This window comes from Spinacia oleracea, chromosome 4 (assembly GCF_020520425.1).
Source record: "Spinacia oleracea cultivar Varoflay chromosome 4, BTI_SOV_V1, whole genome shotgun sequence".
Taxonomy (NCBI): Eukaryota; Viridiplantae; Streptophyta; class Magnoliopsida; order Caryophyllales; family Amaranthaceae; genus Spinacia; species Spinacia oleracea.
Window position 1 is genome coordinate 3,748,912 of NC_079490.1, and position 61,241 is coordinate 3,810,152.

Here is a 61,241-nt window from a genome sequence, read left to right on the forward strand (position 1 = left end):
GGTGATATTGAGGAAGACTTATTAGGCTCTGTTTGGTAAACGATTTCAATCACCTTAAATGATTAGGTGCTATTAGTATAAGTCACCTTAAATGATTAGGAGTGTTTGGTAGGGAGCTGAAATAGAATTTAAGGTGGGTTAATTGACTGAAATCCAAACATTATTCAAAGTAACGGTTTGTAGATCAGGAGCTGAAATTTATTTTCCTTCAAACAAAAACCCAGGAAAATTGATTAATCAAACGAAAACCAAAAAACCAGAACTGATACTAGGAACCTATATTACACGAAATTAAGGTTGCAAATTTGATATGCCAAAATCATAGAATTTAATCGAAACAAAAGTTTAAATAAACCAATGAATCTTGAATCTACAATTTTTTTTTTTTCCAGAAATGAAGTAGAACATCAATATTCTTTTAAGTAGACTTAAATTTTCAGCTACTTGCCAAACATCAATATTCTTGCCAAACATCAATATTCTTTTAAGTAGACTTAAATTTTCAACACCTAATTATTTAAGGTGACTGAAATGTGTTACCAAACAGAGCCGAAGACAAGAAGAAAATAGAGGGGTTGGTGAGAGTAAGGAAGGTAAAGGATTTAGGGTTGGGCTATTGGCTTCTACTTCCTCTTTGTTTTGCATGAAGAGTTGGGCTTTGTGGAAAGTATGGCCTTGATTTTTTATGTTCATATTATTGTACGGGTATACATTCTTTTAGTTACAATAAAATAAATAAAATTAGGAGTTAATTAATTTGTGTATTTTATTTGTAAGTTGTAAATATTTATGACACATAAATATTTAGATGTGGTATACCAGTATTATATAGAATATCAAAATCCCCCTCAAAAAAAAAATATAGAATATCAATTAAAAAATTACTTAAACTTTCAGGTACTTATAAAACTAGTTTCACAAATTCTTATTTACAAGGGTTGTACAATAAATATTGTACACCGGAGTAAAAGTTAACTCAAAATGCGTAAAAGTTAAGCTTATGTATGTAAAAGTTATCTATTTTTTAGTGATAAATTTTTTCATTTTAATAAAACTTATTTTTTCAAAATCACTAATAATGTAATAAAATTAATCATTGAATGTTTATATATCAAATTTTTTTACTACTATAAAAGTTAATCAAAACTAAGTTAAAGTTACAAAAAAATGGGTAAAAGTTATCTTGGTGTACAATAAATTTATTGTACACCTTGTGCGCGCAAGATCTTTTGGTATGCACCTATTCTTACATGATTGTGTAATTTCTTGTGGCAAAGTATATTGAAAACGAGGTTGCTGCTTGTAGTGATGTTTTAGATTTGTTAAAAATAGACCAAAAAATGAACTCTGTCCTTAGCTGGATACGCATGAACTGTTTGCCCTTAATTGTGGGGTTTCTTTTTTTTTTTAGTAGTCGACTTTGATAATGCCCGTCCTGAGGTAGGACATAAGAGTAACTCCAATGATGAGCTACAAGGTGTTGTGGCTAATTTTGCCACATCAGATTTTTAGCTACAATTTATTTAAGCTACATATTTTCACATTGGTGGGCTACAATAACTAGTAGCTCCCTATAATATTTAATTTAAAAAATTTATTTATTTGAGCTACTTTTTTTTAGCTACCTGCCCAAAATAGCTACAAGGTTTTAACAGTTGTTTATGTCTTTGTTGCACCAATGGTGGGCTACATGCTTATATGTTCATTTTTTTTTGGTGAGCACGTCAATTTTTCAACTATTGGAATTGTTCTAAAAGATAATCGCCTATGCCAAGAGAAAAAGGCCCAATATCATCTCAAGTATTATAAGATCTGCTCTAGGCCCACAGGTTTTGTGAAAAAGCCCAATATCATGTCAAGTATTATAACATCTGCTGTAAGGCCCACAAATTTTGTTTGTGTGACATAGGCTTCTAGCCTTTTAGGGATATTAGATGGCCGTGGGTTCCAAGACCCCACCAAATGCCTAAAATTTTCTAATTCTTTTCTTCAAGTTTATAGATTTTTTTTTATATAAATATATTTTAACTAGATTTTAGCCCGTGCGATGCACGGTTTCTATTAAATTGTTATGTTTATATAAAACTCAACTCCTATGTATATACCAATTGTTGTGGGAACTTTTACGGTGCTGATGTGGCACGCGTTCCTCGGAGGTATCAAGTATGACTTGGCACGAACTTCTGACAACCTGCAAAACAAGAATATTCCCGTAGGAATATTCCCTCCGATGCTTAAGTAAGTATAAGCTAGAGAGATAAGTGATTTGTAGAGAGAAGACAGAGCAAAGACAAGTTTGTTGTGGTTGGGCAAGAATTGAATGCCCTTTTACCTTGGAATCTGAGCTATTTATAGTGCTAGGGTTCCTTGGGGACTGCACCCTCAACCCTAACTATGGGACACGTGCCCCTTGGGGATTTAGGACACGTGGCCTTTGTCCTGCAATGATGGTCCTCCCATATTTGGACCGGCTTTTAAAGATAATGGGCTTTGCCCAATGGGGCTCTGTCTTTATTCTGGTGGAATAGCAGGACTTTGGGCCTTCTTTCCAGGCCTGGGCCCATCTGATCAGTGTGAGTTCGTAGGCTGCCTCTTTGGGCTTTGTGGGAGATTTGTTCAAGCCCACATCATTTGCCCCTCATGAGGAGTGAAAACAGACGTTAGTTTTCACTGCTCTTGGAGTGTCCAACAGGGTGATGACGCGTGGCAGGGGTAATCATTTCTTACCCCTCTATAAATAAGTGGCCAATTTGAGTGATTTTCCCCCCTCATTTCCAGTGATCACTTGAGAGCAAATAGGAGAAAGCGATTTCCGGCGTCTTCTATCCACCGACATCCACCGTAGCACCGCCACGATCTTCAAAGTCGTGTTCTTGCAGTTCTTCATCCAAGTTCTTTCACAAACTCCCTTTTGATTTATCAGGTAAAGGTTTTCTTTGGAAAAATGTGTTTGTTGATTTTGATTCTTCCAAATTTTCTTCTTAGTCTTGCATGGGTCTCGTCAGACTGAAGGCGTCATCTTGTCCTGTTGACGTCTTCTGTTTTCAAGTTTGCCCCTGTTTTGAAGCAAATCTTGGGTTGTTGCGGGATTAAATGGCGCGAATAGAAGACGAGGAGCAGTTTGAGGGAGAGTCCTCTTCTCCTATAGAGGACGTCCCAGAAAGCACCGATGCCGCGCCGGCTAGCACGTCAGGTGGGGAGGAAGGTCACCTTCATCCCAGCGTCATCTTCCCACTTCAGACGTGGCTGAATTTCCTCACTCTAGAGGGGAAAACCTTTGGGGCGTCTCTAAATCTAGGTTCGGAGTATAAATTCTGCATGCCGGCTGGCATGGACTGCACCAGCTTTGGACTGGTGAAAGGAGAGTTCGCCGTTTACGGCTCGTTTTTGAAGCTGGGTATGAGATTCCCCCCTCACCCCTTTGTGGTGGAGTTGCTGGACAGCTTCAATATTGGCCTGTGCCAAATGTCCCCGAACTCCTAGGCGGGTGTGTTTGGCTACATTGCTCGCTGCGAGCTTGCCGGCATCACCCCTTCTCTTCCGGCGTTCCTAAGAATCGCCTCTATGTCTCAAGTTTCGAAAGCCGTCGCGGGCTGGCTGATTCTTACATACAAAGGGGCCCATCGGACGGTGATGGGGAAGACGTCTAAGTGGCATCACTGGAGGAAGAAGTGGGTGGTTATCAAAACCACCAATCTGGAGATGTGTGAGAGGATGAGACGCTGGAACGCCAAGCCCAACTTCGTTGGGAGAGGTGCTTCTTTACCTCCCATCTCCGCCGAGCTCTGGGAGCGGATCTCGTCGCTGTTCCTGGTCAAGCCGCTCGTCATCAAAGATAAGACGGCCTACATACCTGAGGGGTGGTTGCCTCATCTGAATCAAGTGAGCAATCCCACTTTCCTCTCGGCTGTAGGCCTGTGTCCGTATATGCCGAGAGGTAATGTATCTATATTTCCAATTCTTCTGTTTAATCAAAACCGCACTAAGTGTCTTTATCTCGTTTTGCCAGACGAGGCCATGGGTCAGCTGGATGATGCCTCCAAAGGACAAGTGGACAGGCCGTCTTGGTTGGCGAAGGTACTCGATGCTAGTACCTTCAGAGCTTGGAAACGTCAGCAGGCAGCCGAGCAAGCCATTCATGAGCAGATGGCTCCCCCTCCTGCTGAGGAGGAGAAGGTATTAATTAAATCTTCAGACGTGATTTCCTTTGTTGTTTACAACTCTTTTTTTTATCATTTTTTTTTTAGAAGACGAGGAAGGCGAGCACGGACGCGGCTCCTACTCCCAAACGCAGGGCTGGCGGTACAGGGAGACCCGTCTTCAAGTCGACGACGTCGAAGGCTTCCAAGGGTTTTGCCGTCCCCAAGGCTGCATCTGCTTCTCCTAGCTTGGAGAAAACTGGAGGGACAGCTGATCCCCTCGCGGGGATTCCTGAAGTCGTCCGCCGCAACATCCCTCTGAGGGCGGCGGAGATAGCTAGGAATTTTGGGGGTAAGTTTTACTCCAACATCGTAACCACCTGCCGTTCCTCGTCTAGCAGTTCTATAGTTTCCCCCAGGGATTCTAAGGCCGTTGTTTTTCCCATAGAAATTCCCGATCCTCAGAAAGACATAGATGCTGAATTGGATCAGATCCCTTCTTCAGGCGGGTTCAATTCTCATGACCGTAGGAAGATAATGATGCTGATGCGCAGTGTCATTCCTCCCCAATATGTTGAAACCCTTCCTGAGGCAGCCGAGAATATTCTTGCCGCCATGCAGTCCTCGGCGCTGGACGTAAGTTTCGTTATACCTTTGTTTCTACACACTCGTTTCTTTTTGTTTGACTTACTACTTTTGCGCAGATGTTCATTCTGCTGGACTCGCTGAAAAAGTGGCGCACTGCTTTGGTGCATGAAGAAGCTCGTCACCGTCTTCTGGCCAGTCAGTGTGGTGACCAGCATTTTGCTGCACTGGAGAAGCTTCGCTTGGACAGGCGGGAGCAGATTGACGCTGTGGCTACCGCCCTGGCTTCTCAAAATGCTGAGAACACAACTCGTCTCCTGCATATTGATCAGAACTTTTCTGAAATGGAGGATCTTTCCAAGAAGATCAAGGAGAAAGAGGCTGAGTTTTCTCGTCTGGAGACTCAGTTTAAAGAGTTGGAGGTTCAACTGGAGGCGGCTAGCAAGGAAGTTGATTCGTCACAGAGTGTCCTCGCCCAGTCGGCCATGTTGGGTGAGAAATCGATCCGAAGGGGTATGGAGCTTGCATGGAATGCTGAATTTGCAAGCAAATGTCCCTTCAGCTGGTTTGAGAGGTTTCTCACCTATCAGATTGAGGTGGAGAAGGCTCAAAGGGAAGGACGCACCCCTCATGAGTTCGTGCCCAACGAGGATGAGGAATGAGTTCCTACGCGTCTTTGTGTTTATTAATGTGTTTTTTGTTTGTTTTTTTGACGCCATGCTTGGTGGCTTTTGTGCATAATTCTTGTAATTATGACTAACTTAATGGGAATGACATGATGCCCTTTTGAACGTCTTACTGCTTTTTAGCTTTCAGCATATTTTTTATGATTGCGTCCGACGCCCCCTATTTGAGTCGTCAGATGTCTGCCCTGGTCTTTTTGCCAAGGTGTTTTGCTACTTTATATAGCTGTGTTAGGAATGTGTGAGCCCTGTGTTCTAGGTGATCAGCCTAGTGAGGGTGCTAGTCTGGGCCACTTCTTAGGCCTTTAAACGACTAGTCTTTTTGGGAGAGCATTAGTTTGCATTTCTCCGAGAGTTTTGATGACATTCTTTTCAAAAGGATTTCTCAGCAAGACCGGCTTGCAGTGAATTTTTCATTTAATGTTTAAAACATGCTACACGGTGCGTCTAGGCTCTAGACGTCTTTACAATGCATATAATCTAGACAAGTGTCAATCTAGAAAAATTACTTATTGAGGTTATCCGCATTCCAAGTACGCAAAATCGGACGTCCCTGCATGTCTTGGATCCGGTATGTTCCGTCTCGAACCTCCTCGTAAATCTCATACGGACCTTCCCAAGTAGGGGTGAGTTTCTCTTGTTCATTGGCGCGTCCGACGGCTTCCATTTTCCTAAGCACAAAATCTCCAACTTTAAGTATTCTTCTAGAAACCCTTTTGTTGTATTCCCTTGTCATGCGGAGTTTTTATAGCTGCTGTCGTAGAGCTGCATTCCCTCTGGTTTCTGGTAAGAAATCCAAGGCCGCCTTCATCATTTCCCAATTGGCATCTTCATTAAACAACATGACGCGCAAGGTGGGTTCGCACATTTCAATGGGTAGGACGGCTTCAGCCCCATAGGCTAACAAGAATGGTGTTTCTCCTGTGGAATTTTTTGCCGTGGTCCGTATAGACCATAAAACATTGGGTAACTCGTCGGCCCATAAACCCTTTGCCTCATCAAGCTTCTTCTTCATCCCTTCAGAGATAATCTTGTTGAATGCCTCTACTTGTCCGTTAGCTTGGGGGCGTCCTACTGATGCAAAACATGCTGTGATACCATGGTCGGCCAACCACTCTTCTAATTTGGGCGTCTTGAATTGTGGCCCATTGTCGAAGACGATAGACTGAGGTACGCCAAATCTTGTGATTATGTTTTTCCAGATGAATGCTCTCACATCCTGTGCCTTAGTGTTCTTTAAAGCTTCCGCTTCTACCCATTTAGTGAAGTAATCGACGGCTACTATTACATAACGCAGTCCTCCTGGCGCCGTCGTATAGGGTCCTAATAAGTCCATCCCCCATTTGGCAAAAGGTATAGGGCTGGTGATTGGCGTCAGTTTTTGTGCTGGTCGTCGAATTAGGTGAGCAAATCATTGGCATTTATCACAACACTTGACCATATTGAGGGCGTCTTCTTTGAGAGTGGGCCAATAGTATCCAGTTCTTAAAGTTTTTTTCGGCCAGGGCCCTCCCTCCTATGTGGGAGCTGCATAATCCTTGATGAAGATCTTCCAGTACCTCTTGCCCCTTCTCGGGGGTTACGCAGCGGAGAAGTGGCCGTGAGAAGGCTTTTTTGTATAGTGTTCCATTCCAAATCTCAAACCATGTACATTTCTTTTGTAATCTTTCTGCCTGCTTGGGATCATCAGGGAGTACTCCATTCATTTTGAAGTTGACAATGTCATCCATCCAGGTGGTTGTTCGATCCAAGATGTCTATTCTCGAGGCGTCAATGCTTTTGGACTGTTTTACCTCCCAGAATACATGACGTGGCGTGTCGCAGGATGCTGAGCTTGCCAGTTTAGATAAAGCGTCTGCCTTGTTGTTTTCAGACCGGGGGATGTGTTTTACTTCAAAGTTAGACAGCTGTTGGGCTTCTTGGCGGACTTTTTCCAAATATCTTATCATGGCCTCGTCCTTAGCCTCATACTCTCCTTTGACCTGACTGACAATTAATTGCGAGTCAGACAAAACGAGGACGTCTGCTGCCCCTGCGGCTCTGCTCATCTGAATTCCACATATCAGGACTTCGTATTCGGCTTCGTTGTTTGACGCCTGAAAGTTGAATCGCATTGCATATTCATAGATATCTCCTTCTGGTGACTCACAGATAATGCCGGCTCCTGACCCGTTCTGAGTAGCAGAGCCGTCCACATGCATTATCCACTGAGTTTTTTCATTTTTCAAATAGGGTGGCTTGGTCAGTTTCGCGATGAAGTCAGCAAATGCTTGTCCCTTTATTGCCTTCCTTGGTTCATATGAGATATCAAACGCGTGAAGCTCAATTGCCCTATTGAGCATTCTTCCTGACGCTTCAAGGTTGGTGAAAGGTCGCTTAAGCGGTTGATCTGTGTATACCACCAATCGATGGGCCAAGAAATATGGACGAAGCTTCTTACTAGCCAAGAACAGAGCAAAACCAAATTTTTCGACCGTTGGATATTTGAGTTCAGCATTTTGCAACATGTGACTGACAAAGTACACAGGTAGTTGCGTTCCCTCCCTCTCTGTAAGCAAGACGGCGCTTAGCGCGTATTCTGAGATGGCAAGATACAGATACAAAACTTCCCCCAAGAGAGGGCTGACCAGCCGTGGCAAGGTGTGCAGATGTTCTTTTAGACGGAGGAAGGCAGCCTCAGCTTGCGTCGTCCACTCAAACTGGGTCCCCTTTTTTATGGTACTGAAAAAGTAGTGACACTTGTCTCCAGCTCTAGATAAGAATCGTCCCAAGGCGGCGAGACACCCAGTGAGGCGTTGCACGTCTTTAACCGTCCTTGGCGACGTCATATCAATGACCGCTTGCACTTTGTCCGGATTTTCTTCAATGCCCCTTTCGTCAATCAGGAAGCCAAGGAACTTGCCAGAAGATACCCCAAATATGCACTTCTTGGGATTGAGTCTCATCTGGTATGTCCGGACGGTTTCAAAGGTTTCTCTCAAGTCGTCAAGGTGATCCTTCTTCTGCTTGCTTTTTACAATCATGTCGTCAATATAGGCTTCTATATTCCTCCCCAGCTGCTTTACGAAAACTGTGTTTATCAACCGTTGAAAGGTAGCAGGGGCATTTTTTAAACCGAACGGCATTACTTTGTAGCAGTACAATCCTTGTTCTGTGACGAAAGACGTCTTCTCCTGATCTTCGGGCCATAATGGAATTTGGTGGAATCCGGAGTAGGCGTCCATGAAGCTCATCATGGCATGTCCAGCAGTGGAGTCGACGAGTCGGTCTATCTTCGGCAGTGGGAAGCTGTCTTTAGGGCATGTTTTATTGAGATCAGTGTAATCAACGCACATTCTCCACGTCTTATTGGGCTTGGGTACCAGGACTACGTTGGCTACCCAGTCTGGGTACTGGCATGGGCGTATGAAGTCTGCATCTATTAGTTTCTTGACCTCGGCAGCGGCGGCCAAATTTCTTGCTTCTCCATGATTCCTTTTCTTTTGTTGTACTAGCTTCATAGTACTGTCCACATTCAACTTATGCACGGCCACCGCCGGGTTTATACCGGGCATCTCCTCTACTGTGAAGGCAAATATCTCCTTATATTCTTGGAGTAGCTGTACTAACGCTGCTGACATGGGGTCGTCAGGGTGGACCCCAATGGGGACTGTTCGAGACGAATCCGCTAAGTCCAGAATTACATCATAAAGTGATCCCACTGGCTCATGTCGTCTTTCTGCATTGTGCTCTGTCGGAATTTTCCGGGTTTTACGGCGACTCGCTGAAGGTTTAGTTTGTTCCTTTCCCTTCGGAGAAGCTCCCCAGTTCGTTGGCTCCAACGCCGACAAGTAACAATCCCTGGCCAACTGTTGATTTCCATAGAGGGATCCAACGCGTCCGTTGCTTCCAACAAATTTTACCAATAGTAAATGAGGGACGATCACAGCTTTTAGGTCGTTGAGTGTTGGACGACCAAGTATGATGTTGAATGTGGTGAGATTTGCCACTATTATAAACCTGATGGCAACTTCTTTGACTACTGGGGGAATTCCAAAAGAAACCGGCAACAAAATGGAACCGATTGGACGAACGATGCTCCCCCCGAATCCTACCAAGGGCCCGTAAACTTGCTCTATGTCTCCTGGATTGTGCCTTAATTTTCGCAGGCATTGTAGACTGATTATGTCAGACGAGCTTCCCATACCCACCAGTACTCTCTTTACCTTAAGATTAGCCACCTTAACCTCAATAACCAGAGGATCATCATCATATGGTGTGGCCGCCCTTCTATAGTCGTCTTCGGAAATTTCTACAGAGGGTAGGTTCCTCTGTGCTGGGCGAAGATGAGGTGGGCCTTTTTGTCGTCCCTCCTTACATGGTTCTCCTGCCGCTATTCCTCCGGATATTACCATAATTCTTTCATTTGTGTACTTAGAGGTGGGGCTCGCTCCTTCATGTGCGTCCTCTAGATGGACGTACTGGCAAAGGTGTCCTTCAGCCACGCGATCAGTTAATATCTTCCTCAACATCCGGCAACTTTGAGTGTCATGCCCTTCGTCGTTGTGAAAAGCACAGAAAGGTACTTGTGGGCAGGAGGTGGACGATCGTCGGGGAGACGGTTCTATTCCCAGACTTGGTCCTTCCGCAAGGAGGATCTCGTCAAGGGCCGTATTGAACTTAAAGGGACCTCTAAAGGACGTCCTCCTTCGCCCCCTTTTTTCTTCGGAGCTACAGCCATTCTTCCTTCGGGCGACGCTCTCATGCTGTCTTACAGGAGCCCCTAGAGAGTAACGGTCCGCGTTTTTCTTCTGCAAGATTCGTCTCGTCCTTCTTCCTGGACGAACCTCCTTGACATGCCGACTAGCTTCCTCCAGGTTGCGCCTCCTCATAGACGAGTCAGAATCTTCTGACCGAAACTCTACCATCCTACCATTATCATGCTTAGGATTGACCCCGTGAGGACCATCCAGCAAGGGTCGAACAGGAATGACGGCCGCAGGCTGGCTAGCTGCTGCGTCACATTGAGTGTTGGACCCGTGCTTAAACACTCCTTTTCTGGCTGGGAGTTCTGATTTACCCTTGGTTTTTCCGCAGTCAGTTGGAAGTTCAGCCATGACACTGTACCTCCCCACAGACGGCGCCAAATGTTGTGGGAACTTTTACGGTGCTAATGTGGCACGCGTTCCTCGGAGGTATCAAGTATGACTTGGCACGAACTTCTGGCAACCTGCAAAACAAGAATATTCCCGTAGGAATATTCCCTCCGATGCTTAAGTAAGTATAAGCTAGAGAGATAAGTGATTTGTAGAGAGAAGGCAGAGCAAAGACAAGTTTGTTGTGGTTGGGCAAGAATTGAATGCCCTTTTACCTTGGGATCTGAGCTATTTATAGTGCTAGGGTTCCTTGGGGACTGCACCCTCAACCCTAACTATGGGACACGTGCCCCTTGGGGATTTAGGACACGTGGCCTTTGTCCTGCAGTGATGGTCCTCCCATATTTGGACCGGCTTTTAAAGATAATGGGCTTTGCCCAATGGGGCTCTGTCTTTATTCTGGTGGAATAGCAGGACTTTGGGCTTTCTTTCCAGGCCTGGGCCCATCTGATCAGTATGAGTTCGTAGGCTGCCTCTTTGGGCTTTGTGGGAGATTTGTTCAAGCCCACATCACCAATTTTATATACTTCGTATTAGATTAAATTAGTTTTTGATTTTGCATTGAATTTCATTTTATATATTTTTTTTAATTATGAGAGTGTCTCTTTTTGGATGAAATTGTATTACGTGGCACTCGACTTTTTTAATTCAAAATTAATTTTGAAATCTTATTTTTTATTGGCCGAAATCATTAGATTTTCCACGTGGCGCTCTAATATTGGATTAATGTTTGATTTTAAATTGAATTTTATTTATTTTATTTTAGATTAGTGTTTGATTTTGGATGAATTTTATTTTAGATTTATTTTTTAATTATTAGAGTTTTTGATTTTAGATGAAGTTGTATATATAAGCAAGTACTTCATTAATTAAAATATCAACGTGGCACCAATTGTATATATTAGTAATTAATTAATTAAAATATCTATGTGGCACCTAATTAATTATCTACGTGGCAATCGATTTTTTTAATTCAAAAATAAATTAGAAATCTTATTTTTCATTGGCCGAAATCATTAGTAATCCTATGTGGCGCTCAATAATTCAGCAAATATGCCTCAACTCCTTTATATACATATCTATTATTGTATAATAAAAGAGACACCAGGAATAACACGTGTCAATTCCTGGTGCGATTTTTTCCCGCCAAAATCATTTTCCCAAAAAAGTGTATATATTTTATTTTCTTTTTATTCGCTACCTTTTTTTTATAAACTATTTATGTATGGAATCAAATTTTAGTTTATAAATTATGGCAATAATAGGTATGACGTAATAATAATTATTCTAAATTGGTAATATTTTTAGTCAAATCGCAATATTAATAATGGAAAATATATCACTCAATATTTTGGTCAAATTATCATATTAGCATTTTAAATATGCATATTAGATGAATAAATTTAATCGAGTATGTTAAAAATGTTATAACTACGCAGTAGTTTGAGAAATATTCAGTTAAATATTTTATGAAAAAAATAATCAAAATCCGTGCGTACACGAGATCTAATCTAGTACTCCCTCCTAACCTAAATGTTATTCCCGATTGTCATTTTACGCGGTTATTAAGGAAAAAGAAATATTATAAGATTAACTATTATTAATGTAGTTTTGTGGGGAATTGTTGCTTTTTGATTCCATTTTCACAAGAAAACAAAATAGTTGAACCAATAGAATTTAAGGAATATAAATGTCAACCCATTAATCCATCCAAACTTAAACCAACCAATGAGACTACAAGGTTTTTTTATTGATAAACCAATAGAATTACAAAGTTATAATTACAAGGAAGAGATTAAAAAGGAAATAAAAGAAATGGGAAGATTATTTTGGGACACTAAAAAAGAAAACGAGAATAACATTTAGATTCGGAGGGAGTATTAGATATTAGATTAGATTAAATTTTACGTGTTCCGCTGTTCATATATCAAAGTTGAAATTTTAATTTCAAAAGAGCTTATAAAAAAGTAAAGTCGATATAGATATTTGAGCTAAACATCAAACTGGTCAATTATTGACTTATCCAATATAAATTTAATTACCACTACGTACAAGTACTAATTTGGTGTGATTGTGTGAATCATGAGTAAACATCAAGAAATCACCCCATATTCCTATTAAAGATACTACGTAACTAAATTTGTAATTTAGGATGATTTTTTAGTGGGGTTGTACAACGTCTTTGATTCTATGAAGTTTTATTATCTTTCTATTAATATCTTGTTCTTTTATCATACGTGCAATCGATTTTTTTAATTTAAAAATAAATTAGAAATCTTATTTTTTATTGGTCGAAACCAAAAGTAATCTTAGGTGGCGCTCTAATATTTCAGCAAATATGCCTCCTTTATATATATATACTAGATTAGATCCCGTGCACGCACGGATTGTGATCATTCTTTTTTCACAAAATATTTAACTGAATATCTTCCAAACTATTGCATAGGTTATAACATTTTTAACATACTCGTTTAAATCTATTCATTTAATATGCATATTTAAAATGCTGATATGGTAATTTGACCAAAATATTGAGTGATATATTTTCCATTATTAATATAGCGATTTGACTAAAATATTACCAATTTAAAATAAATAATTATTATTACGCCGTATCTATTATTGCCATAATTTATAAACTAAAATTTATTTCCATACATAAATGGTTTATAAAAAAAAGTAGAGAATAAAAATAAAATAAAAACAGATACACTTTTTTAATAAAGTGGTTTTTGGCGGGAAAAAATCGCACCAGGAATTGACACGTGTCATTTCTGGTGTCTCTTTTAGTATATAGTAATAGATATTAGATTTTCACATTACAATTATATGATACTACATCAGTTTCATGAAGTTCTTTATGCTTTGAGAAATATGTCCAAAAATCAAAATTTTTACCATAAATTCTCACCATGATATCTATAAAAAAATTAGCATGAGATATCTTGTTAGATTCGTCTCAAAATGTATTTTATAAAATCAAAATTTCATACAGTAAGTTTTTGACATACATAATTTGATATATTAAAGGTCAAATATTACATCTTAGTCAGCGCAAATAATAAGTGTAAAGATCTTTTTGAAACAAATGTAGTACCTTCCCTTTCTATTACTCAATTTGAATCAAGCAGAACATTAATGCAAAATATTAACAATGCTAAATTTTTTACTCTTCTTTTAAATTTGAAAGGTGTTGGTATGGAACGATGGATGGAGGACTACCCTCCGATGTTGCCCCTTTTGTCATTGAGGGCAAAGCGTCAATTGAATGAGCACTCTAATTTTTCTTGTAAAAAAAAAAAATATCTCATCTTGGTTTCACCATTTGGCCAATTTTACTCTTCTTTAATTTTGTTAATTTAGGCTTTGTTTGGTACTACGTATAATAATTAGTAAAGGAGAGTGGAGAGAAAACATCAGCATATTTTAAATGTTGCTAGGATGTTAATATAAGGTAAACGTACACTATGGAGATTAGGAAATACTAGTAATATAATTAACAAGAAAACTGCGGCGAACAAAGGTTTATAGAGTTGTGATTGCGGCTTTGTTCCCTTCACTTGTTTGGTTTGATTTTTCTAGTCTATGGTCTGGTCTGATTCTTCTTTGTCTGGTCTGATTTGTATATTTTCTGTTAGTGCCATTTGTTTTTTCTGATCTTACATGATCTGGTTAGGTCTGTTTTCTCTTATCTAATCTAATTTACAATAAGAATAAGGTGAAGATAACAGAGTCTGAGTCAATTAATCGGATTTGTACGGAAGGTAAACGTGCACTGTGGGTATAATAGTGACAAACCCATTATTGAAGAGAAGTACGTATCTTAAGATGAAACTTGAATACTTGTATAGTAAATTCAATGATGCTATCACACTCTATTTCAATACTGCGAACGAGAGGCATGCCTTTAAGAGTACGATCTCTCGATTCTAACTCGCAATTAGCATAGATTTAACCATACAACTGATGAGATTTCAAAGATTAACAATAAAAATCTAATCAATTAGAGATATCAATACTAATCAAACCATAAACAATAATAAGAAAGATGTATGATGTGAACATGTATGGATTACCAAGCCCTAGAAAATAAACTACTCGATCATGAAATAATCAATGAAAATTAATTCTAACAATGAGAACATAATTAAAGGAAGTAAATAAAAGTGAATGAAATAGAAAACACCAGTTCCCTCCGTTTCTTTTTGTTTGTTACGGATTCTTTTTAGGTTGTTTCACAATGTTTGTTACGTGGAAGAATCTTTATTTTTATAAACTTATTAAACTGTCATTTTTTGTGCAAGCTTTTTAATTTAAATTGGTCCAGTTCTTTCAACTCACTAAGTTTCTTTACAATTTCCCAAGTATGTATAAGCTAGCAATCTGTGTGCTTTTCCATTATTGTTCATTTTGATAAATAAAATAATCTTATTGGTTGTTGTAATGATTAGTGGATTGGAGTTTTACTTAGGTTTATTTATTTAATAAAAAATAAAAGCTGATTTGCACTATATCAAAGAGACAATAAATGTCAGGAATCTAAAGCATTTAAAATAAAAAGGAAAAAGAATCTTTATTATACGTTAATAAACGTGCAAAACTCCAAACGTAACAACCAAAAAGAAACAGAGAGAGTAGAAAACAAGAACTAGGGTTTATATACAAGAACATGGACTCCCATTTCCCAAGAAACTAAAGCATACGAGAATTATTTAAATTCCTTAGAGTATTAATAGTTTGGATAAATTGTTTTATACCACCTATAAAAAATGAAAATTATTTTTACTACCTAAAAAACTAAAACTTATATTTTAGCTCCTAAAAAAATATTAAAACTTGTTTTTTTTACCACCTGGAAACAAAAAAGTTGATGAAATTGGTATGTGCATTAATTCAATTTCCCTCCATTTTTTACTCTCCCTCTGCGATTTTCTTTAATTTATTCACCCTCCTCTCTTTACTGACATTGAATTTTTTCGATTTGTGAATTAATGGAAAGAAAAATTTTGTGAATTAATAGAAGAGAAGGAAACAGGGGACAATAAGGGAGTTAAATACATGAGATCGTGGAAAAAGAGAAACTATCATAAGTATTACCGTTATTGTGCCCCCAACATAACAGTTTCATCTACATTTCCATTTTCAGGTGATAAAAACAAGATTTAACTTTTTTAAGGTGGTAAAATACAAGTTTTAATTTTTTTGATGGTAAAAAATAATATTTCTATTTTTTTAGGTGGTAAAAAATAATTTGTCCTAATAGTCATATTTTCTAAAATAAAATAAAAATAAAATAAAAATTAAATAAATAGAAGTATTTAAAGATTGGCCGATGGACAATGACTAGAAGAGGCAAGGATGTTTTTAATGATAAAGATGAAAATAAGGTGATTTGATTTTTAATTTGATGCTTTGAGTAGAAAATTGAAAGTACAATATATATGGCATAATATAATACGAAGTATTTCGTATATGAAGTCATAATCTGCCTTAGCTTCACTATTGCGTTGCTTTGAAATATAAAAGTCTCAAACTCCTTTTTGCCTTTTATTCTGCTAAGATGAATCTTTAACTTAATCTCCAAATATATGCTATTTCTAAATGTTTAATCTAAGTTATTGTTCGTGCAAACAATAACTTTAGTAACGCACATTCTCCCTAGCTAGCTAGCTAGGTATACATAATAAATTATTATAAGTCAGTTTCATAAGAGATTGTCTAGCTAGTAGAGCCGCAAAGGAGTCGAACCGAGCCGAGCCGAGCTGAGCCGAGTCGAGTTTAAATTTGTCCGAGCTAACCTTGATAAGGACTTTAAGTGTTCGAGCTAATTCGAGATTGAACAATGTTTAAATTTTTGGTTTGATTTTGGTTTGTTAAGAGTATGGTTTGTTCGTGTTTTGTTCACAAACATGCTCATTTAGCGAGATTTCTAGTTTGAGCGAGCTTAAATCGAGCTTGATAAAATAAAGGAGCCTTAAATTATCCTTGAAACAAAAAAATTTATATCAATTTAATTAATCAATTTCATGTTTCTTCCAACTTTTCCATAGCAAAAATATGGCTAAAAATATTACAGAGTAGATTATAAAACATAATGTAAAAAACATTATGAGAATGACTAAAACGAAAAGCGTAAAGATCATTTTGAAACGAAGATACACTGAAGTAGCTTTTAAATGTTAACGAAGCTTTAAACGAGTTTTCCTCGAATATACGCTTATATGCATATGAACATTAACGAATCAAGCTTTGGCTCGTTTATTTAACGGGCTTAAACTTTTTGTTCATACTTGTTCATTAACACGCTTTGACCAAGCTTGTTCACAAGTTGTTTACGAATGTATTCTGAAATACGAACGTAATAGTAGTACGTTGTTAATCTACTTTTTTCTGTCTTTGATTTCTATGGATAATTTTCAGTCAAATCTTCTAGAATACCAATCAAAAGATATAACTTCTTCCTTAATTTCATTTTAAACATGTACGATTTGTTCCACAATCTGCTTAAGATACGTAGACTTTGCTATACTTGACATGTATTCAAGTTTCAGCTTAAGATACGTACTTCTCTTCAATAATGAGTTTACCAATATTGTATCCATGGTGCACGTTTACCTTCCGTACAAAGCCATTTAATTGACTCGATCGGGTTTTGTTCTGTTCTCTTCACCTTATTATTATTGCTTATTAGAACAGATAAGAAAAATCAGACCAAATCAGAAAAATTCAGATCACACCGGACCATAAAAAGCAAAAGCACTAGCATAAAACATACAAATCAGACCACACCGGAAAAGAAAACGGCCACTACAAGAAATTGTACCATTAACGATGGATCCCGTCGCTAAAGGCCAATAATCGTAGATTAATGACGGGTTTTTTTGTCGCGAACCCGTCATAAAAGGGGGCCGTCATTAATGGAAAACCATTTCGTTAACCCGCCGTAAAAGACATTTGCGACGGTTGTTCCCGTCTTTGTTTCGTTGTTAGCCCCGTCGCAAAAGGTTTTTGCAACGGGATTTTTAACCCGTCGTTATTAAGTTGTCATTAAAGATACAAGTTCTTGCAGTGGACCATACCATATCGAAACTAGAAAAATCACATCAGACAGACAGGTGAAGAGAACAAAGCCTCAATCACAACTCTATTAACCTTAATCCGCCGCAGTTTTCTTGTTAATTACTATTTCCAAATCTCCATAGTACACGTTTACCTTCTGTTCAACGCCCTTAATTAACGTATTAGTGACTTGCTACCAACTTATACTCCATCTAATAAAACTATATAGACTACCCCTCAAATTCTTCTTAATAAACAACCTCAATACAAACATTTTCGAGTAATAGGTCTCGAAAAATTGTGTTCAAGACCCTTAAAATTCAAGAGGGTTACGTTCAGATAAGGTTTTCGAGTCAGGTAACATTTTGTTAGATCGATCTACGTACGTACGTACTTCTATATATGTAACAAAATGGCCAAACTCATGACAAATAAACATATATCAACCATATGTTTTCTTTGCATGGTGCTTATTAACCTACCATGGTCTACATTAGCTACTACAACGGTCTTCAACGTGCTAAACTACGGCGCGAAACAAACCGGTTTAACCGACACGAGCGAGGCCTTCATCGGTGCATGGGAGGCCGCATGCGAAACGAGTGGTCCCACGTCGATTGTGGTCCCTAAGGGGAGGTACTTGCTCCACCCAGTTCAGTTCAGTGGCGTTGGTTGTAACAGCGGTGGTATAACGTTCTACATTGACGGGACCATAGTGGCGCCTCTTGATTATCGTGTGCTCGGTGGCGTGGACCGGTGGGTCGGGTTTGATAGGGTTGATGGTGTTACAATTGCGGGTCGTGGATTTTTTGATGGTAAAGGTGCTTCTTTGTGGGATTGTAAGAAGGGTAAAAATGGGGATAATTGTCCTCTAGGTGCATCGGTATGTTATATGCTTAATTATATAAATACCATATTATTTTCGTTACATTTTACTACAATTCCTAGTGAAAAAAAAAAAAGATGTTTGTAAAAATTCTTGCATATGTAAATTTTCCATTTAAGCATGCTATGGTTAAGAACAACTTTCATTATAAACTAAGCAATGCATCAAAATATTAGCTAAAAATACCAATGAAGTCTTGGTGTAGTTGCAATGACCGATAGCTTGTGTATGATATGATATATTTTCGAATCTGCCTTCCCCCATTTAAAAATGTGTAATTTCCCACAAAACTAGTACTAAAATCATGTTTTTACTGTTTTAAGTTTCTGATAATATCATTTTGATCTTAAAATTACATCAAAAAACATAAAAGTTGGGATATATAGATATCAAGAATGGTATTAAGCTACTCCCTTTGTCCCTTAATACTCGCACTGTTTTGTCTTTTTGCACTATTTACGTAATTTACTTTAACCCTATTTTATTTCTAGTATATGAAAACAAATGTTAGTATATAATATATTGTTGGTTTCATCTTAATATGTATTTTCAAAATATTAATAATTTTATAAGTTTTTATAATATGTAGTTAAAGATATTGGTGGTCAAAGTTGTATATTGACAAGCGTGTCCAGTCAAAACGGTGCGAATATTAAGGGACAGATAAAGTACTCCCTCCGTATTTTTTTAAGAGATACACTTGGCCGGGCACGGGTATTAAGAAGAATAATTGAATGAAATAAAATAATAAAGCAAGTGGGGTTGGATAGATATTTTAATAATTAAATATGTGGGGACCATGTCATTTTTGTGGGTGGAGGGTGGGGTGGGTTTATGAAAATATTTGTTTAATAGGATGTTGGGTGATAGGGTATATTAGATGTATTATTTAATTAGATGGTGGGGTTGATAAGTTATTAAAAATGACAAGTGTATCTCTTAAATAAATACGGCCGGAAAAGGCAAGTGTATCTCTTAAAAAAATACGGAGGGAGTAGATTTTAATCCACGTATGAAGGAGATTAAAAACTTATAAGATTGATGTGCTCCTTCAACTACCACCAATTAATTTTTTAATGATAGAATCATGCATACTTGTGCATCATCAATACTTCATTTTTTTTTCCTGGTTATTGGTTACGAATTTTGAGTTTTACAATTACCATAACCGACCCAAAAGTAAAGTGAAAAAAAAGTCAAAAACATAATGGTTGACCAATTAGAAACCAATCCGTGGACTATGGACCATGGTGCACATAGAGCATGGTGCACCATGTGCACCAAAAGAACACGTGTGCATAAACAAAAGAACATAAGACTACGACAAAAGAACATGCAATATAATGTTTTACTTTTTTGTTATAAAAAATCACAATTTATTAAAAATATAAAAAATATATGTCCATGTTCTTTTTACGTAACCAGATGTTCTTTTAATTATATACTAATGTTCTTAAGGTGCACCATGCTCTATGTGCACCATGGTCTACCTTCTAAATTGCGATTAGAAACATATGAAAAGTCAAAATTTCAAAGTCAAAGTAGTTCTAAGATTACATTTTACCATTAGCTTAATTAGTGCGGTTGGCTAATTCCTAATGCCTAATGGTGTGATTAGTGTGGAATTGCATTAATTTAGAGTGGAAGATAACCAAATAGTCAAAAGTATAATGTTAATTAAGGATTACTCATTATGATTAATTATTTGTATTGTGGTTGCAGACATTAACATTTACCAGCTCCAACAACATAGTGATCAAAGGGATTACTTCACTAAACAGCCAATTGTACCATATTGTGATCAATGTATGTAAGAATGTTCTAATCGAAGCCGTCAAAATCCGAGCCGCCGGAAACAGCCCTAACACGGATGGCATTCATGTACAAGTCTCTTCCGAGGTCACCATCAAGAACACTAACGTTAAGACGGGAGACGATTGCGTCTCCATCGGTCCTGGCACGAAAAACTTGTGGATTGAACGTATCGCGTGTGGCCCTAGTCATGGTATTAGGTACGTAACAACTTTTTAATTAATTGTTACCCCCTTCGTCCAACATTAGTTAAACAGTTTTGACCACAACATGCATGCATCAAGAAAATTACGAAAATAGTTTTGGCTAAGCCAGGTCTAAACATGGTTGTGGGCCGGGCTGTGTTGTGGGCCAAGCTTATGTGTCTTAGGCCTGAAGGGGCCCGACCCACTAGTTACATGTCGGGTTAGGCTATGCCGAAAATTTCAAAATGTGGCCCATGCACAACTCAAGTCCCCTTGTCGGCCTTGGTCGTCATGACTAAGCCTAATTTCACCCAATTTAACATAATTTGTCGTGACGGGTTGGATTTTGTCGTGCTTTTCCAAAAAGGTGGCCTCGAACCAACCCACGGTCGTGCTCATGTCGATCGTTTTGTTTGTGTTGGGTCGTGTCTTACCTTTGGTCATGCCATTGCCGAGTCGGGTGTCAAGATAGTTGTGCGAGCTTCGGGCCGAGCCCACATTTATTGGACCAGAATGTGTGGGCCCAAGCCAAACCCACTTGTTACATGCCGCTTTGGTGCTTGCCAAAAAATTTAAAAATATGGCTCAGGCACAGGCCAAACCCACTTGCCCTCCTGTCGGGCCAAGTCAATCCACCATGTCTAAGCCTAAATGTGTTACGAGCCCATTCCACGGCCCAAGACATACTTCATGCTCATGCCGGTTGTGCTTTTTTCATAATGGACCGTGTCGTGTCTCTGACCGGTCCAACCCATTGCCATCTTTAGTCAAGTTACTGATCTAGCACAATGTCATTTTTATTCGGGTCACTGGCCCCATTGCCATCTTAACCAATTGAAATAATGTTTTATCCCCAAATTTTCAAGGGTTACTAATTAATTAACCTAACATGACATGATCGATATAAGGCTCAAACATAAATATATCAATAATTGGTTTATACACCCGCGTGTACAGTGAGTATTGTAAATATATAACCTTAACATAAATATATAACCTTAACATAAATATATAACCTTATTGCTATTATTTGCAGCATTGGGAGCCTAGCAAAGAGTATGGACGAAGAAGGGGTACAAAATGTGACAGTGAAGACGGCTGTGATTTCATACTCCACAACTGGTGTGAGAATTAAGTCATGGGGAAGACCTAGCAATGGATTTGTTCAAGGGATCATTTTTGAGGATATTGTCATGCGTTATGTTTGGAATCCTATTATCATTGACCAAAATTATTGCCCCCACAATATAAATTGTCCTGGCAAGGTACGTACACTGTACACAATTCCTCTTTTTGAAAATACTTGCAACGTTGATCACTTTCATGCATGTCAATTCACAATTTTGATAGTTAATATCTTAAATTTTGTTTAGGTAAAAATTATAAAAAGTTAAAATTTGAAAATGCGTAATGAGACGAATCTAATAAGATCTCACATGACTATATTTTATCTGACATATAAATCACCAACAATAGTCAAAGTGAAATATGTAAATAGTGCAAAAATACTAAACATTACGAGTATTTATGAACAGAGAAAGTATATTTATACTTCAACACAAGTCTCACCAATTTTAGTATCTACTCCGTATATTTTTTGATATGTACCACTTTATACGACAAACCCACTTTTGAAACTTACTTCTTTATAAAATCTTTTTTAAAGGACAAATGGTTTTTTAGTTTTTACCACCTATAAAGTTGAAAGTTGTTTTTTACCACCTAAAAAATTAAAATTTGTATTTTACCATCGAAAAATAAAATAAAAACAAATGTGTTTTACCACCTGAAAACGAAAAATAGATGAAACTTTTATGCGTGGCTACTTAATTCAATTTCCCTCCAATTTGTACTCTCCCTTTGTGATTTTTTTAAACTCTTTCACCCTTCTCTCTTTATTTTCATTAAACTTTGTTACTTTTATTAATCAATATTGGTGAAAATTTATGCGAATTCATATATAGATGATAAAAAAACGGGGGGAGAGAAGAAAGTTAAATACATGAAATCGTGGAAGAAGAGAGCATATCAGACATATTGCCGTTATTATGGCCCCCCACGTAACATTTTCATCTATTTTTCCATTTTTCAGATGGTAAAAAGAAGTTTTAAAATATTTTTAGATGGTAAAATACAAGTTTTAGTTTTTTAGGTGATAAAAAACAAAATTTCAATTTTTGTAAGGTGGTAAAAAAATAATTTATCTTAAATACCACTTTATGTTTTCAAAACCTTTGAAAGTTGCCATATGTTAACGATTCGGTTACATTTTTCGTTAAGTGGACCCATATATCCGATCTATATAATATACTAAAAGAGAGGAAATCAATGTGGTGATGACAAGTGTCACTCATTGATTTGCCTCTCTTTTTAAATTAATTAAATTTTTTTAGGGAATTAGAATATTTTATTTAAGGAAGTGTATTCTTTATTTTGATTACAAATCCTAAAGATTCTGTTGATAATATACATTCTAAAAATATTTTCCGGCAAACAAATCAATTATACGGAATATATATTTCAGTTCATTATCATATTGCGAAATATGTTTTAGCTTATAGTTCAATATCATATTACGAAGTATGTTTTCAACGTACGGTTTATGAAATTATTCTCTACAATTTAAAGAAACAATTCCCAAACTCTTCCCAATGTAAGACCACCACCCAAACAATTGCAAATCGATCTATAAAATGGAGTACTACCTAATAAAATTGTATCCTATCATGTATATTTTTCTTAAAAAATATATCACGAATATTTTATTATGGAATACAATTCTATGCAATATCTTTATACACAATAACATCATTGACAACATTACTAACATATATACATACTTATTTAATCCATTATACAATTATATTTACATTCTCACGTCTTTATAGAATGGAACTGAATATCTATACATATGTTTAAAACAAGAATTATAAACAAGCATCATATAATTGTTACTAATAATATGTACTCCGTATTGCATACTAATTTCTTAGAGGGAATAATTTATGTAAGAGTACACAAGATATGAATCTTAAACTTTAATTGTTTTTATATTTGATAAAATGTACTACTATAGAAAAACAATTAAATTTTAATGCAAGTTTGCGATAAATTAAAATTAGTTTACCTTCCCTATATAATATAATCAAGGAATGAAAACAATTTTTGTCTATCAAGGAATGAAAGCATTTTAGCATATACTACTCTTCATTCTTTTGAGCGCTACTATGTTATTCATATTGACCAAAATCGTGGAATACTCAACAACCGATTTGACAATATAACAATAAGCTGTTAGTAATAATTTGTTAATGGTTGTTTTAATTTTTATTATTACCCTTTTACGAAGTATACAATGGAAACATATCAATAAAATACGAACACTATATCCAAATAAAGTAACTAATATATAAGATATTATGACTTTTTGAGAAATATTATTCTCAATTGCATGACATTATTATCTACGATATCTCCATATAAATATGTTAAATCATAATAAAAATAAAAAAATCGGTGGAACAGATTTAATGGACATTCATTTATCTCCACCATGTTTAGACGTGAATAAGTAGTGGTTTGATATATAAGTGATGAACATTTATACAGATAAAATAATATTCTCCATGGTGACGTGGTGGGTTTGGTTTTGAGTTTTAGCCAATGTAGTTTTTTTTTTCATAAATACTTAATTAGGTAGGTTGTGCGTGTCGAGTGGGTCCGATGGATTTGGTGGGTTACGACAGGTTTAGGCCAAATGTGACTCCGATGGGTCAGGTGTATTAGGTAGGTCTGGTGGGTTTAGACGAGTTCTACGAACTGATGTGGGTTAGGCGGGTTTAGGCGATTTTTTAAGGTTTAAAAAGTTACAAAATTTTATATGAATTTAAATGAATTAATATATGTTATTCACATACTCACATAAATGTGGTTAATGTATATTTAAACAATAAAATTAGATTTTTTTTTAGCATTTTAAACATACAAAATAGTTTAAATTAGAAATGGTTCGGTGGGTTGAGTTCGTGTATTGGGTGGGTTGGTATTGGGTTGGATGGGTCGGATGTGCCGTGGTAGGCTGTGTCGAGTTCGATGGGGAAATGGGTTGTGTTGAAAAAAACTCAACCCATGACACATTGTGTCATGAGTCGTAAGTGGGTCCGACCCACGTAACCCACTATGGGCTGTGTCAGGATAGGCTAGGTCAGACCCGACTCATTGTCCATCTCTAATAAAGACTAATAAGGCATGTAACCAAATGGGTACGGGTAACACGATAAAAAATTGAGATAGTATAGGATGTTAATTGATTTTCATACCTAACAAGAAATTATGGGTGACAGGTGTAAATGAGAATGAAAAATCCACTTTTTTTTTCTAAACTAATTTAACTTCGCACTTAAAGTTAAAATTTGTAAATCGTGCATCGCACGGGTCCTATACTAGTTTTTATTAATTTTTCTCCCTATCCCCTTTAAAAAAAAAACCATGATTTCGCTTATTTTTTCATTCCCTTCTTAAATTAGTAACATAAGTATCAAACTTCCATACTAAAATTCAAAACAATTTAGGTGTAAACTACCATTTACAAATTGAATAAGTCATTGCTCTTCAACGAGGAGGGGAATAGAGAAGCAGTCCATATGAAGGATTGGAAATTTGGAATAACTTTTTTAAAGAAAAGTGAAAGGAGGGAAGGAAATCGTGGGAAAAAAACAAAAAAAAAAGGGCAACAATTATATATGTACTAGTCTAGTAGTCTTATATGCACGCGATGCGCGCGTGAGTATAAAAACTAAAATTGTGTTGTAATATTTAATTACCACAAACAGTAGGCACGAAAACTAATATTCATCCCCTTGTATATATGTTATATTTAACAAAAAACGTAACGGAAATCGTTAAGAGTTAGTAACTTTAATAACCTTAAAAATGTTAAGGTGGTAACTTTTAAATTTGTTTTCGTAAGGTAATAGTATTAAGTTTAATTAATATATACATAAGGTGGTAAGTAACAAAAATCCTTTAATATAATTATATGGCGCAATTATTTACAGGTCGTTACATAAACGAAATGTTCTCTCCATTTATATTTCTTTCTAACTAAGTTCTACTACGTATGTGTTCTCTAACAGGAATCGGGTGTAGAAGTAAGTAACGTGAAGTATGAACGTATACGAGGAACTTCGTTAAGCGAAGTTGCCGTGAAATTCGATTGCAGTGGTTCGAATCCGTGCACCGGAATCGAACTCCGGAATATCAATCTTACCTATGTTGGTAAAGAAGGTCCAACTCAATCATATTGCAAAAATGTAGTTGGGAAGGTCAAAGGCTTGGTCAAACCTCAAAGTTGCTTAAACTCAAATAAGGATTTCCATTTCCCTCACTTGTCTGGATGATTTAACTTTTTTTATTTTTTTGTTTCTCAAAGTTGTATATTTATACGGTGTACGTAGTATGATTTTTTAGGAGATTCGTATGTATGTCTGTGTACGTATATATTTTTTAGAAATTTTGAAAGATTTGTATGTACTTTTTCTGTTTCTTAATATATAAATGCATCATATTGATTTTTTTACACTGTTTATTTGTTAAGTCCCTTCCACACAAGTTTTGCGTCCTTGTCACCAGATGGGCAAGAGTGGTACAAGATCCAGTGTCAAAATACTTGATGGGACCGTGATTACATATAGTAACCCTATTTAAGTGTTTTTTTTTAGAAATCCCCAGGCCCCACCCCCTCTAAGGGGAGTACACTTTGCCATGAACTTATCTTATATATCAATTTAACACAATTGACTAAACTTGATTGACCGAATATGATCTAGTCAAACCTAATTGAAAATTATTGAACCTGATCATACATGATTACAAGAGAGTAAATTTGAGATAGTCAACTTATAGAGCATGATTTGAATTTAAACTTGTCGATGTGAAAAGAATTTGAGTACAACTTATCTGGACTTATTAAACAAAACGTCTTTTTTCTAAGGTGAATAGAACACATCTTAAATGTTATTGAACATTTAAATTATTTTTATACTGAATCGAAAAGGAGGTGTATTTTTCAATTAACTACGTACAATCAGACAAATAAGACATAAATTATATTTATTACGGCTACACAGATCTATAGACTCATTCGTCGAAGAAGGTTGTACAACGATATAAAAGAGGCTATACAAAATATTCGATATACTACAATCGTAGCTATGGTGAAAGGAATTTATATTAGTGACATCGATTTCATGGGAATTAACATTTTGATCGAGTCATGTTATTGGTCAAGCTCCTGAAAAGTTTGTTGTGAACTGAAAATACCTAAATCGCTCATATAGTCCCTTAACATGTACTGTAGTCGACTAGTCGTGAAAATTTCATAATTATGTAACTAGGATCGTTATCATTACCGTTACCTCATTACCTTTAAAATGGCTTATCAAAAAATAGTAATTCAAATTTTATGGTCAAACAAATGGACGACCAAGATTATTCCTAAATATTTAATGACTAAGATTTATAACTATTATAAATAGCTACAATTTTTAAGTAGCCATTGAAAAATATTTCATAAAATTGTCTAAGTTTGGAAGAGAATAATTGTGATCTTTCCCTTGCTCCCAAACGGAAGATTAATTAATTAGTAAGTTAGACATTATAAATAGGACCTTTTAATTTTAATCCATTACATCAACAAAAATTTAAGAAAAAGAAAGAAGAAAAAATAAATAAAATGGCATCTAAGAATGTTTACACCTCAAAAATTGCCTTGACTCTTTTGTTTTCCGTGTCTCTCGTCCTCTTTACTCAGACATCGGGTATGTAACATGTTTCTCTCTTTTGAAAATTTACTAAGTATTTGTGTTCGATGAAAATTACTCTTAATCATATAGTACTATGAATTAAGCTATGTATTAGTTTAAAAGAAAATGGAAATGATTTTTCATGAAAGAGTAGAGTGTTCTTCTTTATCAAAATATTTGCATATTCTTGATAGAATACATAGGGTTGAAATTAAAGACGAGTCTAAAATTATACTACTACGATTGTTAATCAACTATGTAATACAACATCATTTTTCACACCCCCATTCACGTACATATAGTACCTAGAGCTGATTATTATGGACCCGACCCGCTAGCCCGGTCCGGCCCGGAAATTAGCGGGTTTTGGGCAGAATATTTTCGGCCTGGTTTTCCGACCCAGGCCGAAGTTTTTAACAAAATTGCGGGTTTTAGGTAACGTAAAATAACAATTTTAGTTGTAATTTTGGCCCGGTCCGAAAAGCCCGCTAATTTTGGTCTGAAATATCGGGTTGTGGGCACACAAAATTGGTCCGAACCTTGACCCGGCCTGGCCTACATTTCAGGTAGATTTTTATTCCCTTGGCCCGGCCCGAACTCAGCCCGCCTGTTAATCAGGTCTAATAGTACCCAATACTCCCTCCGTCTCTTAAAACTTGTATATAGGATATAGTCGTATAAGCCTTTTTGTTTTGATCTATTCTTAAATGTGATGCAGGATCGATGGAATGTGTTTATGCAAAAGTTACATGCAATGACAAAGCAGATGTTTGCAATGATATGTGTGAAAAAAAATTGAGCCCAATTCGTCCCGTCAATTCTACATGTCTTTATGAAGGATTATCTTCTGTTTTTTCGGGGGAACCATCTTGTAAATGTTGTACGCTGAAAAAAGATTGAGCCCTTTTCGTCCCGTTAATTCTACGTGTCTTTATGATGGATTATCTTGTAAGCATTGTAAGCTGAAAAAAGATTGAGCCCTTTTCGTCCCATTAATTTTTCGTGTCTTTATGATGGATCATCTTGGAAATGTTGTTAATTAGCTGAAAATTTATGATGGATCATTTTCAGAAAAGTAATTCCAAACTACAAGGAATTATATAGACATAATTTAAATTTCATGTGATATCACAAAATAATGTATACGAAGATTTTATTTATGATGTCTTAGCAATATTGACTCACGTCAAATAATTTTTTTTTTGGCAGAAGGAAAACAACAAACACAAAAATTAGTATCTTTTCTATCTTGAATAGCTAGGTTATGAGCTCTAGTCACGCGTTCCCTAGGAACCTTAGAAATGTAGAAATAATTTAAAATACGTTTTTTTTCTTGAAATACCATGAGGTTTGACTTTATTCACTAATTAATACCCTCGTAGTTTTAGGTATTCACCATATATACCCTTGAGGTTTCATATTCTTGCATGACGTGACCGTTAGAAACTTTCTTTTTTTCACCATATACCCCTCTGGTATCTAAAACTTTCACCATATACCCGTGTTAAGTAACGGTTGGTTTTTCAAAAAGAACTAACCGAATATGATCAGATCAAACCTGGTTAAAACTTATTGGATTTGATCATACCAGATTGCAAGAGAGTAAAATTGAGAGAGTCAACTTATAACACTTGATTAAAACTTATAACACTTGATTAAAACTTATCGACCTAAAAAAAATGAGTACAACTTTTCTCAATTTCTGTATTCAGGAGTACTAGACAAAAAAATTCAAGGTGAAAAGAACACATCCCAAATATGATCGGACATTTAAAAAACAAATAAAAAAGCATGATAAGTCAACAGTCAACGGCTAATTTTGGCGAAATTAAAAAACAAATAAAAAAGCATAAAAAGTCAACGGTCAACGACTAATGCATCCAAGAATACAAACCATGAGCCCAACCCCTGCTTTGGCAGCCACAGAGTAAACCAAACTTCTGCAAAATCACTCTTACCAACCACCAAAACCTCTTAAAAACATACAAATTTCTCACTAAATTAACCAAAAAACTACCCAAAAATCACATCTTTTTTAATCAGAATTCTGCAAAAATGGAGGAATTAATGGAAGTGGAAAACAAGCAAGTAATACTAAAAGGGTACATCGATCGAGCTCCATTGGAATCAGACATGGAATTGAAAGTGGGAAATCAAATTAAGCTCAAAATTTCAAAAGGGTGTAATTCTGTTCTTGTAAAGAACCTCTATCTTTCCTGTGATCCTTACATGAGAGCTCGAATGCGCGATTTTCAGGGTTCTTATATTCCACCTTTTGTTCCTGGCAAGGTATAATTTTTACAATTCCCAATAACTATTTTGCTTCTTTCTTTTGTCGTGCCTTTCAATTATTGGATTTTTTAACTGTTTATATGCCTCGATTTTTGGGTTTTGGAAATGATGTGGACAAGATTAGGGTTATGTTATGCTTCAAATTTTTGGTTGGACATATTAGGGTTATGTTATGCCTCAAATTTTTGGTTGGAGGTTAATAGAATAATACTCCTTCCATTTATGTTCTTCCTGTTTAGAATCTTGCAACTATTTTGACGCGAAGGGATAATGATGTACACGGGATTTGATCTCATATTCCCGAGTTATGTTATGTTTCAATTTTTTGTTAGGGGTTAATAGAATATACTACCTCTTTTAATGTTCTTCTTGTTTAGAATCTTGGAACTATTAATGCGCGGAGGGGGTAATGATGTACACGGGATTTGATCTCATATTCCGAGGTTATGCTTCAATTTTTAGTTGGAGGTTAATAGAATATAGAAACTTTGGTTGAGCAAGAAAGGGTTGACGGTTGGGGTTGACTTTATGCCTTATTGTTGTGTTTTTGGGGTTGGGAGATTATGAAGAAAAAGGGAAATTATTGAAGGATTGGTGACAAATACTAAACCCTAGACCCTAAACTTGCTGATTGATCCATGGCCCTTCACTTTATAGTGGAAGAATGTCAATATCTTGTATGGATTATGAGATTGGTTTGCCACCTATGTTATTCGGACTCTTCATTTTACTTCAAGTACCCGTGTCGACTTCGGGTCCTCGAGTCGACCCTCGGTCATGGATATGGACACTCCGATACTTCATTTTGGTCTGAAATCATGGAAAATTTTCACAATTTAACCGAGTCGAAGACTTGGACACGTACCCATGTCCGACACTAGTCCCCGAATCCGATTAACATAATGTACCATTATGATGACTTGTAATTTTTTAGGCTTTTGACGATCACAATAAGTTAATTCGAGACCGTCCCGCCCAAGACTTGTTGTTGCTATTTGTGGTGGTTGCACCCTTGTAAGACATACTGCATTAGACGATAATAAGAAGCGAAAAACTCTTAAAACCGGGATTGTTACATTAAATACTTCGCCAATTTTGTAAAACAACTAACACTATGAAGCGAAAGTAACAAGCTATATGCCTTCTGTTTTGGAATGTGAGGAGTGTATACTCAACCAGAATTTATAATAGAATGCTTGTGGCTTGTGATATTGTACAATTACAGTCTGCTTACAATCAAAGCAAAAGGACAAACATCATGACAGCAAGCAAATTAGGCTAAAAGACTAATCAGGTTCTGATGGGAAATTAGCTTGCTGATGCTGGTGTTATCGAGCCTGATTATTAGTCTTCAACACTCCCCCTCAAGTTAGGAGTAGGTGAGGTAGAAACTCCTAACTTGGACAGTAAGTCAACATGTTTGACAATAGGAAGGGACTTAGTGAGTATGTCAGCAAGTTGATTCTGTGAGGGAACATATTGAGCTTTGATTATGAAATGACAGTCTATTTCAACAGGTTTAGTCTTTTCATGTTGGACTGGATTAGCAGCGATAGCTAGAACAGCTTTGTTGTCGCATTTGAGCACAGCACGTGGTAGTTCATTGAGACCTAAGTCTTTCAGAAGTTGAGTAATCCAGGTCACTTCACAGATGGTTAGGGCCATGACTCTAAATTCAGCTTCTGCTGTAGACCTTGCTACAACTTGTTGTTTTTTAGATTTCCACGACATAGGTGATGATCCTAGAAGTATGCAATAGCCCGTGGTTGAGTTTCTAGACACGGGCAATCCTGCTTCGAATCTCAAGGCTCTTCCCATCTCCAGTATGTTTCTATGCCTCCTTTCAACCTTGCCATTCTGTTGTGGCCTATCTACACATGACGTTTGGTGCTCTATTCCTAGATCACCAAAGTATTGCCTGCATTTTGCATCATCAAATTCAAGGGCATTGTCTGACCGGATAGTCCTGACTTGTGCCTTGAACTGATTCGTTACAAAGATTACAGATTTTCTAATCACTCCATATGACTCAGACTTGAGTTTTAGCAAGTGAATCCATGTGCTTCTTGAGTAATCATCCACCACAGTGAGGAAGTATCTGTAGTTTCCTCTAGCATTTACTTTATAGGACCCCCATATATCAATGTGTATCAAGTCAAAGTTGGTTTTTGCTTTTGACTTGCTTGCATTGAAAGGCTATTTTGTGAATCTTGACATAGGGCACGTCAAACAGACTGTTTCATTTTTCTCACTGCAAATTTTAGGCAAGCATCCTGTATGTTTAATTCTAGCTAGGGGGCATGCCCTAGCCTGCTATGCCAAAGAGTGCGGATGCTCACTCTAGCAACGTTGCGTTCTATCTCTATTTTGTCAGTATAACCAGCCATGCCCATGTAGTTTTTTGACAGATTAGAGACATTTTCCTCTTCCTCATTTACCAGGAAATACAAACCGATTCGGGCATCCCTTTCAGTTTTGTCAGTATAACCAGCCATCCCTTTCAGTTTGTGTGTGATTTTGTCTTGTATGACACAGAAATCATCATGAAACTGAACTTCAAAGTTTTCATCTTTGATGATCTTACTCACAGACATCAAGTTATGCTTGAATTCAGGGACAAACAAAACATTTCTAAGTTTCAATTAGTTACTCACATGCACTTCACCTATATGAGAAATCTCTGCAGTTTTTCCATTAGGCAAGTTTATTCTAGACTTATTTTGAACTTTGACAGGATTGTCTAGTTGTTCAAAACAAGAGCTCATGTGATCCGATGCTCCCGAATCTATAATCCAAGTTTTTCTTCATGATTTTTGAATTAAAACACGAAATCATACCTGCAAACCCTTGGCCCAGCTCTTCTTCTGTATCATATCCAAATTTGGTGTTGTTGTTGTTCGGCCCAGCAGGTAGAGTTTCAGCAGTTTTTCAATTTGCTGAGGAGTAAGAAGAGGTACACTTGCTTCTCCTTGAGCATTAGCAACAAATTTTGAAGCAATTGCCTTTGCTCCATTTGTTTCCTGTACCAGTTTCTCTATCCTTTCCTTTCGTTTGCTGTTTCTTGTACTGAGGATGCCATTTAGGGTAACCAATAACCCTCCGTTATCCTTCAGCCGAGTGACCAGTTGCTCCACAGACTGTGCATCCACCTTCTTTTCCTTTACCATACATGGCTCACACCTCCTCATCTCTCGAGCTTCTTAGGATATCTCTCTGAGACTCTTCCTGTTTGAAAGTAGAACATGCTACCTCCACAGTAGGAAGAACGACTTGCATCAGAATCTGACTCCTTTGAGGTTCATATACATCCAACCCATTCAGAAACTGAAAGAGGTGTTGCTCCTCCCTTTACTTGTTCAGAGTTTTGATGAAATTGGTGATTTCATTTGTCATGTTAGCAACCGATGGAAGTATATTCAGTCATCTATTTCCTCCCACAAGGACTTCATAGAGTGATAGAGGTGTAGTAATCACTCACAGCTCTGCCTTTTTGTTTCAGATCATATACATCTCTATTGAATTTGTATTTTCTTGATCCATTGGTCTGAGAAAACCTTGTTTCAAGTTGTTTCCAGATCTCTTTAGGTGAGTCTATGAACAAGATAGACTTCTTGATGGATTCAGACACTGAGAACACGATCCAAGCACTAACCATGCTGTTACAGGTGTCCCATTGTTCACCTTTAACAACATGTGTAGGATCTCTTTCCAGTGAACCTGTGACAAATCCCAACTTCCTCTTAGAGTTGAGAACAATCTCCATAGATCTCCTCCATTCTCTGTAATTTCCAGATCCTGTCAGCTTTTCTATGCTACTGACTGTTGCAATCCCATCAGATGGGTGCAAATATAATGGATTATGTATATCTATCATTCTAGCCATTTTGATTAATACAACTTGGTGTTTTAATCAGATGCAGGCAGAAATAGATGATGAAATAGAAATGAAAATTTTGATCTTTCAGAGTTCTATTTATCAGTGAACTAAAGATGAGGTTTTTATGTGTTTTGAGAGGATTTTTCCACACCAAATGCTTTCAGAATTTCAACCTACAGCTCTGATAGACTGATACCATATTGAGTAAACCGAAATAAAAATGATAAGCAAATGATTAGGGGAATAATCAGCCGCTCTTTCTCATCATTCACTGATAAAAAAAAAATATCTCTCAGATTACAATCCCTAGGCTGATCCTTATAGCAGTGTATATAGTACCGGTATGACCTCATACTAAAAGACAAAGAAACAGAAAGAAAATATCTATGCAGTTGTAATTGTACAATTACAATCTGCTTACAATCAAAGCAAAAGGACAAACATCATGACAGCAAGCAAATTAGGCTAAAAGACTAATCAGGTTCTGATGGAAATTTAGCTTGCTGATTCTGGTGTTATTGAGCCTGATTATTAGTCTTCAACACTAACCGTGTTGATGTGTATCATATTGTGTAGCCTATTGAAGGATTCGGTGTCTCCAAAGTCATAGATTCAGATGATCCAAATTTCCAGGCAGGAGATATTGTTTCAGGATTTACAGGCTGGGAAGAATACAGCTTAATAGAGGATACAAAGAAACTGAGGAAGATTCAACAACATGATATCCCTCTTTCTTATCATATAGGTCTTCTTGGTACGAACCTGATCTCATTTTCTTTTCCTTATTCTTTTTTAATTATTTTTTGGGACAACTTACTGTCAGAGAAGCTACTCCGTGTAAGGCCAATAAGCCCTCTGTGACTATGCAACTCTGTGGCTCCATATAATCATATACTTCTCTAGAATGCCAAAGATGCTCGTTCGCAAAAGTATTCTTCCTTGATCGATCCGTTTAGTTCAGTCCCATTAACCTAATGATTTATGAAATACATGGATATATAAGCCAATAACAGAACCAAGTTTATGCCCATTTTTGTTTCTGGATCTGTAGGCTGTAGTAATACATTCGTTTCTTTCAAAAGTTCAAGGCTTTTTAACTGTTGTCAAAAGAACCCATTTTCTGTAGGGAACCTCTTTAGCTGTGTTTGTGCGACATATATGTATTATCTGCAACAAATGTCTCCTCTTCTTAGTATTCCTTATGGCCAGGAAGGAGGCTTGTCTTCATGGCGGAGCCAAGAAAAAATGAAAGAGCATAGTTATATTGTAGTATAAAGGATTTGAACCCTTGACCAAAGAGACTACATGAGTACGTTAATAAATCAGAAATAACCACTAAGGCAAGGATTATTTAGTGATATATTTTGGTATTTAGTACTATATACTTCCTCCGTTCCGTAAATATGGCACCATTTTGTTTTTTACACTATTCTTACTATGACTTTGGCCATTTTTTGTGATTGATACATAAGAAAATTTTAGTCATGTGGGGTCAATGTTAGATTCGTGTCGATATATATTATCTAAATATCAATTTTTTATAATTTTTTACTTACACACGATTTGAGATATTTAGAGTCAAAGTCAACCACGGTGCAATATTTAAGGAACGAAGGAAGTATAAGTTTTATTTAAAATTGTTGGGGCTGGCCGCCCCCACCCCCATTATCTCCGCCCTTGCTTGTCTTAGCTAGCTAATACGAATGCTAGAACTTAGGCTTTGTTCTTTTCACCTTAAAAAATAATTTTCAGGAATCCTTAATAAACATTTCTTATCTTGGCCACATAGCTCCCATCGCATACTATTGATGCATAGTAGGCCATAACTTTGGTGAATTTCAATTTGCTATGCCGAATTTCAAGTTTGAGTTACTAAGCTGTTGGCATGTCTATGCAGGTATGCCAGGATTTACTGCTTATGCAGGGTTTTACGAAATCTGTTCTCCTAAAAAAGGGGATCGTGTTTTCGTCTCTGCAGCTTCTGGAGCCGTTGGGCAGATAGTTGGTCAACTTGCCAAATTATATGGTTGCTATGTTGTTGGTAGTGCAGGCACAAAAGAAAAGGTAATGGTTTACTTACTGCTGTTTATGCATGCATGTTTTGTAGATTGAATCATGGTATTGTTTGTCCACCTTCTTTTGATTCTGTGTATGGTAGGTTGATCTACTGAAAACTAAACTTGGATTTGATGATGCTTTCAACTACAAAGAAGAACAAGACCTTGATGCAACTCTTAAAAGGCAAGTAGATCGAAAACTTGCTCTTTTGTTTCGCAACTTTTCTGTGGGTGTAAAACGATTTCATGGAAAACGATTTTTCCCGTTTTCAATCATTTTACGTTGTTTGGTTTAACATGGGATGAAAAACAATTTTCCATAACTCCCTCAAAGATGGGAAACCACTTTTGCACCTTTCCTCCTTTCCTCCTTACCTCCCTCTCCCTTCTTCCCTCGCCCTTCTTCCCCTAAATCTTCATCATCTCTTCCATTTTCTTTTAAGGAACCAAACGAAGGAAAACTAGTTTGAAATTATGTTTTCCTTGGAAAATACTTTACATGAAAAATCATTTTACACCGAACCAAACGGAGCCTTAAATACAACATTTGACTAGAAGATTAAGCTATGCAGAACCATATTGTCATACGGATGTGTTATTGCTGAAGATAAGCTGAATTCCTTAGAACTGTCTGAGTGTCAAAATGGTCTCTAGTCTCTCAAACAATGGGGTTAAATCATTAGTTAATAGTACTCCATAACTAATTATTGACCACTAGCTTTCAATATGCTGCTTCAGTTCCTTTTTTGCAATAGTACTGAAATCAGGGAATACCAAACTTAGCTATCAAGTTGCTAGTTTCTCTTATGTGGGCTGCACCTGGAATCATTTACAGGAAAGAAGAGGAAGTAGTAGTCGTTTCACAATTCCGCCACCAAAAGAAAAAAACAAAAAAAAAAGAGAAAAAAAAAGAAAAGAAAAAAAGGCGAAAGAACAGTCTGATCGACAACTAAAACATCACTATCTGACTATCACCATCCTTAATGTCTGCCACTCTTTAGCTAGAATAGGTTCAGTACTTCCATTCATGCTATTCACATACTCTGTATGTTCTTAGTGTCAGTACATCCTTTTAGCATATATTCTTTTCGAACATTAGCTTGACAGCTGAACTCTTAGAAACTTGTCTGGCTTAAGACATTCAAGTCTTACTATGTTATCACATGCTTAGAAGTAACTTAAATTTAATTAGAATTACGTCGAATTGATTGTTAAGTAACATATAATACAATATAGACATTGTAAACTGGCCTATACTGATATATTAGTACGGAGTATGATTATAGACACCTAATGTAGCATTGGTATTATAGAATGACCAAAGAGTGTACTAGATCTACTCGTTGTGAATGAGCAAGTTGCGAAATTCTAAGAAGTTGTGAGATTCTATGAAGCGGCCTGATGTATGTTTACTGGAAGAAGCTTCTAAATACAAACGAGCAAGCTCAACCCGAGCTTGAGCAAGTATTTTATTAAACAAGCTCAGCTCGAACATTAAAAAAAATGGAAAATATAAAAATAAATAAATAAACTCGTTCAAGCTCGAGAATGTTCGAACACCAATATTCCTTAACAAGTTTAGCTCGATAGCATTATTACTCAGCTCGACTCGGCTTATTTGCAACCCTAAAGAAGGAGAATATGTCAGAAGATGATCTAATTAAGTTGTGAATCGTTCTTTCTCTTATATGATTCCTCATCATAATCTTTCTAGCTCTCTGTATGGTGAAGAATTCATGAATTTGAACTTGGATCCTCAAACTGTACAGAACTACAGATGGGAGATGCCAATGATGTTATGTTGTTAACTTAATTTATACCCATATCGGCCCGTTTGGCAGCCGGTAATAAATGGTGGGAATAGGAATAAATCCAAGTGTTATATGGCAAGAAAATTAACATCATAATATCCATGGTAATGAAAGTTTATCTCAAACTTGTGTTTATTCTTCATAAATTTGCATTCCTACCAAATACCACTCCACGAATGGTAATGAATGGTAATGAAAACTTATGAAGAAAAGCAGACAATTTTACGGGTATTAGCATTACCATGGGAATGAATATTGATTTTCTTTTCAAATTAACACACAAATTCATTTCCATTGACACCATTATTTATGACCAGCTAGTAAACGGGCCGTATAGGTTATGTATATCAGTATATAATTAACTATATATGTTCGTAATCTGATGTCATATATACGCCGTTTTCTGACCAGATTTTTTCCCGAGGGAATCGACATATACTTTGAGAATGTCGGAGGAGCCATGCTAGACGCCGTCCTCTTAAACATGAGAGTTCATGGTAGAATAGCTGTTTGTGGAATGGTGTCTCAACATAGCAACCATGACAAAGAAGGGATCCATAACCTGTTTTCGATCATTAGAAACCGGCTCACAATAAAAGGGTTTCTTCAGAGTGATTACTTGCATTTGTTTCCTAAATTTGTAGAACAGGTTGGTGCTTACTATAGGGAAGGGAAGATTGTGTATATTGAAGATATGAATGAAGGATTAGAGAGCGCTCCTTCTGCTCTTGTTGGTCTCTTTACTGGTAAAAATGTGGGTAAGCAGGTTGTTTGTGTGTCACGTGATTGATTCAATCTCCGGAACTTGTTAGGGGTTTGGGATTGAGTTGGGAGAAGGTAAGAGGACTTTCCCCGAAAATTCCACTAGTGGGATTGAAGCATTGCGCTCCTGAACTATAGGTTGGAAGGTGTTCTCTTTTCCACCGGATCAAGCTTAACTTGGTCTAAATCTCGTTATTGATTCAATCTTCAGAGCTTGTTAAGGCTTTGGGATCGAGTTCGGGAAAGGGTAAGAGGATCTTGCTTCGAAAGTTCCCCTAGTGGGATTGGGATTGAAGCATTGCGCTTCTGAACTTTGGGTTGACAGGTGTTCTCCTTTCCACCAGGTCAAGCTTAACTTCGTCTAAACGTAAGTGGAAGGTTCTTGAATGTTGTTTGATTGTATGTAAAGTTGTAAACCATCGTTCTTGAGAGTGCATTATTGTTTTTCTACATTTAGTAGAGAGATGCAAATATGTTAATTGCTCTGTAATTGTATTCCATCCAAGGGATCATATTTCATGTAGAGTTCGAGTTCTTACGTACATATTTGTTTATGTTTATGGCATATACGAGTATTATCTAACCAAATACAGATTAACTATTCTTTTGAACCCCTGAAGAGGAAGTAAGCATTATGTCTAGAAATATGGCCTAGTCAAGAACTAATTCTCTTCGCAAATTTTTGGCTATACCCGGGTACAGCCAAAGCTGGCTGTACCCCCATCCAAAACGATGTCGTTTTGTGTTGTTTAAAATGAACATTAATATACTGGTACAAAAATGAACATTTACTATTTCGGAAATGAACATTTATTTATTTATTTATTTGGAATGAACATTTACTATTTTGGAAATGAACATTTATTTATTTATTTGGAAATAAACTACAAAAATGAACATTTACTATTTCGAAAAAGAACATTTATTTAGTTATTTGGAATGAACATTTACTATTTTGGAAATGAACATTTATTTATTTATTTGGAAATAAACAATATAGGCGCTTGTAAAAACATAAAAGACCAATGAAGTGAACAATTTCATTATGAATTTTAAAGCCAACATGAAAGAACACACAATACAACAAGAAAGAACAAACAATAAAGCAGATAATTATTATGAACAAAAAAATAAACAAAAAATAACAAACAATATAAAGAAGAACATAAAATTCCACAAAAAAGCACAAACAATACAACAATTATGAACAATTTTATGATGAATTTTAAAGCCAACATGAAAGAACAAACAATACAACAATAAGTTTGATGAATGAATTTAAAAAACAACAAGAAAGAACAAACAGTACAACAAGAAAGAACAAACAATACAAAAAGAAATAATAAAAGATTAATGAAGAGTTTAATTATGAACATTAACCATATGATTATTATAAACAAACAAATAGACAAGAAAGAACAAACAATATTAAAAAAAACATAAAGTTCTAGAAGAAAGAACAAAAAATACAACAATTATGAAAATTTGATGATGAATTTAAAAAACAACATGAAAGAAACAAACAGTACAACAAAAATGAACAAACAGTACAACAAGAAAGAACAAACAGTACAATAAGAATGAACAAACAGTACAATAAAAAAGAACAAACAGTCGACAAGAATGAACAAACAATATGAGCCCGTCATTTTTGGGGGGTATACAGCCAGAGTTGGCTGTACCCGGGTATAGCAGTTAGCAATTGAATTCTCTTAGCCAGTCATTCTTATAGATGGTTGTGGGTCGGGCTATGCCGAGTTGGCTTCGTGTTGAACCCTTGAGCCCTGGGCCTGATTGAATTCGATATGAGAAAAAGAAAAAACTAAGCCCATTTGTTTCCTGCCGGCAGGGCAGGGCCGTGCCAAAATTTTCAAAAATGGCCCAAGATCACATGCCCTTGTATCGGATCGGGTCGTGCCTAAGCCTAATATATGGAAAAATAAATTTACATGCTAGTGAGAGCAATACGGAGTATACGAGTATTCTCTAACCAAATACGGATTAACTATCGTTTCGAGCCCCGTTGGCGGCTCCGGTCCCCCTCGAAAAAGCTGAAGTGAAACTAAGCATATGTCTAGAAATTTGGCCTAGTCAAGAAGTAATTCTATTAGCCAGATATTCGTATAGATGGTTGTGAGTCGGGCCATGCCAAGTTGGGCTTCATGTTGAGCCCTTGAGCCTTGGGCTTGAACGAGTTTGTCTCACACCAAGTCCATTTATTTCGCGTTGGGCATGACCGTCAAACCGTGTCAAAAATTTCAAAAAGGAGGCTCATACATGGCGCAAAACCACATGCCCTCTTGCCGGGCCGGGTCGTGCCTAAGCCTATGGAAAAATAAATTTACAAAGCCAGTGAGAGCAATCCCATTGACAACGATTTCGCGCGCCAAAAAGGTCCATTTCTTGGTGGAAGTCTATGAAGGGAATTTCTCCATTTCAATGCCCACATTTTCGAGAGTTTTCGAAACCAAGTTTCGGAAGTCTTTCAAATTGGTCCAAGGGGGTGTACTTCCTTTTGTTCCGGAATACTCGCATTATTTTAACTGAATACGTTTGTCAATGCACAACTTTGACCACCAAAATTTTTAACTACATATTATAAAAAACACTTATAAAATATTAATATTTCGAAAATATATATTAAGATGAATGCAACAATATATTATATACTAACATTTGTTTTTATATAGTAGAAATGAAATAGGATCAATGTGAATTATGTGAATAGTGCATGATAGAATACATAATAATTACAATATTATATATTATATCAGTGCAAAAAGTCAAAACGGTGCGTGTTTTTGGAATGGGGGAATATTTGTTTATAACCTCTTTCCTTTTCATACTTTGGATCCACTTAACTTTTGGGTATGGGTCTAAATTCTAAACCAACGGTTGAGCAAATAGCCAAATACGCTTGTGATAAGTTGTGGGCCTTGTGGCAACCTCAGTCAAAACTCTTATTAAGGCAATTAAGCAAATACGCTTGTAATAAGTTGTGGACCGTATGTCAATCTCAGTCAAAACTCATTTATTAAGTAGATTAATAAAAGTCGTTGGGTAGTAAAGGTGGGATTATTAAAAAATATGTCGTAGGTGGGATTAATAAAAGAAAACCGGCCAAAGGTTGGATTAATATTACAAAATTTTCCAAATTGTAATAGGAATTAAATCTTTAACCTTATTAAAAAAAAAAGTAGGAATTCAAACGCCTTATTACATAACTACTCAAGTCATTTTTGTTCGTGAACAACTTAATCACACGATTTGAAACTTCTGATCTGATTTGGCATAATCGGGTTGTTACAACGGACGCAAGAAAGGCAAATTAAGAAAGTAAATAAATAGCACATACTTAACGTGGTTCACTAACAATGTATTGGGTACGTTCACATGTAGAGGGAAAGTTTACTGATCTTGAGAAGTACAAATTACATAATACAACTAGGTTTTGACCTATTTTAGTTGAGCCTACTGTTTTAGTTCCTACAGGTACTGTTTGAGAAGTACAAATTACATAATACGGAGTACATTTTTTTTATTTTTTTTAATAGGTAAGAAGAAGGGACCCTAACTGAACCAGCACCTAGCACAGGTGAACCAGCCCAGCTCCGCAGGTCATCGCTTGAGCCACTCCCAAGCATTACGCCGTTGGGACCCTAACTGAACCACTCCCAAGCATTACGCATAATACGGAGTACATGTAGAGGTATTGTTTGAGCCTACTTTTAGTTTATAGTACTCTATATACAGATACGAAAAAATGTTCAAAAAATAGACTCAAACAGATATTCCTCCCATGATAACAGATACCGTAAATTTTGAAAGACCTCTATATTAAATTATTCGAAGAGGATTTAACCGATTCACGGCATATTCTAACACGAGTACCGTACCCTATCCTCAATGTATGATAATTTATCGATCAAGTGTGAATTTGTTGTAGTTTGTGAGCAAGAAAGAGAGGAGTGTAGTCGTGTAGGACAGTCGAAAAGAAGTTGGACCATAAAAGTTTAGACTACCCAAACCAATAAGTAAACGCAGTCAACTAAACACGTTATGGTGGGCCCATTTTAACTTGACATTTTTCCTCACTTGCTCTACCGTATTGGACCCGTTTAGTGGAAATTCATCAAATTAGTTTGTGGAAAATATACAAGTAAAAAAAAACATTGTTGTAAATAAATAAGAGTAATTAATCGCGTGATTTTGTCGTAAATTCTGTAAATAATAGGACTTAATTACTCGTATAAAAGATAAAGAATTGGTTTTACTATTTATAAACATTTGTAAATAAGTGTTTAATACATTTTCTAAATTGGAATTAATTTAGGAATGCATGTCAAAATCACGCGTTGATCAGCATAATTGATGTTTATTTTAAGTTAATATTTCTATTTTTTAGCTTATTATGTGTAGTCCTTGGAGCACAATACATCATTTTCAACCCTGAGAAGTGTATAGTCGTATAAATTTTTTAAAAGAAAACATTAAAAATGAATCAAACATCGATAATACCGATTGAACAAGTGATGTTCTCATTCAATCCTAATTCCTAAACTAACATTTTATAAAAATGAATTATGCTTATGTATAACTCGTAAAGCTACAATATGCTTCATGTATTTAAATCTTAATCAAACACCAATAACACTAGTTGGCGAGTGATATTCTCGTTTAATCCTAAACTTTTAAAGCTACGGTATACAATATACTTCGTGTATTTAACTCTTACTTATTACGTACGGCGAAACTCATTACCGTAAGTCTCTAACAGTAATTCTTTTTTACCGCCATTTTATTTCTTCCCGGGTTTTTTACCCCTTTGCCTCCTTTATTGGATTTACTGATTCACTAATTACAGTATCAGTGCGTATCAGTGTATTACCAACCAAATTCACCAGTAAAACCCAGGTTTGAATTGTCAAAGAAAGGGACTTAAATTTCCTATGATCTTTCCTCCTTTTTTTGGTGTCTTTGGAAAGTGACCCTCCAAGTCTTCTATCTTGACTTACTTATTATTTTGGGTTGATTTTCTCCATTGAAATACTCTTTGATTATTATTAATTAATTCCCTTCAAAACTCCCTTCTTCAACATTTTCACCTCTTCTTTGAGCTCCAAAGGTGCAATCTTTAGTTCTGGGTATGTCTCAACTCTTGCTTATTTCAATTATTTTAGCTTGAATTGAATTGGGTTGCTTCATTTTCCCCAGAATTCCAAGTTATTATTGTAGTTTCATAATTAGAAAACTTGTCAATTTCTAGGGTTTTAATGCTCTTTTTATCCCCTATTTCTTTGATTGCTCTCAATTATAGGATATTATTGGTTGTAATTCAGTGGAATACATAGATATGTAGTAAATCATAGGTTATACAGATATTCAGTGGAAATTATTGGTTAATTTCACTCCTAAATTTTTCATTTTTGAGCAATAAATCATAGGTTATACCATTTTTGTTCATATTTTTACCACTTTGGTTCAAAATTTTGCATTTTTTGAAGCATAATTGGAGTTCAAATGGCCCACAATAGAAAACCTGCTGCTTCTATAGAATATGGAATGAGGTTTTTGCTGATATTAGTGAGTTGTTATGGAATTTGTGGGACTAAAACTGATGTTCAATGTTTAAGAAGGATTTTCGATTCATTTAAGGATCCTAATGGTTACTTAAATGTAACATGGAATTTCAACAACAAAACTGAAGGTGCAATTTGTAAATTCAATGGAATTGAATGTTGGCACCCAGAAGAGAGCAGGGTGCTGAACATTAAGCTAGCTGATATGGGTTTAGAGGGCGAATTTCCGCTCGGACTTGAGGATTGTACAAGTATGACTGGGTTAGATCTTTCTGGAAACAATTTGAATGGCTCACTTCCTTCGAATATCTCGAAATACATAGGTTATGTAACAGAACTTGATCTTTCTAACAACTATTTCTCGGGTCCAATACCGGAAAATCTTGCAAATTGTTCATTCTTGAATGGTATTCACCTTGATCACAACCGGTTTTCCGGCCAAATACCCTTGGAATTTGGTAGCTTAACTCGGATTCATAGTTTTACGGTTGCCAACAACAATTTGTCGGGACAAGTCCCTGAATTTGGAAAATTTCATATTTCGAAGGATAGTTATGATAATAATCCGGGACTTTGTGGGGTTCCTTTGGATCTTTGTACTTCTCCGAAGAAGTCACATATTGGTGCTATTGCTGGGGGTGTAGCTGGAGGTTTAACTCTCATGATTGTTGTGACGGGTGTTGCGTTCATTTACATATCGAAGATGAAAGTTATCAGGAAGAAGGTTGAAGATCCTGAAGGTAACAGATGGGCTAAGAGTATGAAAGGAACTAAAGCTGTTAAGGTAAGTTCTTATAGCTTTTACAGTTTTACTACTTTGGTTAATTGGTTTATGTATTTCTTTGTTACTCCGACTCAGGGTACTTAGGTTGAATATATTGGTATGTGTCCTAGTTTCGTGCTTGGATAGTATTGATTCGTATGTAGGATCTGAGAAAAGTACTTGAGGAGAACTAAAGAGTCTGAGTAAGGCTATGTTCTTTTTACCTTGTCTAATCTAATTTTCTAGTTTCTGGTATGGTTTGGTATGATTCTTCATGGTCTAATTTGTTATGTGTCCTAGCTTCGTGCTTGCCTAGTATTGATTCGTATGTAGGATTTGACAAAAGTACTTGAGGAGAAGTGGAGACTAAAGAGTTTGAGTAAGGCTATGTTCTTTTCACCTGGTGTGGTTTTACTTTTAGTTTCTGGTCTGGTTTGGTACGATTCTTCCTGGTCTAGTGTGGTTGAGTACTGTTATGTGTCCTAGTTCCGTGCTTGCCTAGTATTGATTTGTATGTAGGGTCTAACAAAAGTACTTGAGGAGAACTAAAGAGTCCGAGTAAGGCTTTGTTCTTTTCACCTGGTAAATATTTTCTGTGTTTTTTGCTTTCTTTGTTTTTTGCTTGGATGGTATTGATATGCATGTAGGATCTGACAAAAGTACTTGAGGAGAACTAGTCTGAGTAAGCTCGGTTCTTTTCACCTGGTCTGGTCTGATTTTCTAGTTTCACCTCGTCTGGTCTGATTTTCTAGTTTCTGCTCTGGTTTGGTTTGATTCTTCCTAATTTGGTCTGGTTTGGTTTGATTCTTCCTAATTTGGTATGGTATGAATATTTTCTGTGAGTGTTTTTTCTTTTTCTAGTCTGGTCTAATAAGCAATAAGATAAGGTGGAGAGAACAAAGCCTAACTTAGATATACTTTATTACAGTATTATTTTCTTTTTTCATCTTAGTGCTAAAGCAAAAAGCAAATTCAATCATATTTTCAGGTCACTATGTTTGAGAAGTCGGTTTCAAAAATGAGTTTGGACGACCTGATGAAAGCGACCAACAGCTTCAGCAACAACAACATGATTGGTTCCGGAAGAATGGGAATCATGTACAAGGCAACGATGCCTGACGGTACACTCCTCACAGTGAAGAGACTGCAAGATTCGCAGAGAACGGAGAAAGAATTCTTGTCAGAGATGAAAACGGTGGGAAGTGTAAAACACCAGAACTTAGTCCCTCTATTAGGTTACTGTGTAGCGAAGAAAGAGAGGTTCTTGGTGTACAAACACATGGCAAAAGGAAACCTCTATAACTGGCTTCACCCCTCAGAACCCGTTGAAAACCCGTTAGAGTGGCCTGTGAGGCTTAAAATTGCCATTGGAGCGGCGAAAGGTTTAGCTTGGATGCATCACAATTGCAACCCTAGAATCCTCCATAGAAACATAAGCTCGAAATGCGTGTTGTTAGACGAGGATTTCGGCCCGAAACTGTCGGATTTCGGGCTTGCGAGGCTCATGAACCCGATCGACACCCATTTAAGCACGTTCGTGAACGGGGAGTTCGGTGATCTGGGGTATATCGCCCCCGAGTATGCAAGAACACTCGTTGCAACTCCGAAGGGAGATATTTTCAGCTTTGGAACTGTGCTTTTAGAACTTATCACGGGTCAGAAACCCACCCATGTCTCAATTGGACCCGAAGAAGAAACCTTCAAAGGTAGTTTGGTTGAATGGATTTATCAGTTGTCAGAGAAAAACGATCTTCGTTCTTCAATCGATAAGTCTTTACTCAACAAGGGAGTTGATCATGAGCTTACTCAGTTTCTGAAAGTTGCTTGTAACTGTGTATCACCTACGGCGAAAGAACGGCCTACGATGTTCGAAGTTTACCAGTTTTTACGATCTATTGGTGAAAGTTACCATTTTACTGCTGATGATGAGATTATGGTTCCTACAGAAACATCAGATGCTGGTTTTCCTTCTGAACTTATTGTTGCTCATGAAATCGAAATGTCTAAAAGAAGAGGTGATGATGTTATGTGATATATATATATATATATATATATATATATATATATATATATATATATATATATATATATATATATATATATATATATATATATATATATATATATATATATATATATATATATATATATGTTATAGATTTGTAGATCGTTTATACGAAATTAGTAGGTTAATTCGATATGTTTAAAGATGAACACAAGGCCGTGCCTTATAGACTTATACGTAGTATTTCGTAGTAGATAATAATTACGTATGATGTTCCTGTATTGCTAGTGTCTTGTATTGTATGATAATATTGATATGTACAGATTTAAGTTACCTGTTCAGGTGATACATAGTATTAGGCTTGTCAGTCATTTTTAGATTGAATGCATCTTTCTGATGAGAAATGGAAATAATAGAAGTTGTACTGATGATTGGTCTTTTGCTATATTAGCTCATACGAAGTACAAAACTTGTTTCCCTCTTGCTCTCTTTGATTCGGGCATGACTTAACCTACTTTAGGACACAAACTAACCCGGGCCGAACCGAAGACCGGAATTTCGATAACTCAAGACCCGGAGACCAGACTGGTTGTGCTTGGACCGGACCTGGACTGAAAAAATCGGTCCAACCCCAGACCAAAATGGTTTGGACTCGTTGTAGACCTATTTCTATATATTTGTTTTATTTTTTCGACAAAATATGGTAAAAAAATGTAAAAAATATATAAAAAAAAACCAAGTGCTTAAGGCCTTTTTTGAAACGTAAAATAAAATCTCACAATATAGAATAATATACAACATAATGGAGAAGAAAGTTGACTTTTTAAATGGTTTATACGAAGTATTACATTTTTGTAGGGAAAAACTCAAAAACCGGTCCGGTCTAAAACCCGATTTTAAAGGGTTTTGGACTGGAGTCACCGGACCGGACCGGACCGAAGACCAGAAAAAGATATTAATAACTCGAAGACCGGACCGATTTTTCCGGTCCGGGCCGGTTTTTGCACACCCTTACTAACCAGAGTATAAGAAGGTAACGAAAACCCGGAAAGGATTACAAGTAGATAACAATTTGGTTATTACAAGGTAGACAAACACAGTGTCAAAACAAAAACCTACTTCTATTCATACAAATTGCATCTTTGAATCAAAGATTGGAGTTACTATTTTGCCTTCACTCGGAGTCACTTGCATTTTGATCTACACAAGTAACAATGGAAGCGCAAACGGAAATTGGACTCTCTAACCGGAGAGATTTTCACTCGTACAAGGGAAGCGCATATCCTCGCAAATATGTGGAATCCACCCCGGATTCTCTAGCCAACGCCACTCTTCCAGTACGTGCCACCTACAAGACACCGCCATAAATAGTAATGTAAGCCAACAAGGTTGCCATAGAATTTTGTTAATGGAGTATTTCTTAATCAAATCATATATTAAGATGTTGACTCTGAGTCTGTCCATCTTTTTAGCTTAGACTACGGCTTTGTTCACTTCACCTTATTCTTATTGTTTTATTAGACCATACCAGATGGACCAGAAAAAGCAAAAAACACTTACAGAAAACATTCGAATCATACCAAACCAAACTAGGAAGAATCATATCACAACAGAAACTAGAAAAATCAGATCAGATAGGTGAAGAAGAGAACGGATCCTACAACCAACAGAGAGACGGTGGAGGCTTGAGGGGAGGACTCAAAATAGAGGTAATAAGTGTAATCTCCCTTTAAAAGACAAGAAAATAGATCTCAGACTCAAGTCTCAAGTACCACCTCGAAAGACTTTACCAGCTAAGTTACGACGTTTCTAAATGCTTAACCATACGCATACACACAGGAAACACGACTGTAAAGTGTACACAGTTAAACAGTATCTAGAAACTGTACAGTGTAATTTACCAGCTAATTTACCACGTTTATGAATGCTCAACCATACGCATAAACACAGGAAACACGACTGTACGGTGTACACAGTTAACACGACTGTATTCTTATCTCCGATTCTGAGTTGAACAACCACCCCCATCAAAAACGATGTTCGGTGAGAGGTAGATAGAAACAAAAACAGAGAGATCTGCTTCATAAATAATTTTGATTTCCATTTCCCCGAGAAGGGTTGTATGACTTATATCAGTCTGATCAGTAACAAATTTGTCAGTCCTGAATACTACACAACTGTGAGGAAGCTAAATTTTAATATGACTTTATGTAGGATCAAAGAATTCAGCTGTCAGTTACTTAGGGAATGAAATTTTTGGTTTCCCTATCCAGATCACAGTATCATACTCCATACTTAAAGTTGATATAATTAAGAATCATCAGATTTCACCAGATCATAATTCTACCCAAAGAAAAATCAAAGAGTTAATAAATTATCAATATTGGAAGACTTTAAGTATACAGACCTCACAAATGCCATAAGGCTCCAATAATCTCTGTAGTGCAACCATTTTGTCTAGATCACCCGTAAGCTGGAAAGACAAGTCGAAAACGTTAGAAAGATGCTCATCTAAGTTTTCCTCTGTTTCACAATAGATGCATTACTTTCGATACTATTATATATCAACTTTGACCATCAATATATTTAATCGCATATTGATAAATTTTATAAAAAAATTAGATATTTTGAAAATATATATTCAGATTTAAACCCAATCACAATTAAAAAAACACAAAACTTGTCTACACAATGTAATGATTATGGTTAAAGTTAGTAAATGAATAGTGTGAAAAATCAAAATGATGCATCTATTGTGAAATGAAGAAAGTCGTGATTTATGATTTAAAGTCAATAGCCAAAACAATGTAAAATCACATATACCTGTAAAGTTATGGTATGATCAGAGACATCTACAGCTTTTGCACGGAAGATATTGGCAATATCAAGGACGTCTCTCCTAGCAGAAGAATTTACAGCAACTTTGATCAACATAAGTTCTCGCTCCGCAAATGGCAAATGAGTAAGGTCTTGAATCTGCAGAATGAACCTTCCATTAGTCAGGTTGTCAAATCTTTCATGAATGAGGTACATGTAAACAAGCTGCTGACTATCTGGTATAGTTTGGACTAAGATAACAACTTGGAACCTTTTCTTGCACCTTACGGAACGTTTGGTAGCCAGTAATAAATAGTGGGAATGGAAATAAATCTAAGTGCTATTTGGAAAGAAAGTGTCTATGGTAATGAAATTTTATCTCAAACTTGGTGTTTTTCTTCATAAATTTGCATTCCCACTTAATACCACTCCCCAAATGGTAATGGATGGTAATGGAATTTTATAAAGAAAATGAGATAACTTTGAGTAAACTACCATTACCATGGGAATGAACATTGATTTTCTGTACAAATTTACATACAAATTCATCCCCATTAACACCATTTATGGTCGGTTACCAAACGGGCCATTAAAGTAATTCCACAGTAGAAAATGGGAAATCGTGCAAAATATCATAACTTTTCCAAAAAAAATGGTCAAAAAATAAGTGACAAAACCTATCTTCAAGACACTATAAGGAACTTATTCTGACTTCGAACTGTATAGGGCTTTAAGAAAAACAAGGATCTCACTAATAGCTACTCCCACACAAAAGGAAAGCTTGAATTATGTTTTACTAAATAATTGCACTAAGGCTCCGATTGGTAGGGTGTAAAACGTTTTTATGGAAAATGATTTTCCCCTTTTTAATCATTTTACGTTGTTTGGTTTGGCAAGGATGGAAAAAACCCATTTTCTTTTAAGGAACCAAACAAAGGAAAACTAGTTTGGAATTGTGTTTTCCGTTGGAAAATGTTTTCCATGGAAAATCATTACACTGAAAACGTTTTACACCAAACCAAAGGGAGCCTAAATGGAACAAATATACAAGGAAAAAATAATAAACCATTTACAACATATATATACAGGAAAATTGGCCTACTTGAGAGTTGAGCAACAGCTCCTACTCTAAATATACAGATACTCACCTCATGAAGGTCTACTAATTTGCTAAGTTGCTGAACCAATTTTCCAATTGACTCATCATTTCCAGGAACGACAGTCGTGATACGAGAAAGACCCTCCTTTTCAGCGGGGCCAACGGCAAGACTCTGAAAAAAAGGGGACGTATAAATCACATACAAAACAAAAGGAAGTATACATATTTACGGATTTTACCATAGTCAGAGTCATACCAACCTGAATGTTGTAACCTCTACGAGAAATTACCCCTGTAACTGTGTTGAGAACTCCAGGAGCATCATTTACTAGCATGCACAGAGTATGTGACCGGAGTCCACTGGACTGGCATGATGAAAGAAGCACGTCAGGATATTAGTACAAAAGATTGTGCTACGATCAACTTGTAAGTTTGTGCAACTATAGAAAGTGAACACTCAAATCTCCCTTTTTATTTCTTAAACCAAACAAACGCGAAAGTTCAGAAAGATAAACATCAGAAAAAGCATTTTTAAAGAGCTGTTGCTGAGACATGTTTGATATGTCACTGATGCAATAACTGTAATGAATAAAGTGTAAGGGAAGGCCATATTAGGTAGTGAGTGATATTAGGTAAATGACAAATTAGGTAGGTTTAGTAGAATGGTTATAAATAAGGCACATTAGGTTATGGAAGGCATGTTGAGAATTTGGTAAAGCTTAGGATTTGGAGAGTGGTGGCCTCAAGTCACTACTTTTATATCCCCTTTTGTGTTCATCATCTATCAAGCAACTTATTATATTTTCTGCCATTATTTTTATGCTCGAGAATATCAGACAGTAACTAAAAAGCTTTGAGTATCACATAATAATAGAATGAAGAGTGCTTACATCGCCTTCGTAAAGAACACCCCAGTGAGCATCAAGTACTTGATGTACCATGGACATATCATAAGGCTCCACAGGATAAACATCGCCCTTCAGAGAATTAAAAAAAACTCATATAAGTCAAAATGCATATTGTTAAACACAAAACATCTGTTTAAATTTATGAATAACAATTAAACCTGCAGATAATATATATACTACCTCCGTTCCTGAAAGTTCTTTACGCCTTGGAATATGTGTCCAAAGTATGAAAACTTTGACCATAAAATCTCACTATTATATACATCAAAACGTTATCATGTAAGATCTTGTTAGATTGGACTCATGTATTTTCTGAATATCAGCTTTTTATAATTTTTTTACATATGGAATTGTATATATTAGTGGTTAAATATTGCATTAGAGTCTATGCAAATAGTAAGCGTAAAGATCTTTAAGGAATGGAGGTAGTATAATAAGGGCTTGCAAAATGATGGGCATTGTAACCACAAAATATTACTTTCATATAAGAGACAAGGTGAGATTATTGCTCAGCAGACAGAACTTTACTTACACTTGATGATGAGCCAGGAACGCCATTGATACTTATATTCGCAGACTCCACAAGATTATTAACGGCTTTCTCTTCAAGATCTGGATAAGAAGCAGCAGAAAATCTCCAAAAAGGAGCTGTCTGACCCATCCTTTCTCGCCTTAGAGCAATCTATCACATCAACACAAACAAAATCAGCTGAGTAAACTTCTTTCTCATTGATCTCACATGGAATGAGATTGTAAAAATTAGTTGAAACTTGAAAGATCAATAGTTGTTTAGCTATTCTAAATGTTTCTTTTCCTTTTCTATACTACGACGTGTATTCTGAGTTTCTGACTCTTTCGTTTAAAGTACTAACCTTTCCTGTCCTTGCAATTTCTTTAATTCCAAACTTGTTAAAATTTCTCAGGACAGCAGCCATCTTACCAGGATCCCCAGTCACCTGCATAGCAACAGGTAAATAAAATCCAGTTAAAAGTAGAATCTACAAACTACAGTAAACAGGAGAAAATGGTCATTTCTTGAGCAGGTTGGAGATTAAAAAAAGTTATAACTTTTGAAGCTTAAGCATCAAGACAACTTTTTGCGCGTTAAACATGAAAAATAAGAACACCCTAATAGTAGAGTGCAGCACTGATTAACCAACTAACAAAAGTTACACAAGACGCCATGCATGAAAATAAAAATAAAAATAATACACTGACCTCCACAGTGACCAAGTCTTCTGAGATATCCACAATTCTTGCTCTGAAGATGTCCACTAACCACTTTATCTGCAGACCAAAAACTTCAACATTTGAGTTAACCAGTATCAGATTTTCCACCAATACACCTTTAACTGGCGAACGCACAAAACGCTATGCAAACTGATTTCGATAGCAGTATATCACAAATGATAACCAAATATTACATAGAATAAAGATGGACATATTAAGAAGACACGTGCTTAACAATTTTTCTGAAAATTTTAAAATATTGCCTCCATAAGGTACTCAGATGAACTTATGGAACTACCTCGGCATGGGTATTTGCATCGGCATTAAGCTTTACAAGCATCAGTTCACGTTCCACTTGTGGCTCTCTCGACAGATCTTCAACCTACAAGGAAGACAGTAATTAAGACAGTAGGTGGCCACACAACTACACAAGGTGTCCAAAGATGTTATTTAGGACAATGTACAGTAATCACACATAAAATGATCCATTATAATGTACTGGAGTATTTGTAATGATCCAATAAGAAACAACATGAAATAAAATTTAGAAACACAAAGTTGAGCATAGGTAAAGACATACAGTTGATAGAGGTTCAACAGAAGAAAGCACTTATTGCCTACACTGATGCGCATCATACAATGGACAATTCGGTCCGAATGTTCTGGGCACCGGATCGTGCGGCGCGCTCCTACCTATTGGGCGGTAGGGGCGCAAGCCTTGTGCGGAACAAATTCAAAGGGCTCGTGAAGCACGAGCAAGCAAGGTTTCTGAGAATGAGCGCTCTTGTCTATTAGCAACAAGAAAGGGACGCGGGCGCCGATCGTGCACTTGTGTGCACACAGCAGTCGCAAGTGGAGCCAACGACGCAAGTGTATCTGTTCGGGGGACTTTGTTGAGGCAAGAAAGCTTAAAAACGAGCGACAGCACAATATTTATAAAGGCATACAACAATGCTAGTGATTAAGCAAAGGCAACTTCTGGTGAGAGGTATATGCTAGCACTGCCAAACAACTGAAAACTTTACATAGCATACAAAATGGACCTAACCTGATTGTTTAACCACTTCCCATGCTCGTTAACAATTAAGTGCACAAAAAATGCAAGTTGAAGCACATTATCTATATTACCAAACTTATTTCACTTTGTAACCATCATTTTGAAGTTCGTTAGAAGAAAATCCATGTGTATAGTGAACATAGTTCACGTACTACTAGTGGACATGATTCATGAAGACTGATTGTTAATTAGCTCCTCATCTCTACCATTTTATTGGACAATAATTGCAATACTATTTATCTGTGACCTTGTTTTCATTTACAAGCAAAATTCTGAAGTTTTTTAGACAATAAAAGATGTGAATGTTGCGCTGATCTATCTATCTTCAATTCCATGATAAAACCTGCAGTTGAGATCATATTTCTCTCAAAGATGTCAGCAAAAATGAGGTCTAAGTGAACGAAAATTTAGCAAAATATTAGAGAAGCTATTTAGATTTGTTTGGTTCGTATCAGCTGGTTGGCACAGCTGGTTGGCACAGCTAATTCAGGGCAATCAGGAAACTAAGTAAACCAAACCCTTTGTCCACTAATTATAAAACTACTAGCATATAAGTAACCAATCTGGCCTATTAAAAGAGGACAATAACTATAAAGGCATCATCAATTACCAAGTAAAAGAAACACAAACCAGTCATATAAGTAATCAATATGGCCGACTCAAAGAGGGTGTGTGTTACCAATTAAGCATCATTAATGACCAACTAAAAGTAACAAAAACCAGTTGACTACCTTCAAGACACTAACAAGCTTGTTAAGCTGTTCCATTACTTGGCGCAACACCTTCTCAGTCCCACACACTACAATAGTAAAAAGAGCCTTATCCTTGTTCAAACCAACAGCCAAAGACTCAATGTTGTATCCTCTTCTAGAAATAACGCCTGCAATTCTATTGATGATACCACTTTCATCCCCGACAAAGACCGAAATCGTGTGGCGCATCACCCTGGGTAAAAAAGCATGGTCAGACGATTTCCATTTTCAACTAAGAAAAAACAAATGACAGTATACAATGAGATAACAATACGAAGAATTCATACTGACATGTATGCAACAAATATTAAGCAAAGAACCATTCATTTACAATTATCAACTTTTCTTAAACACCGATATCTAAACTCTAAAAGGAACAGTTCTGACAACTGCTTCCTGAATCATTCAATCCCGTCCACATTTCGTAAAAATGTAAGGTCAAATATAGGCAGGAATAAATGTTTTAAGAGACAAATGCAACTAACCTTCAATTAATAATTAACCTAGACAACACAAAGATCATTCCTAAACTAAAGAAACAAAATCTCCATTCACTTTGAAAAGATCATTTCCTTTTCCAATAGTGAATAAACTGGCTCAAAAAGCAGTCTCACACAGTCACACCGAGTCGACTCTTCGACAGCTTTAATCATCACATCATCAGATATTAGATATGTGCTTGAGTGCTTCCCAAAGAGAAAGGCAGACAACCTTAATTCATACAGGAAATCCCTTCTCTTAGCATAGACCAAAACTAGTTTCTTTACACCACAAGAAAATAATCACCTTAAACATCCACCATGCAGAAGAAATTAGCTCAATATATAAGTAACATTTTAGTACAAACAAGAATTATCAATATCATAACCTCATTATAATGTCAATCAAGCCAAAATACAGTCAATTAAAAGCCAAAACCTCAACAATAACCAGAATTTTAATCACAACTTTAATTAGGCAAATCAACAAGAGTAATAAACTGCAATGTGAATTGCCAACAACAACAACAACAACAAAAATGCAATATGAATTGGGAAGAAAAGGGAATTTGAATTACTTGCGTTGAGCAGAAACAGGCACTGCAGTCACTGTGGCAGTAGCAGAAACCTCGGTTGCCTTGAACCTTAAAGTTTTCGACATGGGTTTTGCCAAAACCGTTGCCGGAGCTCCAAAATCCGGTTTTCTCAAAAACCCACATCCGAATTCGGGTCGGGTACACAAAGTTCCAAGCTTTCCACCATTGCCATTCAGAGAAACAGCCGCCATGAGAGAGAAATTGAAGCAGATAACAGTGGTGCAAAATGGGGAAAAACTTATGTAAACCAAATCTTATTTTTTAAAGATAAATTTTTTTTTCTGTTGTGAATATGATTGATGGAATTTGTATGCCCTTGCCTTTAATGGAGTGTTCTTCCTGATTTTGATTGGTATCTCTAATGTTAATTTTGGTGAATAATGTTGTTTTTGTTTAGGTGGAACATTTTTAGTGTGTGCTTATTGTCACTCTTGAGTGGGATTAATTAACTTTTATAAAGTACTCCCTCCTCCTATTTCGAATGTACACATTTATTCTGTATAGTTGCATGCACTCTGACTGTTAATACACATACGGAGTAGTATTTAATTTTATATTAATAAAATTATAAAAATTGATATTCTTAAATCACTCATTTACACGAACCAAATTACTAGTGGTTTCTCATTTGTTTTTTAACTGAAAATAGATCTTTAGTTGGTATTTTATCCTTGATTGAAGCACGTGGAGTGAAATGATTAGTTGTTATTGTCGATTGTAAACACCTTGGTTATACACACACACAAAATTGCTTACTTATTCTGTATAAGAATTTACTGAGTAATAGATTCTCTCAAACTCTAAATAGTAATAAGATTTCAAACATGAAGAACGTTAAGAGATAGAAAGAGTTATTTTTTGAATTTTCATAATTTCTACAATAATTAACTTGTGAAAGGAACGTTTTTAATGTGGTCCTCCACACTAGTATAAATATGGCCACAGAAGTGAAGAACAACAATAATTAATGTTCGGGTTCTTTTCCCACTTTTTTAGCAAATTGTATTATGCTTTTTGTGGTGACTTGTGAATGTTGTGAATGATCAATTGATCATGTATTCATGTGAATAAGGCCAACTAACTGTAGAACTTTTTAGGGGGTTTTGAAATGGTGAATTGTGTGAGTCGGGTTCTACCATTTATTTGATTAATGGATCCGTTTATGTGGTTTATATTAGTGACGGATTTTGAACAGTTTCACGAAGAGGCGGTAGAAGAATTAAGGAATATAGTATATATTTATACAATTATATTAAATTTTTAGGGGGATATAACCAAAAATACACTAAGAAAATTTGTGTCCGGGAGGATAGAGCCCATCCAGGCCATGAAGAAGAACCGCCACTAGTCCATAGGTTTTAATTCTCCTCCTTTTTTGTAAATTGCATTGTTCTTGTGGCTCGTTCGTACGCAAAAATTTATTGATAAGCTATTTGCATCATAATATCATTTAATTGAAGATGTATTTAAGTTTAAGATGTAAATTCATAAATTAAACGTTTTGTTTAAAAAATCTTATAATGTTGAGAATAGAAGAGACATATGAGCACGTTAAAGGTGCACCTCGCTCTAGATGCACGAGGTTGTTTTTTCGCATATCTAATATGTGTGGCAACACACATATCAACTACTCCCTCCATTCCTTTTTGTTCTTCCCGTTTCTATTTCGGGCGTTTCTATATGTTCTTCCCATTTCTTTTTTTGGACATACCTTTTTACCATAAAATTCCCCACCATCCCTTATTTAATTTATTCACATTTCCATATTCACTCACTCAACTCCACTTTTATAATTTTTTATTACTTTATTAAAAATATTTTCTCTCTCCTTCATTTCTTTATTACTTTTCCTTTACTATTTTATTACTTTCTCTTACATTCAATCATTACTCTTACACCAAATCATTACAATATTTCATTTTCTTATTTTCCACACCATTTCCCAAACGGGAAGAACATAAAGGAACAGAGGGAGTAAAAGACAAATAGCTAAAAGACAAAAAAGAAGTACCATTCATGTTAAAAAAAAAAGTACCATTCTGTAAAAAAAAGTAATCTCTCTGTCCCGGAATACACGCACCGGTTCGAGTCGACACGCTTGCCAATGCACAACTTTGACCACCAATATCTTTAACTACATATTATAAAAACTTATGAAATATTAATATTTTGAAAATATATGTTAAGATGAAGCCAACAATATATTATATGCTAACTTTTGTTTTCATATACTATAAATAAAATAGGGTCAAAGTGAATTATGTGAATAGTGCAAAAAGTCAAACCGGTGCGTGTATTCCGGGACGGAGGGAGTACCATTTAATTTCTTTTTTGTCCTTTTTCCTATTTTGTCTTTTGTTCTAATATGTATTTGCCCATACATACCTGATATGCGCAAATACTTCCTCCTAGATACACCGCCTCACGTTTTCTCTTCACATGTGCAGTGAAAACGTGTGAGGATCGACCAAAATGTACAGACTAATTTTCTCTTCACATCATTTAGTGCACCTACAAATTTGTACAGACTAATTTTCGTGTTCAGCATATATTGACTTATTTTATGTCATCTTTGGTGTAAGGATTTCGACAACACGTCTTGACTCATGTCAACTCAAGTGATTATACACTTAATTATAATCAGTGGCGTATCTAGAATATTTAAATACGGGTTATATACACAATATATTGTCAGATTTTAAACGTGGTGTTTTAATTTAACTTGAAAGCAACACAAATATTCTTCCATTCCTTAGTTGGAAGAAAATTAAGCAAAATGTTAATGTCTTTCATCGAACTTTAGACTCTCGTGTCACCATTAAAGCTTATGTTTAATCTATCCAACTAGATGGAAGTCATGGAAAGTACCTAATTATTCCCTCCTAAAACACTAATTGAACTTTGTTCCCTTCACCTTATTTCTAAAAAAAATATGAGTTCACATAAATAAATCTAAGAAAAAAACAAGTGTTACCCAATTAAGGCTGCGTTTTATTCACCTGATTTTCACTTATTTTTCCTGAACTTATCTTATCTGAACTTATCTGAACTTAACTGAACTTATCTGAACTTATTAAAACTTATCAAAACTTATTTTAGTTATAAATTGTACTTGGCCAACCCTTATTTTTCCTGAACTTATCTTATCTGAACTTATCTGAACTTAACTGAACTTATCTGAACTTATTTTTCCTGAAATAAGTGGAAATAAGGTGAACAGAACAGGGCCTAAGGTAGTGAGAGATTATAGTATAGTGTTGGTTTGCATTGAAGAAAACATGAAAAAACTTTGTTAGAAGGCGTTGGAAAATAGTGTTGGTGGTCGTCGTGGGTAACGGGGATACTAGACTAATGGTAACTAAGAAAGAGGGAGGTTGAGGCCGTGAATAAGAGCAGGATTATTGGAGAGGATATATATATCCTCTCTTCTACTCTCTCTCCTTTTCTCCTTTTGACACATCACATTCTCTTTCTTCCACATCATTTCCCACTATCTCATTTCTCTTCCTTTTCCTATTTCTATTCTTTTCCACACATCAAAGAGGATCCTCTCTTTTTTCCTCTCTCTTAGTTTACATACCCCAATACATATTATCTTTCTTATTAAAATATTTAATTTAGGAATAATGATAATTTCAAGTATTTAAAAAATAAATTAGCCTGATTAATTAGTTTTCCATTACTATTGATAAAATAAATCGATTTGTAACCTTGACAATAATAAACTTGTTAATATAACATTAATAATAATTAAAAATATTACAATGTAATGACAGTAATTAACCAACAATGACAAAAACAAACCATAACATTGACAAGAATAAAAACATTAATACTAACATTAATTAATGCAATACAGTGACCGTAATTAAAAAAAAACGTGACAGTAAATGAAAAACAATGACAGTGATAAACCCTAACGGTGACAATAATAATAATAAAAATTGCAGTTACTACTAATAATTCAAAGCAAAAATCTACTACTCAACTCATCTATCAGTTTCAGGTACATATGTATGCTTCAAGTTTATCATGAAAAAGATGAGATGTATGAAATATGGTTAAAATTAGGTTCATTTTATAGAGAAAAAATATATATAATCGTTGGTATTTTTTTTATTTACAAATAAGTTACCGTTTTTTATTTATTATCGTTATAAAATTATAACAGTATGCAAAATTGTTTAAAACTACCCAATTATTAAATAACATGTGGCTTAATATATCCTCTAGCTAACTCAATATATCCTCTCCATATAGAGGATATATTGCATTCCTCTCCATATGGAGGATCCTCTCTTCTACTCCTACATTAAAGAGGATCCTAATTTAGAGGAGAGAGAGTGTAAGGGAGGACATATATCCTCTCCATTGTTGATGCTCTAAGGTGGGGCTACGTGAAGATAGGGCAAACGAGGAATTAATTAACAAAAGTAAGGTTAATATTGGTATTTATTAAAACTCTATTTTGTAGGGTTGATTAATAAATCTAAAGCATCTTAACCCCAGTTTACAACTAATAGAATTATGATAAGTTAAGATAGTATAAAAATCAGATAAATAGAACGCACCAAATCACGTGAATATAACATACTTTGTACCAAAATCAGGTGAATAGAGCTAGGGGTGTGCAAAAATCGGTCCATACCTGAAAAATGGATCGGACTGGAGGCGATTGGTCCGGTCTCTGGGTTGAGAATATTATTTTCTGATATTCGGTTAGGTCCGGTTTGGATATTACTATATTATGAATTTTTTTTTTTATCTTTCAAAGAAAGGCGTTAAACAACTACTCCCTCCGTTTCTTTTTGGTTGTTACGTTTGGACTTTTCCACATTTATTAACGTATAATAAATATTTTTTTCTTTTTTATTAAAAAAATAAACCCAAGTAAAACCTCAATCCACTAATCATTACAACAACCAATAAATTGTTTTATTTATCAAAATGACTCAATAATAAAAAAGCACAAAGATTGATAACTTAATATACTTAGGAAATTGTAAAGAAATTTAACGAGTTAAAAAAATTGGACCAATTAAAATTAAAAGATGACACAAAAAATGATAGTATAATAAGTTTATAAAAGTAAATATTCTCCCACGTAACAAACATTGTGAAACACCCTAAAAGGAATACGTAACAAACAAAAAGAAACGGAGGGAGTATTTTTCTATATACACTTTTATTTTTTATTGGGGTGTTTGGTTAGGAGAGGTTTGAGGGGAAAAAAACTTTTTGGGGTGAATTAGAGGTTTAGACCTTTAGAAAAAGTTAATTGGAAGTGTTTGGTTAGGAGAGGATCGGAAGAGAGTTTTGGGGTGAAAAGCTAATTTTGAAAAAGCTCAATATAGGAGATTTTTGCAATTAGAGGTTTGAGAAAGTGGATGAAAATGACTATTTTGTCATACTATTGCCTATTATTACAACCACTATCAACCTTGGTACCATACATATTTTTCTCCTAAAAACATTACTCATACTTTATTTTTCATTTCACCATATTTACTAGATTCGTTTTTTGTTGTAATAAATTTTATATTAGTACTTTATTTGAAGCAATTGAGGTATATTGCAATCATGCTTAAAATTTCATTAGTAATATTTATCTATTTGAAAAATATATATATTATTAAAAAAAAATAGAGAATAATTTTTGTAAAAAAATAAATTCATTTTATTCAGTCAATGTTTATTAGAAAAATATAGAGAGAGAAAATTAACACAATAAAATATTTGTCTAGTATTAATAAGAAACAAAGTATGTCAATGTCCTTAATGGTCATTTTACATATTAAACAACTAACAGCCATCAGCTAATTTACCAACACTTTTACACAAACAGCTAATGCAATCAGCTAGTCAAATCA

At 35.8% G+C, this 61,241-nt stretch overlaps 4 protein-coding genes across 6 annotated transcripts; 3 read left to right on the forward strand and 1 right to left on the reverse strand.

Annotated features, from left to right (window-relative positions):
• Window positions 1–17,846: 17,846 nt before the first annotated feature.
• Window positions 17,847–26,053, forward strand: LOC110783258 (polygalacturonase). The gene is made up of 4 exons (XM_021987568.2): window positions 17,847–18,484; window positions 20,210–20,499; window positions 21,521–21,749; window positions 25,620–26,053. Exons 1-4 carry the CDS (start codon window positions 18,014–18,016, stop codon window positions 25,881–25,883), a joined length of 1,254 nt encoding a protein of 417 aa, XP_021843260.1. The 5' UTR covers window positions 17,847–18,013; the 3' UTR covers window positions 25,884–26,053.
• A 3,141-nt stretch (window positions 26,054–29,194) lies between these two features.
• LOC110783387 (2-alkenal reductase (NADP(+)-dependent)) lies at window positions 29,195–38,651 on the forward strand. The gene is made up of 5 exons (XM_021987727.2): window positions 29,195–29,576; window positions 34,033–34,210; window positions 35,354–35,520; window positions 35,615–35,697; window positions 37,736–38,651. The coding sequence occupies exons 1-5, from the start codon at window positions 29,343–29,345 to the stop codon at window positions 38,112–38,114; spliced, it is 1,041 nt and encodes a 346-aa protein (XP_021843419.2). The 5' UTR covers window positions 29,195–29,342; the 3' UTR covers window positions 38,115–38,651.
• A 4,430-nt stretch (window positions 38,652–43,081) lies between these two features.
• LOC110783388 (probably inactive leucine-rich repeat receptor-like protein kinase At5g48380) lies at window positions 43,082–46,861 on the forward strand. 3 transcript variants are annotated; one of them, XM_021987728.2, is made up of 3 exons: window positions 43,082–43,230; window positions 43,591–44,449; window positions 45,417–46,480. In XM_021987728.2, the coding sequence occupies exons 2-3, from the start codon at window positions 43,607–43,609 to the stop codon at window positions 46,458–46,460; spliced, it is 1,887 nt and encodes a 628-aa protein (XP_021843420.2). In that variant the 5' UTR covers window positions 43,082–43,230; window positions 43,591–43,606; the 3' UTR covers window positions 46,461–46,480. The 3 variants fall into 3 exon arrangements, with proteins under 3 accessions (XP_021843420.2, XP_021843421.1, XP_056682702.1); XM_021987729.2 differs by having other exon boundaries at window positions 43,794–44,449; window positions 45,417–46,478; XM_056826724.1 differs by having other exon boundaries at window positions 43,088–44,449; window positions 45,417–46,861.
• Window positions 46,862–47,236: 375 nt separating this feature from the next.
• On the reverse strand, window positions 47,237–55,829 carry LOC110783389 (acetolactate synthase small subunit 1, chloroplastic). Its single transcript, XM_021987730.2, has 12 exons — window positions 55,354–55,829; window positions 54,276–54,489; window positions 52,786–52,869; window positions 52,476–52,544; window positions 52,130–52,213; window positions 51,790–51,939; window positions 51,240–51,326; window positions 50,610–50,714; window positions 50,399–50,521; window positions 49,257–49,409; window positions 48,841–48,906; window positions 47,237–47,781 (listed from the first exon to the last, which is right to left on the reverse strand). Exons 1-12 carry the CDS (start codon window positions 55,560–55,562, stop codon window positions 47,692–47,694), a joined length of 1,434 nt encoding a protein of 477 aa, XP_021843422.1. The 5' UTR covers window positions 55,563–55,829; the 3' UTR covers window positions 47,237–47,691.
• Between the last annotated feature and the right edge of the window lie 5,412 nt (window positions 55,830–61,241).

Bases quoted from the DNA above. Each gene is read 5' to 3' on its own strand.
- LOC110783387 (XM_021987727.2), top strand. From the start codon at position 29,343: ATGGAGGAATTAATGGAAGTGGAAAACAAGCAAGTAATACTAAAAGGG. The intron at 29,577-34,032 runs GTATAATTTTTA...CATATTGTGTAG, and splicing joins CACCTTTTGTTCCTGGCAAG to CCTATTGAAGGATTCGGTGT. The intron at 35,698-37,735 runs GCAAGTAGATCG...TTTTCTGACCAG, and splicing joins CTTGATGCAACTCTTAAAAG to ATTTTTTCCCGAGGGAATCG.
- LOC110783258 (XM_021987568.2), top strand. From the start codon at position 18,014: ATGGCCAAACTCATGACAAATAAACATATATCAACCATATGTTTTCTT. The intron at 18,485-20,209 runs GTATGTTATATG...TTGTGGTTGCAG, and splicing joins ATTGTCCTCTAGGTGCATCG to ACATTAACATTTACCAGCTC. The intron at 21,750-25,619 runs GTACGTACACTG...GTTCTCTAACAG, and splicing joins ATATAAATTGTCCTGGCAAG to GAATCGGGTGTAGAAGTAAG.
- LOC110783389 (XM_021987730.2), bottom strand. From the start codon at position 55,562: ATGGCGGCTGTTTCTCTGAATGGCAATGGTGGAAAGCTTGGAACTTTG. The intron at 52,545-52,785 runs GTAGTTCCATAA...TTTGGTCTGCAG, and splicing joins ATGCAAATACCCATGCCGAG to ATAAAGTGGTTAGTGGACAT. The intron at 51,940-52,129 runs GTTAGTACTTTA...TTGATGTGATAG, and splicing joins AAATTGCAAGGACAGGAAAG to ATTGCTCTAAGGCGAGAAAG.
- LOC110783388 (XM_021987728.2), top strand. From the start codon at position 43,607: ATGGCCCACAATAGAAAACCTGCTGCTTCTATAGAATATGGAATGAGG. The intron at 44,450-45,416 runs GTAAGTTCTTAT...TCATATTTTCAG, and splicing joins AAGGAACTAAAGCTGTTAAG to GTCACTATGTTTGAGAAGTC.